General features: G+C 41.8%; 1 protein-coding gene and 1 non-coding gene across 2 annotated transcripts; both read right to left on the minus strand.

The window, feature by feature from the left end:
• Positions 1 to 7,042: 7,042 nt before the first annotated feature.
• Positions 7,043 to 7,149, minus strand: LOC118490848. The gene has a single exon (XR_004890073.1). It is a non-coding gene; the product is annotated as a small nucleolar RNA R71 (small nucleolar RNA).
• A 40,338-nt stretch (positions 7,150 to 47,487) lies between these two features.
• On the minus strand, positions 47,488 to 49,295 carry LOC118490436 (defensin-like protein 1). Its single transcript, XM_035988075.1, has 2 exons — positions 49,238 to 49,295; positions 47,488 to 47,732 (listed from the first exon to the last, which is right to left on the minus strand). The coding sequence occupies exons 1-2, from the start codon at positions 49,293 to 49,295 to the stop codon at positions 47,563 to 47,565; spliced, it is 228 nt and encodes a 75-aa protein (XP_035843968.1). The 3' UTR covers positions 47,488 to 47,562.
• Positions 49,296 to 72,089: the final 22,794 nt, after the last annotated feature.

A 72,089-nucleotide genomic window follows, 5' to 3' on the forward strand; every position in this document is an offset into this window, starting at 1 on the left:
ATAATTTACATCGGGCCCCACATGGCACTTTCCCACAAAAAGTTTGTTAATATGACTAAAACACTTATATATAGGAAGTACCAAGGGCGTATCCACCATGTTTTACCCATATTACCTCTGTTTCATGAGGCGGTGTCACGTGTGCCGATATGACACAGATAGAATTTCGATTTTCTTGGTCCAAGCGATAGGGTGCTAGACTGAGTCTTGAATAGAAGCGAATTGGATGCTGACAAAGCGTTGATAGCGAGTAGTTCGTAACATTGATATAGTATGCTGGGTTAGGCGATGATTGATAAGCGATGCCGAATGACGCGATTCTTGATTCGATTAGTGCGATTTCGATTGAGTTGAATACACTACAACAGTAACTATTGCTAGCCCGCATGGCCTTTTTCCACGAAAGTCTGCTAATACGGTCAAAACACCACCATGTTCCGACCCTATTAGTTTTGTCTCGTGAAGTGAGGTCGTGCCTGCTAAGATAGCACAGATAACACGAGCACCGATGAATGATAGCGACACGCGATGAGAGTATCGAGTTTAATGGATTGGGTGCGATATGCGTTAAGGTGAAAGGCGGCGAGTGATTTTCGATACTCGACTAGCGATCCACAATAGGCGATCCACACCAGCTGATAGAGGTTCACACAATAGACAATAACCAATGTTAGAGATTGCGAGACAAACACATGATGCGATTGCGATTTCGAGCCATATATCGAATGATTTGATTGCGAGATAGATCAAGCAAAACTGCGATTGAGTTGCGTTCTAGACTTTACGACCAGTCTTGCGTTGCTCCAATTGCTCTTCGGGGTGAACTTACCTAAGTCCATCGATGTGGCAATTGTGTTGCGTACGCGGACTTACGAGAAGTCTCGCAGTGATGCGATTTAGTTTTGTTACGCCTTGCGATCGATTGTAGGGTGTCAAATTAACCATAATAATATAATAGGTCTAATAACGTCCAACTCCACATGGCACTTTCTTCACGAAGCTTCGGTAGTATGGCAAAGCGTACCTCGCGTTACCCCTACTACTTATGTCCCGTGCCTTGGTGTCACACTTTGTTGACACGGCCAAGACTCTTGACCATGCTTTTAAACGTTAAGGCACCATTAGAACTTCACTAGGATCCCCGTGCACTGACCAAGTTAATCCCGTGTGCACCCGTGATTAGTTGTCCCTTGCACGTATACCGTACCTCGTTCTAAGAGTGTTATAGGGATAAAATACATAATATAGTGCATAGTGCTAGCGTTTGGGTGGTGCTCGAGTATAAGAGGAATTGAATTCACATACGACAGTCGATGAAATAAGTTCCACATACAGAAGAAGACGGTAGCGATAAGTCATATTATTACAACAACATTAGAAGCAAAACAACGTTGCTGTGGAGGACACTTGCGGTGTCTGCGGCTGTTGATGTCTTCCTTCAGTGTTGCGGTCCTGCGTGGCAGTGCGGTGTATGATGACCATACCAGTTGCAATTTGTGCAATAGCGACAATTTGCTTCTGGCGGATGATGATACGTGCACGTGAAACACAGGGGATGAGGTCCATTGTAAGCACGTTTTGACTGAACTGGGACTGATCGGAGAGGTTCGGGTTGTGGCGGTCCAGTTGTTGAGGAGTCTGGGCTCTCGGTCTTTCTTTTGCGGCTAGGTTGAGCTTCCTGAGTTGATGCAGTGTCGTCTTCGGATTCACCCGAAGATTTGACGGAGACATCGTCGGAGCAATCCTTAGAAGAACCATCAGAGGAGTTGTCAGATGAACCATCGACCGATTCTTCAGAGGAATCGTCGGATGAGTTGATGATGATCGCTTGACGAGCTTGTTTGACAGGCTTCTTGGAGAAGGACCCGTCCAAGACTCGTTTGCTGTTGATTTCTGCGGCTAAACGGTAGGCTTCTTCGATAGTAGCAGGTTTTGCAGCTTCGACAAAATCGCCCACACTCTCAGGTAAGCCGCGGATGTACTTCGCGATGGCTTTCCTTGGAGTGTCAACTTGACTTGGGCAGATTACGCTAAGCTGTTTGAACTTTGCTGTATAGCCCGCGTTGTCGCCGTCGGTTTGTTTGATTTCCCAAAATTCGTTTTCTAGCTTCTGGACTTCGTGAGGAGGACAATATTCCTCCTTCATGAGTTCCTTCAGCTCGTCCCATGAGAGGGCGTAAGCTGCGGAGATCCCACGTTTGTTGCGTTCGGCGGTCCACCAGTCGAGTGCTCTTGATTGGAATACTCTGGTAGCACAGGTGGTACGGAAATTATCGGGACACCCACTTTGTCGAAGAGTGACTTCGATAGAATCGAACCACTGGAGTAGTTGGGCCACACCTCCTTCACCTGTGAATTCCATCGGATCACAGGCTTTGAAGTTTTTGTAGAGGAAAGTAGATTGCGGCTCTTTCGTCTCAGAGTCCTTCGCAGCTCGAGTGTTGCCGAGAGAGTGCACTTGCGCGACAATTTGAGGAATGAGCTTGACCACTTCTTTGGTCACGATCGAGGCAATCCTTTTATCGGCGCGTCGTTTGGCCCTTCTCCTAGCCATTTGTCTCGAGATTGAGTTGTTGGAAGGCATCTAGACAGAGAGAGAGAGAGATTGGGAATGAGATTCGATCATAATGATTTTGAGTTTACGATGCGATTGAGTGCGATCGAAACTTGTAAGGTGCAATATATATATATATATATAGACTTCACATAGGAGCCACATAGGAGACACGAAACTTCCTAGACTCATACATCATAATTTGGTTGTACGTGGGTATAGATAGTTGTAGTTTTATACTTACACACACGTTTTATAGTTTAGAACGCGCGAGGACGCGTTAGGAGAGAGAATGCGAGAGAAATCGGACAATTTAGACATTAGTTTTGTTGCGATCATTCGGTCTTTGTTTTGGATTGCGATGGCTGTGCGAGTTGTGCGTTTTGTAAAATAGGAAGCGAAAATTGATATTCGCAATTGAACATATGAACGTATTTGGGTCTCATTAAATCGTAAAATCCGTCGAGTTGTAAGCTTAGTAAGATGCTCGGAGTGCCTCGGGTGTTTAGGCGTCGACTACCCAAGGTAACTCAATCACACCCAACAAGTTCGTGCATACGCGTTGACTCCGGAGACCCATGCTTCCACTGGGATGCAGCTCATGGCATTCCTCTTCTTAGTCATCGCGTGGCTCGAGTCATTGTGATGGTCGAGTCCCTGGTGAGAGCTTTTGAAAAATAATTTAGGGAGTGGAACGGTTCATTAAGGTACGGGTTTCACCCCTGACTTAACAGTTTCGTTCCAATTTGTGGTTATGCTCATCGAATGAATTCGAGAGTTCCATTAGAATTTCGAAATGGAGGCTTTCGTCGAGATATGGATGTCACTCCTAACTCAACGAAAGATTCTCGTGCTAGAAAAATGCGCTGAGTGAACAATCCTATCGAGAGTTGCTGGTTTTCACACCTGGTCTCGACTGGATCGCTCGGTTGTGAGATGCGAGTATTTTTGAAAACATGTGTATTTTGTCCGCCTTAGGAAAGGCTAAGTAGCATTCCAGCCTTATGAAAGGCTTCTTCGTGTGAAGTTGTAGTATGCGGGGTTCACACGAAGTCGTAGTTTTTTGCAATTTCGATCCGAAGCATCAGGTAGGCGCGATACGAACCCCACTGGGTTCGTACGAGTCAGCCTGTAGGTGCTTAGACTATAGACTAGGTCAATTTCTAAGACATCGACCCGGACTAGGTCGAGTCTTGCCTAATTCCATATAGTTATGGCTCTGATACCAATCTGTCACACCCCAACCGATGGCGGAATCATCGGGGCGCGGCACTAGGCGAATCAGATTGCTCAAGAGAATCCATAACAACTATATTGCGATAATATTTATTACATTTGTCATCCCACACTAACAAACAATACAATCACGTAAGTTATCACAGATTTCTTGTCCTCTCGAACAATTCTAATCCGACAACCTAGATTTTAGATGAGTTTCTAGACTTCCTAGCTCGATTTGATGTAAACTTCGGCTAAACCTGCAACATACGTTAAAACATTGTCAATACAAAAGTATTGGCAAGTATACAGGTTTGATATGTGATAGTATAATAGGTTAGAAGTGCTGCGAATTTCCACATGCATAAACGTAATACACGACATATATACTCACAAAACTGATACTACCAGCTAAGTCCTCGATGCTCGACTTTTCGATGGCATAACTAGACCCCGTCGGGCGAAATAGTACTATACTAGCCTTGGTGGGACCTCACGAGTATAAGTCCTAGCATACATGCGACTAGCATCACGTATATCTATGCAAACAGTTATTCGCAAGTGATAAATTGTCCAATTAAATCATTCGTTTGATAAGTTCGGTTTTTATGGAACGTATGTTACACCCAAAATTCGATAAAAGGGGTCAAGTATACTCACAGTGCGTATTCGGTTGGATTTGCGGAACGGTGCCTGAGAATGTCCTGATTTCAGATAATTTACGTGAGTGATGGATTACGCGTTAAACGGTATTGAATTGCGCGAAATTAGGCGAAAATCGGATTGAAATCGGATGAAAAGTGGAACTGGGCTGGCCCAGTCGAACAGGCCACTCGATCGAGTGGGCCTGATCGATTGGATGGGCCTGGTCGATCGGACGGGCCTGGTCGATCGAATGGGCCTGGTCGATCGAATGGGTCACTTGATCGATTGGCCTGTTCGATCGAATGGGCCACTCGATCGAATGGGCCACTCGATCGACTGGTCCACTCGATCGACTGGTCCAGTCGATCGATTGGGCTGCTCGATCGATTGGGCCGCTCGATCGGCCATCCTGTCCAGCTGTTTTTGATGATTTTCGAGCGTTTTTTGGTGTTTTTGGTCGAGACGTTATGGTGACATGTTAAACAACTGAAATCCCATCAATTTCGGCCTGTTTTAACGGCCGAGAATCACGTCGTTCATCAGAACCGGCCGTTCTTGACAGTTTTTCCGCGTTTAACCCGAATTTGGTCGTCTTTTCGGTAGGAATCAGATCTTTGACCAACACGACACTAAGAATGAGTAGAAGATCGGTCTAAGTTCTGGTTTTACCATTTTTATGTATAGATCTGATGTAGAAACCTTGATTTTCCTTGAGGAGTTCCTTAGATCTGAGTTGTTCTTGGTGGTATGAGGCCAACACTTTGAAGTTCATAAGAACCTAGTGATGGAATCAATCAGGACATCTCAAATCCACGGCCTCTTGATTAGAAAACATTGATTTGAATGAGATTCATGAAGAATCGTATGGAAATCATTCGGATCTGAGTTGTTCTTCATGGAATGACATCACCTTTGAAGAACTTTATGGTGACATCACCTTAGAACACTCCAAATCCGTTGATTTCACGGTTAAAGATTGAGATTTGAAAGGTAGAAAGGTGAAGGATTGCATAAAGATCAAGGAAGTACAAGATTCGGGTTGAAAACTTACAAGAATCGGGAGAAATCGAGAGATTAAGGGGCTGGAACGTCTTGGTCGGGTAGCAGCAGCAACAACAAGTGTTTGGGGGGTGAATGAGGGGTATTTATAGGCAAGAGAGGTGAGAAAAGAGGAAAACAGGGACTGGATCGATTGGCCCGTTCGATCGGACGGCCCGTTCGATCGGACTGGTCCATCCGATCGGACTGGTCCATCCGATCGGACTGGCCCTTTTGATTGGGCTGGTCTGATCGATTGGACTGGTCGGATCGATTGGACTGGTCCGTTCGGAAGCCTTTCGATCCTGTTTTTGGTGCGATTTCGACTGTTTGGGCCATATTTTCATATATTTATATAATTATTTAATTATTTATTATAATTGATCACAAAAGGGCCGTATATACGTATTTATGTATCCAATACGTGGTGCGGTGATCGAGTTACGCGTTCCTTCGAGTGCGTTCTTCGATGTGATGTGCCACAATGATTATCGGGGCACTACTTGCTCGTATTGCCATCATCGTCATGACGGCTGGAGGCATAGTACTCACCTGATAGTCCTTGTTAGCGTTGATTGCTTACGTTTTGACACTTCACGCTTATCGAGGAAGGTAAAGCCCTCACTCAACATCATCGTGAGTGTTATAATTTATGAAAATAGGTTTGTAATAGCGATAGAAATATACGTAATTATTCGATTATACTTCGATTTAGCGATATAACTGGTATAGTCACATTATGATCCGAATCTCTGGTGCTAGGCGTAACAAGTGTACCGAGTAACAACGCACGGAAGTGCGGGTTGTTACATGCAGAGCTCAGCACGCGCCGTGCCTGGTCGGACACGGGCCGTGCCCAGCATCGTTACTGGCAATTTTTAGTTTTCCAAGTTACAGAAGGCTGACCACGGGGCCGTGTCGGTGCAACACGGGGTCGTGTCCAACTTTCCAGTAACTGGGATCTGGAAAACAATCACTGTAACTCCGACCACGGGCCGTGTTCGCTGAGCACGGGGCCATGGTGAACCTTCAGACCAACATTCTTTTCTATTTTTATTACAGGACTTGGAACCAGACGCCAATCCTACATAGTGTATGAGCTCCAGTTCTAATAAGGACATAAAAGAACCTCTAGAAGAACCCGAACGCTTTCTCAGAAAAAGATTAAAAGCTAAAAACCAAGAGAAAGTTTCGGGTGATCCACCTCCAATGGCGGACCAACGTACCCTCATGGATTATCTACGACCCACCGTAGGTAACCTAGGCGCCGCTATCAATGCTCCAAATGTTGAAGCTAATAACTTCGAACTTCGGAGGCATTTGATACAAATGCTCCAAAACTCCGCAACCTTCCATTGGCTTGCGGACGAGGATCCCCATCTACATATTACTAATTTCTTAGAAATATGTGATACCTTTCGGATCAATGGAGCATCAAATGACGCCATCCGCCTCCGAATGTTTCCTTTCTCACTAAAAGACCGAGCGAAAGCTTGGCTCAACGCCCTCCCAGCTGGATCGGTAAACATCTGGGATGAACTAGCCCAAAAATTTCTATATAAGTATTTCCCTCTCGCTAAAACGGCTAAATTAATGACTGAAATTAATACATATTCACAAGAGGACGGGGAATCCTTATATGAAACTTGGGAAAGGTTCAAGGAGCTATTACGCAAGTGTCCACATCATGGCCTTGCGATATGGCAACAAGTATCCACTTTCTATAATGGACTGTTGCCACACACAAGGCAGACACTTGATCCTAGCTCCGGGGGACTTTTAGGTAATCGCCGCCCGCATGAAATATATAACCAAATTGAGGAAATTGCTCAAACCAATTTTCAATGGCACACCCCCGAGGCAATAAATCTATTGCCCCGGGCACCCATAAGGTCGATGAAAGCACTTCTTTACAAGCCCAAATCGAGGCCCTTTCTTCAAAAATAAAAAAAATTAGAAATGATAAAAACAGTCTCGGTTATGGCTTGTGAAGGGTGTGGTGGGCTACATGAAAATTAGAGTTGTATGAAAGAAACGGATGATCAACAGGAATCGGTAAGCTACATTGATAATAGACCTAGGCTGTCGGGTCCTCCAACGGGCACTTACAACCAAGGATGGCGAAATCACCCAAACCTTGGTTGGAGAGAACCCGGCAATAGTAGTAACCAACAAACCCAACGAACCAACTTTCAACAACCAAGAAATGAGTCACAAAATTTCAGTCAACAACAAAGTGGACGAGAAAGGCTTGAAGATACTGTATCTCGCCTCATCTCCGACACTGAAAAGAAAAACTCGGAAAGATTTCTACAATTAGAATCAAATTTTAGAAATCAACAAGCTAGTATTCAAAACATAGAAAAACAATTGAATCAAATAGCTTAAAATTTTGCCGAGAGACCACAAGGCGCATTACCTAGCAATACCGAAACAAACCCAAAAGCGCAAGTTCATCTCATCACACTACGAAACCGCACCGTGGGGCCTGCGGAAGCGCCGCCGCCGACAGAAGAAACGGTACCCCCGCCTCTGCAGGAGAAGAACTCCCCTCCGTCACCAGAGCCTACCAAGGCTCCTCGAGTCCCGTACCCCGGTAGGTTAATTCGTCAAAAGACCAATGAGCAATTCTCAAAGTTCGAAAGTCTATTGAAACAACTGCATGTCAATATTCCTTTTATTGATGTCCTAACTCAAATGCCCAAATACTCTAAGTTCATGAGGGACTTCCTTACTCATAAAAAGAAAATTGAAATTTTGCAATTAGTTAACTTAGGCGAAGAATGCTCTGCCCTCGTACTCAATAAACTTCCCCAAAAGAAAATCGATCCCGGAAGCTTCACGATTCCCTGCTCAATCGGGGAGTCCCCCGTTCGTAATGCACTAGCCGTCCTTGGGGCTAGCATTAACCTCATGCCCTCATCAATGTTTAAAAGACTCGGCCTAGGAACAACGAGTCCTACAAAAATGAGCATACAACTTGCTGATCGATCCGTCAAATTCCCGCAAGGTGTCATTGAAAATGTCTTGGTAAAGGTAAGCAAATTCGTCTACCCAGCCGACTTTGTCATACTTGATATGGAGGAAGACACCGAGGTCCCCCTCATACTAGGGAGACCATTTCTTGCCACCGCACAAGCGGTGGTAGATATGAATGACGGAACACTCACCTTGAGGTATGGGGATGATGAAGTAAAATTCGGAGTAGGGAAGAGAATAGAGGACGACGACCCGGTCAACTACATGAAGGTTATTGATTCAAGTTTGGATGCTGCTCTCCGACGGTGTAACATGGGACGCCAAGCATCCCACTTAGAAAATATATAACCTCACATTGGGTCTAGCCAAGGACCCTTATAAACGTAGCGCACCACGGAGGCATTCCGCGGAACTATCCTTAGTTTAGTTTAATCTTTTAGTTTTAATTTACAGGAATAAAACACACTCGTGGTGGTAAAGGATGAAAAAGGGAACGGGAAAAATGGCCCCATGCACAAGAACGAGGCAACCCGACACAAATCTCCATTACAGAAGGCTCAACACGGGTCGTGCCCAACCAACACGGCCCCGTGCTGAACCACCTGCAGAAAAATGCCCAGTTCAGGTAACTGGACACGGGCCGTGTTCACCAGACACGCCCCCGTGTCCAGGCTTCTGTCTCATTTCTTTAATTTCTGTTACTGGCACCTGAACACGGGGCCGTGTCCGGTCCCCACGGGGCCGTGTCCAGACTGCCAGTAACATAAATCTTTGCTTTTTAATACCACGTTACACATCCAATCAACCTAAAAATTTATTTTTGGGACACATTGAGGACAATGTGTAATTTAAGTGTGGGGGGGGGAAGCTAAAACCTTGAAATTTTGCAAGTCCTAACAACAAGCCTTACACAAAACTCTATTGGAACCGCTAAACACCCCAAATTTTTTCAAAAATTTCATTTTTTTTTACTTGTCTAAAGTTTAAGTTAGGAATCCTAAGATTAATAAGGTTATATTTTTACAAATTTTACAACCGAAAGCGTCGTGATAACAAGAACCAACATAAGAAAATTATGAAATGGCATAACAAGTCTAGTTAAAATTTGATTATATATACTTGATCACATTGAAAACCCATTCCCACAAAAGTGAGTTTTGAGCCTTTATTGAGCATACAAATTTACATCCTTAGACTAAATGCTCATTTTTCGTTTCTTGTGTGAATAGCCGCTTGGTTCTTACAACTCTAGAACTTGCCACGACGATCCATTCCCGGTCCTTACCAACTTAAACCCAAGTAAGTAAATGATGGAGGGATTATGACTAACCATTTTTCTTTCCACACCATTATTTTCATTTTTTTTACCACCTACCCAAAATCCCCCTAGTTAACCCCTTTGAGCCTAAACCTTTCATTTCTTTACCCTTTTCAGCCACCAAAAACCCTTTTTATTTTAGAAACAAGCTCGGTTTTTCGTAAGCTCGTTTTTTTTCGTGTGACCAAAAAAAAAACGCTATGCAAACAAAAGCTTGTTTGGAGAAATACTTCAAAGAAAAAAAAAGTCACCAAAAACAAAGTGTTTTACGAAAACCGACGCTTTTTACGCTTTTCGCCCTTTTACTAACCACTAACCCAACCACCCACCTTTAGCCCAAGCCTAACCCTTCACCCAAAAAGTCCTCTTGATATTTACAAAGGTATAAAGTTAAAAAGGAGGAGGATTGATTGCTTGGCAAGCTTATGGTAGGCGTAAGTTCTATGCCGCTCTCGAGTGATTCACTAAAAAAATACACCTTCGGCCGAGTGTTGAGTGATTTCTCCCGTGAGGTATGTGAACTTGTATATAAATGAAATTTTAAAAAGGCGTGTTATGCCCGAATAAGTAATTTATCTTATGAAACGTTCTAAATAAATCATAACGAATAGGATTGTAAATAAATAAAAATAAAACCCAAAAAGATCTTGGATTCCCGACACTCTATGACAAGCCAAAAAACCTTCTCTTCTACCCATTCCATTTGGGAGTGTAAAGCCACATTTAAAGAGTTTTTCTTGAGGACAAGCAAAAGTTCAAGTGTGGGGGTATTTGATGTGTGTAAAATGCAACATATAAATTACATCAATTGAGGCATAAAACTAACCCTTTTTAAGTACTAATGTTGGAAAAAGAGTGTTTTTGTCTTCCTTTTGTATTTTCAGGATGAAATGAGCTCAAATTCATAAAAGAAGCAAAGAGACAGCTAATTCTAACATAAATACAAGAAAAGGAACAAAAGTAGATTGCCCAAACCCTCAACGGCATCCTCCCAAGCAAAGAAGAGAAAACAGAAGACTGAACAGGCCCCGTGCTCAGCCAGCACGGGGCCGTACCCACGAAGCAGCAGAAAAGACAAACCTGTAGAAGCTTCTATTGCCCACCACAGGGCCGTGTCCAGTGAGCACGGGGGCGTGGCAAAAGTACAGCAGGCGCATTAATTGTAATTGCGAATTACAATTAATGAAGAGAGAGAGTGTCAGACGGGCACGGGGCCGTGTCCAGCGGACACGGGGCCGTGCCCAGCCTTCTGTTCAGCCTATAAATAGGAGTGCTTGGTTTCATTCCAACTCATCCCTTGGCACACCACCTCTCTCACACTTCATCCACCACCCACCACCACCATAACACCATCATCCACCACCATCATCCATTGTCCATCGTAGAGTGTGTGAGTCGTCTCGGGATCCAAGATTGATCATAAGAGTTCTTGACAATCAAGGCCATGTTTGCCTAAGTCTCTTACATCACTTGGTGAAGACAAGTGTTTAGTATAATACTTTTTATTTTTAATCTTTTGCACTTTTTATTTGGTTTTGTATTAATGACTTTAATAACTAGTTGCTTATGTTGAAGGTGATCTTTCCTTATCATTTGTCCGTGGTGTCTTGGCATTATTTTACTGTCTATATAAAATAAAAGATTTTCACCATTCATATCTCCACGGTCTATATGGAGGTTTGTTGGCTACCTGGTCGGGGGTTAAGGGAACGGTTTGGTAAGGGTCTTGCCCTTGTTCAGCGTTTAGAGGTCCTGCAAGGGACCTGGGTCAAATTTAGTAGGATCTCCTTCAATGCCCATAGGTATTGGATGGCGGGGATCCAAACTCTTTGACCCCCTCATAAGTTAACTACTATTAATACTATAACCCGGCTATTTAGGACTGTATCCCTGCTGACTCAGACTACTTAGCCGAGGGTAACGTCGCCGCCAAAAGCGGGGCCTACCATAATTTGCATTAATAACTTAATTCATTATCTTCCAATAATCCAACCCTTTAGGATTGTATCCTTGCTGACTCAAACTACTGGGTTGAGGGTAACGTCGCCTTCAAAAGAGGGGCCTACTACAATAACTAAGATAATCTCTTAAACAAGTGCAAAAGTGCAAAAATAATCAAAGGTTATACTAATACACGAATCGGATCCAAGTGATTCATCTTGTCTATCTGTTTTTATTTTATTTTTATTTTTCAGCATTTAGTTAGTTTTTATTTTTCTAGTTTAAAAACCTTTTCTAACTTTTTGATTTGATTAGACGTTGTGGATAAACCGGTACTAAAAGCTCTTGTGTCCTTGGACGACCTCGGTATCTTACCAACACTATACTACGTCCACGATGGGTGCACTTGCCCATATGTGTGTTTAGTGTTAGTAAATATCGTGTTTTATAAATTTTAAACTTGGCTAAAAGTGTAAAAGGGCTTAAAATATACATAAAAAATAGAAGACACTTCACGCACATCATTAGTATTAACCAATCCGCTTTCATTCCTGGAAGGAAAATTTCAGATAATATCTTGCTTACGCAGGAATTGATGCATAATTATCATAGCAACATTGGTCCTCCAAGATGTGCTTTTAAAGTCGACATCCAGAAAGCATATGATACTGTTGACTAGAGGTTTCTCAAGCATGTTCTTATTGGTTTTGGCTTTCATTCGAAAATGATAGGTTGGATTATGATGTGTGTTTCCACTCCTACCTATTCGATTCGTGTTAATGGGGAAATTCATGGTTATTTCAAGGGGAAGCGTGGCTTAAGACAGGGTGATCCGTTATCCCCATATTTATTCACGCTTGTTATGGAAATATTGACATGCATCTTGCATCGGGCTACTCAGTTAGATTCTTCTTTTAGATTCCATAACAAGTGTGAAAAGCAAAAGATTATAAATCTCTGTTTTGCAGACGATTTATTTTTATTTGCTCGAGGTGATGTTCGGTCGTCTCAATGTATCATGGAATCTCTTTCTCGGTTTTCTAGCATGTCAGGTTTGGTCCCTAGCATCCAGAAAAGTACAGCTTTCTTTTGCAATATCTCTTCTCATGTCAAAGATGCGATATTGGATATCCTGCCATTTGAGGAGGGTCTGTTGCCTGTTAAGTACTTAGGGGTTCCCCTTATTTCAATGAGGCTTCGTGTTAAAGATTGTAGTGTGCTTCTTGAACGATTGGATCAAAGGATTATGAACTGGAAAAACAAGTTGTTATTATTTGCGGGCAGGTTACAGCTAATCTTATCGGTTTTGTCTTCTATGCACGTATACTGGGCTTCGGCATTTATTTTACCCACTCGGGTTGTTAATGAGCTAGAGGCGAAAATGAGGAATTTCTTATGGGCTCAGAAGGGCTCTTTTCATAGAGGGAAAGCAAAAGTTTCATGGAAAGCTATTTGTGTGCCTAAATATGAAGGGGGTCTTGGGATTCGTCGGGTCGGAGATGTTAATAAGGCCCTCATGGTTTCTCATATATGGAGTATTCTTAAGCAGAGAGACTCTTTGTGGGTGCAATGGATTCATTCTTATCGCCTTAGAGGGCGGAACTTCTGGAATTGCAAGGAAACGAATACATGCAGCTGGAGTTGGAGGAAAATCCTCCAACTGCGACCGTTGGTTAAGGAGCATATATGGTCTTCGTTGGGAGCTGTCAATACTATATCAGCCTGGTATGACTTGTGGTGCCATCTTGGGCCCCTTTCAACTGTTTTATCGCCTAGGGTTATCACTAATGCAGGTTTTCGGCTGGATGCTATGGTTGCGGATGTTTATAGAGGTGATTCTTGGGCATGGCCGGCTATTTGGAGGGATTTGTTTCCGGTTTTTAATCAGCTAGATCACCTTTGGTCGGATCAAAACAAGCGAGATCGTTTGCTTTGGAAGGATGGAGATAACTTGTTGGATCATTCGTCCTTTACGGTTTGGGATACCCTTCGGATTAGGGAGCAGGAAGTTGCTTGGGCTTCTATTGTTTGGTTTCCGCAATGCATTCCTAGGAACGCTTTTTTGGTTTGGCTTATAATGCGTCGAAAACTTTTGACGCAAGATAAAATCTTAAAGTGGGACTTATCTAGGAGGAAGAACATGAATATGATGTGCTGTCTCTTATGCTATGCAGATGTCGATTCTCTTGACCATCTCTTTTTTGAATGCAAGTTCTCATCACAGGTGTGGAAATCGGTTCGTGTGAAGGCTGATATGGTTGATGTTGATCCTAAATGGTCTTCGATTGTCAACTGGTTGATGACGAGAAGTCGCTCGAAGACGGCATCTAATTATGTGGCTCGTCTGCTTGTAGGTGCAACAGCTTACATAATTTGGCAAGAACGTAATGCGAGGCTCTTTAAAAATCAAACTCGCCCACCGGAGTCAATATGTGAAGTAATCCTAAAGATAGTTCGATACAAAATGATAGGCGTGAAGTTCAAACCATGTGCGAATGTTAAGCGTTTACTTGGGAAATGGGGGATTGACGAAGACGCAATGAAAGACAATGGGGGCTGATTAAAGCTTGTTTGTGTCTTTTCTTTGTTTCTAGATGGTAGTCTAGTCGCTATGTATTGGGTTTTGTTGAGTTGTTTTGGTTTACGCTCTTGAGGCATGTCTCTTGAGTGAACTAGTGAGGATGTCCCCTCTCTACTTGTTTTTGTGTTTGTGAATATATAAAATCACCGGGGTAACCCTTTACCCAAAAAAAAATGACCAAAATGCCCTTATGAGGCATAGTTTGAGTTTAAAACCATTTGGGGCATAATGGAAGGTATCTTACTGATATCACAACATGTTTAAGGAATATTAACATAGGAAACTTGTATATGACTCTTATGGTTACTCGTTACGCACTTTACGCGTTTGGATCGGCTTATGTAATTAGTTTACCCGTTTTAGCCGAAACGGGTTAAACCATATCATCTCTGTCTCAAAATCCAGAATGTGATTAAGTTACCCATATTAAACAAGTATGCAAGCTTGTCGGGTCAAAACCACATTCTAAAACGGTCTTCGCCTTATCGTGCGTTTAAACCGTAATCTTCATTTAAAACTAACCGGTCTAAGCTTAGGCTGAATTAAAAGACCCGTTAGGATTCTAATAGGTTATTAAAAACCTTCATTTCCAGATATAGGAGCCCAGTAAAAGCTATCTGTACTTGCTGATTTGATACGGCTGGGATAAAATACATATTTAGCTCAGGTAAATGCATTTAACTTATTTTTCCCTTATACGGGCTTGGGGTATGGTATATAATATACCGCTTGGTCGGGTAATTGACCTTAACCGGTCGGTGGTTAAGTGTGGTCGAAATGACCCGTTTGAAAATGTTGTTTTGTTTGTTTAACGCCTTTGGGGGTTTAATGACCATGTCCCGGATATCCTTGGCATCATTCAAAGAACGGCCACGACCTTAGTACACGAGTTTAGGCGTACACCCGTAGTGCATTCAAATCAATAAAGTATAATCGTCGGTACGAGAGAAGTCTCGCGGCAGAATTATACTAAGTGGTGTGTCTATTAATCTTTAACCCGGCACGACCCGGACACCTGAACGCATAATAAACATGTAATTCTTTTACAAGATTATAAGCAAATAATTATCCCAAGTTATAAAAAGTTTTGTACCGCGGGCATTCAAATCAATTTTAAACGTTTTCAAAATGAGTCAGTTAAATTGTATTTACTAGTGTAAACTGACGTATTTTCCAAACAAGGCTAAGTGCAGGTACTACGCGTAATAGGCTGGCCACTCCTTAGCATCAATAAAAGTCTCGCAAGCTTAGGATGGATAATGTCTGTTGAATAAAAGTTTCCTCTTTGTTTTGATCCGCCTGTGGATCTTTTTCAACTATTTGAGATACTTGATATTACAATTTTATTTGGTTGAAATAAATCTATCTTTTGCTTCCGCTGTGCATTTATATTTTGTATTGTTTGACTATGACGATATCAACTACGTCACGGAACCCCCACCGGGCCCACCGGTGACACGTGGAAAATAGGGGTGTGACAGTTATGTGGGCCTAGGGTACAGTAAGCGGGATGTGGCCGCAGGCCCAAGCGTGTGAGTGTTAAGCGAGTTTGCAGCCCATTTACGTAAATTGACACGTAAAAATGTATAGCGGTTTCGTGTTAACATACACACATAAACAATCCGTAGTGCACAAGATAAGTAATTAACGCAGAAACACACGCTAGGGGTTTGTGGAATTTAGGCAATGCTAACCTTGGGAAAACGGGTTGTCACATCATCCCCAACTTGAAAGAAATTTCGTCTCGAAATTTAGCACGTAGTTATTGAGGAAGCTAGTTAGGTTGCGTAGTTTTCCTGGGGTGTCACATCATCCCCCCGTTGGTTTGGAATTTCGTCCCGAAATTCCGCAGTAGCTTCAGCCTCAGTAGTGGTTTCATAGTTCTCGAACAACTGGGGATATGTGTGTTTCATTTGGTCTTCTCGTTCCCAAGTAAACTCTGGGCCACGACGGGAGTTCCAACGAACTCGAGCAATAAGTATCCTAGTGCGTTTGAGAATCCTGACCTCCCGGTCCAAGATTTCCACTGGTTCTTCGACAAATCGCAACTGATCGTCGATGGTGAGCTCCTTGAAAGGAACTGTGAGGGTTTCATCTGAAGACACTTCTTCAGATTCGACACATGGAATACGTTGTGAACTCCACTAAGTTCTTCGGGTAGATTCAACCTGTAGGCCACCTTGCCAATTCTCTCAGTGATTTCGAAAGGTCCAACATATTGCGGGTTGAGTATCGGTCCAAAATGAACCACACCTCTCCAAGGTAAGATTTTAAGTAGCACCCGATCCCCAACTTAGAACTCGAGTGGTTTCCTGCGCTTATCAGCGTAGCTTTTCTGACGGTCACGAGCTGCCACCATTTGTTGTCGTATCCAAGCAATCTTCTCTGTTGTGTCTACGACGAGCTCTGGGCCAGCGATTTGACTTCTTCCAACTTCCGCCCAACAAAGAGGTGATCGGCACTTCCGTCCACACATTGCCTCGAACGGAGTAGCCTGGATGCTGGTGGGGTAACTGATGATATACGAAAACTCCACCAAAGGAAGGTGTCTTTCCCCAACCATTGCCAAAAATTGATTACACATGCTCGAAGCATATCTTCAAGAGTTTGGTTGGTGCGTTCAGTCTGCCCATCCGTCTATGGACGTATGCTGTGCTCATGCCTAGACATGAGCCGTAGGATTTGTGCATCGCTTGCCACAAGTCAGATGCAGATCGTGGGTCGCGGTCAGAGATAATGGAGGTTGGCACCCTGTACCTAGTAACCACTTCTTTCAGGTAGATAACTGCAAGTGTAGAAAACTTCTCCGTTTCCTTGATGGCTAGAAAATGTGCTGGTTACGCGAGAAAATCAACGATCGTCCAGGTGATATTGTTTCCGTTTCGAGGTGTAAGTAGACTAGCGACCAAATCCATGGCAGTCTGTTCTCATTTCCATGTGGGTTTTGCTGGTTGCTGATACCTCACTTTGACTTCCCATAAGTCAATCCATCATTCACATACCTAACTAGGTGGGCCTTCATGCCCGATTACTAGTACAAGGTTTATAAATCCTGATGTCTCTCATCAAAACCCAGACGACTAGAATATTGAAGCTGGTGTGCTTTGCTAAGCACGAGTTCCCTACAGTTGCCATATAATGAGACCCACATTCGTTCTATGAGGTAACGAGTATCGTCCGACCAGTCAAAGGTTGCTTCTCCATGCCCCGCATGGGTTCAACTTGAAAATCCTCTTCCCTCAGTTCTCTAGTTTGAACACAGCGAGTCTGATCAGGTAAGTTAGAGTCGATGGTGAGCTGCAAAGCTCGTGCACGTTCAAGTTTCATAGTTGAAATCATCCTAAAGTTTCCTCCAGCAATGCCATCAGCTGATTTAGCTCTGTCGAACTCAAGGTACACGGGAGGCCCTTGCGATCGGTCTAAATAACGCATCTGGTACCGTCCAAGTAATGCCTCCAATTTATATCCAAAGACCACGGTTTCCACCTCATATTATGTGTCGGGTAGTTCTTCCTTGTAATTCCATTACGTAAGTCATCACCTTCTCGCGTTGCATCGACGCATAACTGGGACTCTGAGGATCTTTGAAAATCCTGAGATGATTCTGCGGTAGCATCTAGTGAGACCAATAAGTTGCTGTATCCTTGAAGGGATCTTTGGTGTCGATCTGTTTCTCGAATTCAGACGTTACCGTTTAACAAGTCTTTGCGTGGAGTGGCTCCTCCCCCAGAGTTCCAAAATAGAATACATATGCCGCCCATGTTGTTCCTTGCTCCTGGTAATGATTCTAAACGTCAACAACAAACACGGTCAATTCCTGTGGTCCATAAAGCTGCTGGTGTGTTGATCAATTCAATGATCAGTGTGTACAAAGTCGAAGTGGCCGTATTTGTGTTCGATGTGTCGTCCTAAGAGCCTTCTCCTCTTGGACCTTCTTCTGATGGTAGTTCGGTCATTAGTCAATCCTCCAATGGAAGCTTGTTCCTTGTAACTGGTCGACAGGTGGCCAATGCATGGTCGAGACAAGCGGTTCCTAACTAACACATTGTTACGTCCTCGATAATCGATACACATACGAAAGGCTTATCTTTACTGGTATAACTGGGGCTCCCCAAAGCGAAAAAGAACTAGGTCTGACAAACTCCTGCCCAACAATTCTTGAAGTTGATTAGACAGTTCTTGCAACCTTCCTGGTGCAAGACAATAAGGAATAAAAGTAAGAAGGGATGCTTCTGACATGATACCGATCTGATATTTCATCTGACGATGTGAAGGTATACCAGATAGTTCTTCTGGTAGCACTTAGGGAGAAATCACGAACAATTGGTGGATCCTCGATCCTCTTTTTCCTTAGCCTTGACATCAGTAACAAGTGCTATCATAGCGGGATAATCCTTCCGTGGACACTCCTGTCCTTCACTGCTGTATTGATGCGAACCTCTGCACCACTCGGATACTTCATGACAGACGAAAACTTTCCCTTCACAGGGTATAATTGCACGATGTCTGGTTAACCAAAACTTTCTGACTACTACATCAACACCATCGCGGGTAGTAGAAGACGAGACAACTAGCTTCCAAAAACGTGCTGGCCACCATGTTGCTGAAATCCTGGCGTGGCGTTGCCCACGCCAATCCTAAATTCCCTTCCAAGAGCATCATTTCTGGTGTTGTTGTACTCGTTGCGAGATTTTCCAGTACGGACATCGTTTCCTTGGTTGTTGTCGTTTTGATTTAGCAACAGCTACTCCATGTCGTAGGCACCTTCATTTCTATGCTGTTGGTTGCAATTTCAAGTACCTTGATGTTGCCGTGACTGTTGCCTCCGATGCTGTCATTTGAAACGGAGCTCTACAATCTTTCGTCAACAGGGTCCATCCTTTCATATTCCATGCCACGCTCTAAGGCGCTACTCACTGTGCTGGCAGTTACCCACTCCACGTTTAGTCGATTGACATTACTTATTCTCCGATTGATTCGTAAGAATTGACTCCCATGAGTCGCTGACAAGGGTAAGGATTCGATTGAAGCCAATTCGCTGGTGCTCGTTACCGATAATCAGGGTCGTCAAAGTACTGAGATCGGTAAAGTATTATGCTCATCCTTCGGTGCATCGATGTGTGCAAGTTGTTTGAGCACTACATGGTATGTTACGAGAGTGTTGCAGAAGTGATCGCACTTCGGAATCTAAGGCGTCAATACGTTAAATTCCAGCAAGCGAAGAAAGGTGAGAAAGATATCGATCAATCATTCGACGCTGCGACATCCAACACATGGACGTTTGTATAAGCACCTAACATTTTACGCGGTTCGCTGAGTTCAGATGGGTGTTCAGGTAACACTCGATACCATCGAGATTCAAAGGGATCCAAAGATGAATGAAAAGTTCACGTTCGAGTAGGGGACAATTACTGCTATGACCCCTATAGGTTTGTTATGTTTCACATCGATCGAATGACGGAATGGAACCCCTTTTCCACTTGTTAAGCCTCACTGGGACTCACATGCACCCCACATTATTATTATGTGTGCACCCACAATAATATTGTGATTTGCATGTCCATCTCAGCTCCTCTTAACTCATGTCAAATGGTTCCTCAACTCGAGTAGCAAACAAAGAGTATCACGAAGCGTAAGTCATAAAGGTTTAGGGAAATACCACCCTATCAGTCACATAACACATGCAAGTATACATGAATTCATACTGTTGTGCTAAACGTGCAATCACATGCAATATCATATGTAGGTGTTCACTAGTTATGCTGTATAATGAGTATACAAGAGACGAACCTTGCAATCTGGAGCTGAGTGTCATGGTCGTATTCACGTCTTCAGAATTGTTCGGTTATGGTCTGGTTTTACAAAAACATTTTTCCCCTTTTTAAATAAAACCAAGTTCACTATAACCAATGGCTCTGATACCAATCTGTCACACCCCCAAAATACCACATGCAGAATCACCGCGGGGCGTGTGACGTACCAGGATCCAAGCCATCAATCAATGTTGAACTCATAACAATTATTCCAAATAAAACTTTCATTTATTATAGATAGAAGTGTTGCAAAACATAATTTTAAGTTCAGCGGAAGCATAATACATTAATTAAGAAATTCATAAACCAAGTGCGTGAAAGCCATTAGATTCATCTCGCGTTTCCATGTATCTCGACCCATGACCACTCCAGCCTCCCAGACAGCAAGTTCCAATGATATGCACCTAAAGGCCTGCAAGGCATGTAACAACGAATCAACAACAAAGTTGAGCGAGTTCACAGTTGGGTGTTCGTTTTAAGTTGTTTCAAAAACATAGTTTTTCTTTAGCTGGCTTACTTGAAGTGGGGGTTACCCCATAGTTGAAAATACGATTAACCACTTCCTTCTTTCCCAAACCATAACCAGTGGGGGATTCCCCATGTTGTAAACCACTAGACCGTTACCATATCGACTACTGACGAAAGTAAGCTGTGCCCTAAGTCAATGTATATCATCATTGAATGTGTGCCATGATCCATTAGTACACGCCCGTCCTACCGGGACGGTGTGAGGTTTGTCAAACCTAATCGCGCTATTAACTAATGACCCGCTCGCCATCGGCCTCGGCGATTAAGTCGATATAAAAATGAGGGACTTAATGATAGAGTTTTGTCTAGTAAGTTTAAGGTTGTTGTCCTACCTAAGGAGGACGAACGTACGTATTCTACTCAAGGAGAATACGCAGGATTAATATTGGCATCCTACCCATGGAGGATGGAGGTACATATCCTACCCAAGGAGAATATGTAGGTTCCGTTTTAGTTCTTTAACCCATTCCCAACCACCTTGAATCCCATGACATATAAAGAGTGTGAACTCACCTTGGTTTGCTCAGTAAGACTTAGTTACTTGTTTGTTAATTGGTCAAACATGTCACACCACCAAAATACCACATAGGGAGTGTCCCTGATAGGCATGTGACGTACCAACAATGAGCCACTAATTACATAGAACCCATACATGTTTCTAAAATATAATTCTTGATTATTAATAAAACACCATTCAAGTTCAAAAGGAAACCAAAGTATTCAGCAGAAGCAAAAATTAAACAAAGTTAAATAGTTTAAAAACCAAGATATAGTATCAAGAAAACAATAGCATTAATTTCCCCCAATCGACCCATGACCTCTCCAGCTACTCCAGACAGCAAGTTCCAATGCAAACAGCTAACGACCTACAAGCATGCAAACAAGGGTGTCAGACTACGCTGGTGAGTTCAAAGTTTGGTTACCGAGTTTAGTTACCAGATACATAAAACAGTTTAACAATTTGATTTGATGTTGTTATTAACTCGATTACCGAAATGGCTACAAGATGTGTTTGCCCAACCCCAATGTCTCTATCAAAACATTGGTCATGCTTTAAGGAAATTACTTCACGCCCGTCCTCCCAGGTACGGTGTGAGGGTGCCAAACCTAATAGCGCTATCAACTAATAACCTGGCTGCCTTCCCGGCAACTGTCGGTAGATGTAAGGGGTCTTATGTGATAGAAACTGAGTAATAATAACAAACATCCCAAAAACTAGCGTTCATCCTTGGAACGTTACCCGATATCCCTCCCCGGGATGCATGCTTGGAAAAGAGCAGTGAGCTCACCTTGGTTTGCTCGGTTAAATATTGTACTTCTAATGTTAATTACCGCTAGGTCCGTTTACACACGACCTAAGGTATGATGAATGTAAATAGGTATGTGAGTATAAGGTTACGCAATACCCTAACGTGTATCCAAACAACCAAGCATTTAGATGTGATCACTCAGTAAATTGAATTGAGTTAAATGGGTTTCGTTATAGTTTAAAAGCATTATAACATATGGGAGACCCAATAAATAAACAACATTTAACGGTTAAGTTGCACGCAATCAGGATGAACAAATTAAACGACTAACACAATTCGAACACATACTACAAATTATAGAACTCGCCTAATCATCCATTATTTAAACAAACACCTAAAATTCATACCACACTGTTATGCATATATTCGGCCCACATTTAAGAAATATTGATGTGTTGCAATATATCATGCTTGTTATATATATCTACTCGCCCACATGCCTACGTCTATACTGACATGAATCACCAAGTTGTATCTCATTACATAATTGAAAAATAGAGTTCTGATTATATATATTCAATTAGGTCATGCATATAATTGTCCTTTAGGATTGCGGCTGCATATTAGCAAAACATGTGGGGACCCCTTTCAACACCTATGCGCCGCCACCTAGGGTCACATGATGTGCCTTTTCATTGCTAACCTCATATACCCTTAACTGATTTAATTCAAGAACTAAATTATGACATACAATTCATGGGGCCCTAATTACTACCCAATGTACAACAGCATCTTTATTAGAATTATTGTACGTATTAAATCATGACATCTTCCAATTAATTCTAATCATGACACCTTATTAGTTTATTATTTGTATATCATTAATAATCTTGACTAACCTGACAACACACATGGGCCGCCCTTTGACTAACCAAAATATCACCTAGCATATCATTGGACCAACCATCCTACCATATCATTGGACCAATAAAACCACTAATATGTTGGTTCCCTAGAATTTCATGTGCTTACCACTATTAGTTTACTAGTCAACAACAATCATTAAGACCCACAAAATCATGCTATTCATATTCGTTTATTTATTTATTTACTTTTTTATTGTTTTTGAACGGCAAAATATGATGCCATTATCCGCGTGTCACTTTTTTAACATATTCGATTCATATGAACAATATCATTAAACACAGATCGCAGACAACACGTGATAATCATCAAATAATACATAGCAAACAACCTAATAATTAATATTACTAACCGGTTACTGATGGAGCCAGATTATGTTTCTAGGACCCTCTCTGCCGTACGAAGGAGATGGAGAAAAGTAGGGATATTACTTGAGTTTTATGTTTTCTTGTTACGCAACCTTGGTGTGCAATTAAATAACCCAACCTTATAACCGACCCCCATCCCAAGGCCCACTATGTCCTTAATCTAATACAATTTCAAAGACTTGGGGGCGGTGACTTTAAACTTGGTCTAATACTATGTCCTTAATCTAATACAATTTCAAAGACTTGGGGACGGTGACACAGAACTGGAATGGGCTTGAGCCCATTTACACAAGGTACTTGGTTTATGCTAAGGAGTGGGTTACAAGTCATCCAATACCTGCCCCACATTGCTAACATATAAGGTTCGGGCCCATTACCAACATATGTGGGCCAGACGAGAGAGAGAGACCCATACGGCTATGGAGTGTGTTACGAATGGGTTTGTGGCCCAGTCCAAAGACTAACAGGTTTCATGAATGATTACGCACACACAAATACTTAATGAATCAAATTTAATGAGTCAAACGCAAGGATATACGTTGAAGGGTTGTGGAATTTATGTAGCGCTAACCTGAATATTTGGGTTGTCACATGATCCCCAACTTGAAAGAAATTTCATCCCGAAATTTGACAAGTAAGCATAAAGGAGTGAAGTGATAAATCAAGATTGTTGCGGATTTTCCCCAGGTGACACATCATCCACGACTTGAAAAGGAATTTCGTCCCGAAATTCACCAGCTTTACTAGATTCAGGTTCACCAGGCTTAGACTTGTCCTTTGGGAATAAATGTGGATACTTGAGCTTCATCTGATCCTCGCGCTCCAACGTGAACTCCGGTCCACGCCTTGAGTTCCAACGAACTCTTACTATCGGAATACGGCTGTGCTTACGGACCTTGACTTCCCGATCCATAATTTCTATTGGTTCTTCGACAAACTGCAGCTTGTAGTCGATCTTCAGCTCTTGAAATGGCACAACCAGTGTTTCATCCGACAAACACTTCTTCAACTGCGAAATGTGGAAGACATCGTGAACATTACCCAACTCAGCAGGTAACTCGAGCTTGTAAGCGACTTTATCGATCCGCTCCAGGATTTTAAATGGCCCAACATAACGCGGATTAAGCTTTCCACGCTTCCCGAAGCGTACAACACCCTTCCACGGCGACACTTTCAACATAACACGGTCACCCACTGCAAACTCTAACGGTTTCCTGCGCTTGTCAGCGTAGCTTTTCTGACGGTCACGCGCCGCTGCCATACGATTCCTGATCTGAACAATCATTTCTGACGTTTCAAGAACAAGCTCAGGACTTGTGATCTGGCTATCATCCACCTCGGCCCAACAGAGAGGAGAACGACATTTCCGCCCGTATAATGCTTCGAACGGAGCTGCCTGAATACTAGTGTGGTAGCTGTTGTTGTAGGAGAACTCTATCAACGGCAGATGTTTCTCCCAACTCTTGCCAAAGTCAATAACACATGCCCGCAGCATGTCCTCAAGTGTCTGAATGGTGCGCTCGCTCTGACCATCCGTCTGTGGGTGATAAGCGGTACTCATATCGAGTTGTGAGCCAAACGATTTATGCATTGACTGCCACAATTCAGAAGTGAAACGCGGATCTCGATCTGAAATGATAGAAGTTGGCACCCCATGCCTAGAAACCACCTCCTTAAGATAAACTGCCGCCAGCTGTGAAAATTTATCCGTTTCCTTGATTGCCAGAAAATGCGCTGACTTCGTGAGACGATCAACAATCACCCAAATAGTATCGTTTCCAGCCTGAGTTCTCGGTAACCCTGTAACGAAATCCATGGCGATATGCTCCCACTTCCACGTGGGTATCTTTGGCTGCTGAAGAAGACACGAGGGCTTCTGATGCTCTGCTTTGACTTTAGCACAAGTCAAGCATTTACCCACGTACGTGGCGATGATAGCTTTCATGTTCGGCCACCAATACAAAACTTTAAGGTCCTGATACATCTTATCCGATCCCGGATGAATAGAGTATCGTGACTTGTGCGCTTCATTCATCTCAAGTTCTCTGAGATCACCAAACAGAGGAATCCATACTCTCTCCATAATATAATAGATGCCATCAGATCTCTGCTCGAGCTGCTTTTTTATACCCCGCAAACCCTCAGCTTCAATGTTTTCTTCCTTTAATGCCTCAGTCTGAGCCGTACGAATCTTATCAGGAAGGTTCGAATGAATAGTAAGTTGCAATGCGCGAACCCGTTTAGGCTTCGTCTCCTTTCGGCTAAGTGCATCAGCTACTACATTAGCTTTACCCGGATGATACTTGATAGCACACTCATAATCATTCAAAAGCTCTATCCAACGACGCTGCCGCATATTTAATTCCTTCTGGTCGAAGATATGCTGGAGACTTCTGTGATCGGTGTAGATGGTGCATTTGGTACCGTACAGATAGTGCCTCCAGATCTTCAACGCAAATACCACAGCTCCTAACTCCAAGTCGTGAGTCGTATAATTCTTCTCGTGCACCTTCAACTGTCAAGAAGCATATGCTATCACCTTGTCGCGTTGCATCAACACACAACCGAGACCTTGAATCGAAGCATCACAGTAAACCACAAAATCTTCCGTACCCTCTGGTAGAGACAAGATCGGTGCGCTGCACAATTTCTGCTTCAACAGTTGGAAAGCATCCTCCTGCTTCGCTCCCTAAGAATAAACTACGTTCTTCTGTGTCAAGGAGGTAAGGGGTTGAGCGATCTTTGAGAAATCCTGAATGAACCGACGATAGTACCCTACAAGACCAAGAAACTGTCGCACCTCCGAAGGATTCTTTGGTGCCGCCCAATTCCTAATAGCATCGATCTTAGCAGGATCCACATGTATCCCCTTTTCGTTAACAATATGCCCAAGAAAGTGTACTTCTCGAATCCAGAAATCACACTTAGAATACTTCGCGTAAAGCTGCTCCTTCCTCAGGAGCTCCAAGATAAGACGTAGATGCCGCTCATGGTCCTCCTCGCTCGTGGAGTAGATCAAGATGTCGTCGATGAAAACAATAATGAAGTCGTCGAGATACGGTTTGCACACGCGATTCATAAGATCCATGAAAACCGCTGGTGCGTTAGTCATCCCAAACGGCATGACCAAAAACTTGTAATGCCCATAACGCGTCCTAAAAGCCGTCTTTGGGACATCCTCCTCTCTGACTCTCACCTGATGATAGCCCGACCTTAAGTCGATCTTAGAATAAAAACTTGACCCTTGCAGCTGGTCAAACAAGTCGTCAATGCGTGGTAAAGGGTAGCGATTTTTTATTGTCACCTTGTTGAGCTCACGATAATCTATGCACATCCGAAAGGACCCGTCCTTCTTCTTCACAAACAGTACTGGGGCTCCCCAAGGCGAAGAGCTAGGTCGGATAAAACCCCTATCCAAGAGCTCTTGGAGTTGATTCGACAACTCCTGTAACTCCCCTAGCGCAAGACGATAAGGAGCACGAGCAATCGGGGCTGCTCCTGGCGCGAGGTCGATCTGAAATTCCACCTGACGATGTGGAGGTAAACTAGGGAGTTCTTCAGGAAATACATCGGGAAATTCACGAACCACTGGAAGATCCTCGATCCTTCTCTCATCAGACTGCGAGTCAGAAACAAGAGCTAAAAGAGCAGGGTAGCCCTTACGTAAACACTTCTGAGCCTTCATTGCCGAGATAATACCAACAATGGCACCACTATGATGACCCTGAACCGATAAGGATTCTCCGCTAGGGAGAGGAATACGCACGATTTTCTCCGTGCAAAGAATTTCCGCCTGGTGCTTGGATAGCCAATCCATGCCAACGACTACGTCAAAACTTCCAAGAGTAACAGGGAGTAGGTCAATGTCGAACACTTGACCCATGAGATCGAGTTTACAACCAAACAGAACATGAGAAGCCTCTATCGAATTACCATCAGCTAATTCTACTACATGCTTATTTACAAGAGGTGCGGGAGTCAACCCTAACTGACGCCTGAACTCCAAGGACACATAACTCCAATCGGCACCAGAGTCGAATAGAACAGAACCAAATAAATCATTTATAGAAAACGTACAAATCACTACATTGCCATCATTCCTAGCTTCCCCAGCGCCAATAGTGAACACCCTCCCGTGTGCACCATTTCCCCCATTGCCCCCATTGTTGTTGTTCCTGTTGTTATTGTTCCGAACATTGTTGTCGTTATTGGCATTCTGATTCAGCTGAGGGCAATCCCGCTTGAAGTGGCCCTCTCCCTCGCACTAAAAACACCCTTTCTTAAAACCCTGATTCTGTTGAGGTTGTTGCCTTTGCTGTCGCTGGTGCTGCTGATTCTGTTGTTGCTGCTGTTTTGGCTGTGGGGCTCTACAGTCTTTGGTCTCATGGCCCACTTTCTCGCATCTACGACAAGTTCGGAGGCACTGTCTATAGTGATGATAGCCACACTTGTTGCACTATGGCTTCTTCCCAACATAGGAGCCCTGATTCTGATTGCTGCCCTAGCCTTAATTAACTGAAGAAGACTGACTGAAACTGCGGTTGTGGTTGTTATCGGACCTTTTCTGAGATTGACCTGCACTGGTTGCTTTATCATTATTGTTCCACTTGTGTTTATTATCACTAGCAGGTGTGGTGGCTGTAGCAGTTGAAGTAGTAGCAGAAACACGTGGCGGCAAATTGCCACGTTCGACCTCTTGGTCCGTAATCTTATGTGCTAAACGGACGATACGGGGCAGATTGTCTAAGTTTGCAGCAGTAACGTACCCCTTAACAGCTGGTGCTAAGCCCTTGAGATACAACTCGATTCGCCGGGGTGAGGGTCGAGACAGGTTAGGGCACAAGGTTGCTAAATCATTAGACCTCCTCGTGTATGCTTCAATCTCAGATCCCTCCATTTTCAGATTATAATACTCGTTCTCCAGTTTCTGAACCTCATCACGAGGACAATACTCCACCCTCATCAACTCCTTAAGTCATCCCAAGTGGTGGCATTCGCCATTTCGATACCCAACATCTGAACCTGGGCATTCCACCACGTCAGGGCACCATCCTCGAGCGTGCCCGTAGCATACTTCACTCTGTCCCCAGCAGGACAGTTACACATCGCGAATACCGATTCTGATTTCTCAAACCATCGCAAGAGTCCTACAGCCCCTTCAGTCCCACTGAAGGTCTGTGGCTTACAATCCATAAACATCTTGAATGTCCAAGCGGGTGGAGCAGGTGGATTGTTTTAATTTTCAGGTTGACCTAAAACGAAAGAACGTACAACGCACCGGTAAGTTTCGAGTTTACGACACAAGGATAGAAAGTAATTGGAACATATCGTACCAGCCTGGTAAGCCGCTAGGGCTTCAGCTACGCGAGTGTTGATCAAGTTAGTTAATTCGGCCTGCGTCAAAGCAATGTGGCCACGTCCACCACCTCGGCCTCCTCCACGTCCACTCATGGTTCTATATAAGAGAAAGGGAACTATCTTAAGGGTCGAAACGAGGTGAAAATCAAGTGTTACGTTAAAATCTACAATTATCAAGTTTACACACAATAGGGTAGAACCCTTCTCACGCTCGTTAAGCCTCACTGGGACTTACATGCACCTCACGTTATTATTATGTGTGCACCCATAATAATAAGGCGATTTGCATGCTCATCTCAGTGCCTCTTAACTTGCGCTAAAAGTTTCCCCCGCATTCAAATAGCCAACAGTGGGTACTATAGGATTATGATTCACAAAAGTCAAAGAGTAGTGTCACACTATCAAGTCACCATAGTAGCTAATATATCGTTTCGTGCAAACTGTAAGTGTATGACTACTAAACAAGTAATGCAGAAAGTAAACAGAAGACGATCCTTGCAATCTGGAGCTGAGTGTCATGGTCGATTTTCGAAGTTGTTCGGTTATAGTCTGGTTTTATAAAAACGTTTTAAAAACCAAGTTCACTATAACCAGTGGCTCTGATACCAAACTGTCACACCCCCAAAATACCACATAGGGAGTGTCCCTGATAGGCATGTGACGTACCAACAATGAGCCACTAATTACAGAGAACCCATACATGTTTCTAAAATAGAATTCTTGATTATTAATAAAACACCATTCAAGTTCAAAAGGAAACCAAAGTATTCAACGGAAGAAAAAATTATACGAAGTTAAATAGTTTAAAAACCAATATATAGTATCAAGAAAACAATAGCATTAATTTCCCCCAATCGACCCATGACCTCTCCAGCTACTCCAGACAACAAGTTCCAATGCAAACAGCTAACGACCTACAAGCATGCAAACAAGTGTGTCAGACAACGCTGGTTAGTTCAAAGTTTGGTTACCGAGTTTAGTTACCAGATACATAAAACAGTTTAACAATTTGATTTGATGTTGTTATTAACTCGATTACCGAAATGGCTACAAGATGTGTTTGCCCAACCCCAATGTCTCTATCAAAACATTGGTGATGCTTTAAGGAAATGAGTTCACGCCCGTCCTCCCAGGTACGGTGTGAGGGTGCCAAACCTAATAGCGCTATCAACTAATAACCTCGTTGCCTTCCCGGTAACTGTCGGTAGATGTAAGGGGTCTTATGTGATAGAAAATGAGTAATAATAACAAACATCCCAAAAACTAGCGTACCTCCTCGGAACGTTACCCGATATCCCTCCCCGGGATGCGTGCTTGGAAAAGAGCAGTGAACTCACCTTGGTTTGCTCGGTTAGATATTGTACTTCTAATGTTAATTACCGCTAGGTCCGTTTACACACGACCTAAGGTATGATGAATATAAATAGGTATGTGAGTATAAGGTTACGCAATACCCTAACGTGTATCCAAACAACCAAGCATTTAGATGTGATCACTCAGTAAATTAAATTGAGTTAAATGGGTTTCGTTATAGTTTAAAAGCATTATAACATATGGGAGACCCAATAAATAAACAACATTTAACGGTTAAGTTGCACGCAATCAGGATGAACAAATTAAACGACTAACACAATTCGAACACATACTACAAATTATAGAACTCGCCTAATCATCCATTATTTAAACAAACACCTAAAATTCATACCACACTGTTATGCATATATTCGGCCCGCATTTAAGAAATATTGATGTGTTGCAATATATCATGCTTGTTATATATATCTACTCGCCCACATGCCTATGTCTATACTGACATGAATCACCAAGTTGTATCTAATTACATAATTGAAAAATAGAGTTCTGATTATATATATTCAACTAGGTCATGCATATAATTGTCCTTTAGGATTGCGGCTGCATATTAGCAAAACATGTGGGGACCCCCTTCAACACCTATGCGCCGCCACCTAGGGTCACATGATGTGCCTTTTCATTGCTAACCTCATATACCCTTAACTGATTTAATTCAAGAACTAAATTATGACATACAATTCATGGGGCCCTAATTACTACCCAATGTACAACAACATCTTTATTAGAATTATTGTACGTATTAAATCATGACATCTTCCAATTAATTCTAATCATGACACCTCATTAGTTTATTATTTGTATATCATTAATAATCTTGACTGACCTGACAACACACATGGGCCGCCCTTTGACTAACCAAAATATCACCTACCATATCATTGGACCAACTATCCTACCATATCATTGGACCAATAAAACCACTAACATGTTGGTTCCCTAGAATTTCATGTGCTTACCACTATTAGTTTACTAGTCAACAACAATCATTAAGACCCACAAAATCATGCTATTCATATTCGTTTATTTATTTATTTATTTTTTTATTGTTTTTGAACGGCAAAATATGATGCCATTATCCGCGTGTGACTTTTTTAACATATTCGATTCATATGAACAATTCGTTTATTATTTATTAACATATTCGATTCATATGAACAATATCATTAAACACAGATCGCAGACAACACGTGATAATCATCAAATAATACATAGCAAACAACCTAATAATTAATATTACTAACCGGTTACTGATGGAGCTAGATTATGTTTCGAGGACCCTCTCTGCCGTACGAAGGAGATGGAGAAAAGTAGGGATATTACTTGAGTTTTATGTTTTCTTGTTACGCAACCTTGGTGTGCAATTAAATAACCTAACCTTATAACCGACCCCCTTCCCAAGGCCCACTATGTCCTTAATCTAATACAATTTCAAAGACTTGGGGGCGGTGACTTTAAACTTGGTCTAATACTATGTCCTTAATCTAAAACAATTTCAAAGACTTGGGGGCGGTGACACAGAACTGGAATGGGCTTGAGCCCACTTACACAAGGTACCTGGTTTATGCTAAGGAGTGGGTTACAATCATCCAATACCTGCCCCACATTGCTAACATATAAGGTTCGGGCCCATTACTAACATATGTGGGCCAGACGAGAGAGAGAGACCCATACGGCTATGGAGTGTGTTACGAATGGGTTTGCGGCCCAGTCCAAAGACTAACAGGTTTCATGAATGATTACGCACACACAAATATTTAATGAATCAAATTTAATGAGTCAAACGCAAGGATACACGTTGAAGGGTTGTGGAATTTATGTAGCGCTAACCTAAATATTTGGGTTGTCACAAAACACATCCTAGAAAGGTTACCAACAATAGTCAGTTCTACATGCACACGAATCACAACTTTGTAGCACAATTATTGTTTATGTAATACACCCAAGTAATCCAATTCATGATATTTAGCTCAGTCACATAATGTCAGCGATTAACCACCCAATATGCAACAAGTCAATCATACCACATACATACATTCATGGTTTATTAGTATACATCTCAAACCCACCTACCGAACACATGCGACCCACAAGTCATACGAAGTCCAAACAGAAAATAGGTGATCAAATCTCCAAACCAGCCTATGTGAAAACGTTACCCAAGATTATTACCCAGCCCAACTATTAAATTGTGACAACCTGTGATTTCGAGGTAAGAACTGTTCGTTTCGCTTTTACAAAATGAATATACACTTATCTTATCCGACGAATTAAATTTATATTTATTTAATTTATAGTGTGCAAACATGTAGTCAAACCAAATCCATGTTGTGTTGAATCAACCTAAACCGTTTGAACCAAAGTACATGTCTCACTTGTCAATTCAACCCACTTGCTTAGCTCGGAATTTATGAGTCCCGAACCATAGCATATTCATTATATTTTATATCAATTTATTAATAGCATATGTTTACTAGTTGATATATGTATAAAAAGGAGATATAATAAAAAAACAACAACAATTACGTATGTATGTAATTGTATGAAAGCACTTTTCCCCCCATAACTTCTTTAATTCTTGGCCCAGATTTAGGTGTCTACGGCCCAAGTCATTTAACCCCAAAACTGCCACATGTGAGTTATAATTTTAATTATGACGTAGTGTTGCATGTTCTCTACCACTTTCAACAAACCCTAATAGTACATACGGTTCCTTCTACTCCCTCTCCCTCTCTTCTGTGTATGCAAATCAGGAGCTAGGACTCCAAGTAATCTGAGATTTCAAGGCTAAATCTAACCCCTGCAGCACTAGGTACCCACATCTTATGTTTTTATTAATAGTTTTATTAGTTCATGCACGTTTTCGGTTAAAAATTGCTTGCAACTTCGCTGCGTTTATTTGATATACATGGTGATTGGATGTTATATAAAGTGTTAGGTGATAGAAGTAATGGGTTACAATGTTTAGGTCGTTACTTGATCGGTTAAGCCACTAGGGTTTTAATTGTGGGTTGTATATTGTGTTGTGATGATTATAAATATTCAACAATGATTTTAGCATGTTAACTAGGTGGTGTTTTCTAGTTAGTTAATGAATCTTGAGGTTTGATGGTTACCTGGGCTGTTAAAAATCACAATTGTTGGCTTTATGGTCGATCATGGGTTCGGGTATGTGTCTCGGGTGTTGTTTAAGAGTTTAACCCGGTGGTTAGTGATAAATTAGTTATTATATGATCCTATTTATGATATAAACCTGCTGTGAATTAATGTTCATGTGTCACGGGTTCGCTACTCAATCGTTTGCGGGATCGGGTAATGAAAACGGTAAGCTGTCAAGCGTTTACAGCCAACTTCGGGTGGCTGTAACGGGGTCAGAATTTAACGAAATATGGATTTTATTGAGTCTATAACGTGTTATTTCGAAATACGCTTCTAATGGCGCTGGAATCATGATTTTTGGACATCGTTTACTATTTTAAACATATTATTTCGTTTCAGCAATTAAAGCTGCATTTTTCTGCAGAAAACGCAACTCATGTTTCGTGTCATAACTTGGTATGTGTTTACTGTTTTTGCTTGAAATATTTACTGTGGATGCTCTTAAGTGTCCGAGCAAACCTCCAACTCGAATTTCGTCAATCGGACTTACAACGAATTTTAAATGAACTTTTCCGTGGACTGCAGTCAGAAAGTGACGAATCTGATTGCAGCCCGGTAAATGAATTTTATAAAATAATTGGTGATGAATTGGATCCCGAGGTTTTGACACAATAATATTTGGATCGTTTAACACATTCTATAATTTTTTGGAAATTTTGTTGTACACGAACTATTCCGGATAACAATCCGAAAATACACTATATTGCTGAATTTTATTGAATTGTATTTTGAACCTTTTATGACACTTGTGTCGTCGCTAAACTATGTTGTGATAATTAGCATTGTATGATTAAATGTGCTACGTGCTAGATACGTGTAGGAACTTTGTGCCCTATTTGAAACCACTAATGGACTAACTGGTAATTGTACTAGGACGTGATTGACCGACCTTGACTGTTAGCTATTTTTAAGAGTCAAATCGAGCAACCAAAGGAGAGTTCACACTCTTTCCAAGGCATGGGATTCCCAAGGGTTGGGAATGGGTAAATGAACTAAACGGTAATTACAACTATCCTCTGGGAGAAGGATGCCAAGTATTCACACTGGACCAAACCTCTATCATTGAAGTCCCTCACTTTATCGACTTAATCGCCGAGGCCTATGGCGAGCGGGTCATTAGTTAATAGCGCTATTAGGTTTAACAAACCTCACACCGTGTCGTTCGAACGGGCGTGTACTAATGGACTATGGGCAAAGGGTCAATGCTGATAGACATTGACTTAGGGCACCTCTTACATTTTCGTAGCAGTCGATACACTCGGTCTAGTAATACATGGGAAGCCCCCACTAATCTTCGCACACATGTCTGGGAGACCGCGATACGAATTAATACGATACATGGTTTACAAAACGAACATATGGTTTACGAAACGAATACTATAACTAAACAATCAACTGTGAACTCGCTCAACTTTGTTGTTGACTCGTTGTTACATGCCTTGCAGGTCGTTAGGTACTTTTGGAGCTTGCACGAGGAGGCGTGGAAGTTGTGGGACATGGATAGTCTTATGCCATGTTAAACATTTATCATACTTTTGAAGTTATGCTTTGGTTTTAAACATTATGCTTCCGCTGATTACTTAAACTATGTTTTGTTGGACACCAGTTATTTTGTGGTTGGGGTTTTATATTTACTTATACGTTATATTCAATATGATTGGTGGCTTGATCCTGGTCAGTCACGCCTCCATGCGGTGATACTCCGCGAGTGGATTTTGGGGGTGTGACAGATTGGTATCAGAGCCATTGGTTATAGTGAACTTGGTTTTAATAAGGGAAAAAGTTTTTATTAAAATCAGACTATAACCTGTACAGTGCTCAACGATCCATAACGACGCTTTGCTCCACGTGCAAGACTCAACATCTTAGGTAATATGGTTTGTGTTTGTATTACCTACCTATTAGTTCAAGTAGTGCATTTGATCATGGTATGCTTAGTTAGCGTAACAACTGTTTACTTGAAACTTGACATGTAGTGTTCAAATTCTTTTCCTGTTTTCTCCTCACCCCACTACGACAAGTGTTTTATGCGTTATATTTATCCATACGATTGTCTCGACATGACGTCGCCGTTAAAACTAGAATTCAGATCTGACCCTCCATGTATTCGGATTGCACATCGACATGCACGTAGGCCAGAACCGGCCCAAACGAACTCGGGTTTAGGAGAACTATGCCCACGCATCCCTGTTGACAAACCTTACCATCTCCACCGGTCGTCGCACCAGAAACGAAGCAGTCACAATCACACGCATTCGTCGTTTTGCAACTCGAAACCCTACCAACCAAAATTTGTTTTGGACAAGTGATATACTTCTGCGACCGTGATGCAACGAACTTCCCTTTTTGTGTCGTGCCGCCATACATCACTACTAGAATTGCTTCTAGACAACATATTACTTGGTTGAATTCTTCGGTTATTGTTGAACCCCTATTTTCACTCGATTCGATTCTTCGTATGAACCTCACTAATTTACTGTTCCTTCGATCGGCAACTGATATAATGAAACGCTAACAACCATACCGCAATTTCCACCGAACACAAGATTTCTTTCTCCATCACCCTGTTGGGTGGATAATTCTTATCCCACTTCGATCTACACCTTCGTATACCTAACTTGGCAAATGGATGCTTTTTGATGACGGGATAGCCTTCGGGACACTCGGGAACGGAGATACGGATCACTCAACCCGTGATATGTCGGACCTTTCGAAATTATTGAGAAAATTGGCAAGGTGGCCTACAAGCTGAATCTACCTGCAGAACTCAGCGGAGTTCACAACGTATTTCACGTGTCGAATATAAAGAAGTGTCTGTCAGATGAGACACACATAGTTCCTCTCAAGGAACTCACTATTGACGATCAGTTGCGATTCGTCGAGGAACCTGTAGAGATTATGGACCGAGAAATTAAGACTCTCAAACGAACCAAGATACCAATTGTTCGAGTTCGTTGGAACTCCCATCGTGGCCCAGAGTTCATCTGGGAACGACTAAATCAAAGGAAACGCAAGTATCCCCAGTTGTTCAAGGAACGTAAGCCCACTACTGAAGCTACAGCGGAATTTCGGGACGAAATTCCCAATCAACGGGGGAAGGATGTGACAGCCTAGGAAAACCATGAAACTACGCAACCTAATTAGCTTCCTCGGTGACTACGTGCTAAATTTCGGGACGAAATTTCTTTCAACTTGGGGATGATGTGATAACCTGTAATTTCGAGGTAAGAACTGTTTGTTTCGCTTTTACAAAATGAATATACACTTATCTTGTCCGACGAATTAAATTTATACTTTTTTAATTTATAGTGTGCAAACATGTAGTCAAACCAAATCCATGTTGTGTTGAATCAACCTGAACCGTTTGAACCAAAGTACATGTCTCACTTGTCAATTCAACCCACTTGCTTAGCTCGGAATTTATGAGTCCCGAACCATAGCATATTCATTATATTTTATATCAGTTTATTAATAGCATATGTTTACTAGTTGATATATGTATAAAAAGGAGATATAATAAAAAAACAACAACAATTACGTATGTATGTAATTGTATGAAAGCACTTTTCCCCCCACAACTTCTTTAATTCTTGGCCCAGATTTAGGTGTCTACGGCCCAAGTCATTTAACCCCAAAACTGCCTCATGTGAGTTATAATTTTAATTATGACGTAGTGTTGCATGTTCTCTACCACTTTCAACAAACCCTAATAGTACATACGGTTCCTTCTACTCCCTCTCCCTCTCTTCTGTGTATGCAAATCAGGAGCTAGGACTCCAAGTAATCTGAGATTTCAAGGCTAAATCTAACCCCTGCAGCACTAGGTACCCACATCTTATGTTTTTATTAATAGTTTTATTAGTTCATGCACGTTTTCGGTTAAAAATTGCTTGCAACTTCGCTGCGTTTATTTGATATACATGGTGATTGTATGTTATATAAAGTGTTAGGTGATAGAAGTAATGGGTTATAATGTTTAGGTCGTTACTTGATCGGTTAAGCCACTAGGGTTTTAATTGTGGGTTGTATATTGTGTTGTGATGATTATAAATATTCAACAATGATTTTAGCATGTTAACTAGGTGGTGTTTTCTAGTTAGTTAATGAATCTTGAGGTTTGATGGTTACCTGGGCTGTTAAAAATCACAATTGTTGGCTTTATGGTCGATCATGGGTTCGGGTATGTGTCTCGGGTGTTGTTTAAGAGTTTAACCCGGTGGTTAGTGATAAATTAGTTATTATATGATCCTATCTATGATATAAACCTGCTGTGAATTAATGTTCATGTGTCACGGGTTCACTACTCAATCGTTTGCGGGATCGGGTAACGAAAACGGTAAGCTGTCAAGCGTTTACAGCCAACTTCGGGTGGCTGTAACGGGGTCATAATTTAACGAAATCTGGATTTTCTTGAGTCTATAACGTGTTATTTCGAAATACGCTTCTAATGGCGCTAGAATCATGATTTTTGGACATCGTTTACTATTTTAAACACATTATTTCGTTTCAGCAATTAAAGCTGCATTTTCTGCAGAAAACGCGGCTCACGTTTTGTGTCATAACTTGGTATGTGTTTACTGTTTTGGCTTGAAATATTTACTGTGGATGCTCTTAAGTGTCCGAGCAAACCTCCAACTCGAATTTCGTCAATCGGACTTACGACGAATTTTAAATGAACTTTTCCGTGGACTGCAGTCAGAAAGTGACGAATCTGATTGCAGCCCGGTAAATGAATTTTATAAAATAATTGGTGATGAATTGGATCCCGAGGTTTTGACACAATAATATTTGGATCGTTTAACACATTCTATAATTTTTTAGGAATTTTTTTGTACACGAACTATTCCGGATAACAATCCGAAAATGCACTATATTGCTGAATTTTATTGAATTGTATTTTGAACCTTTTATGACACTTGTGTCGTCGCTAAACTATGTTGTGATAATTAGCATTGTATGATTAAATGTGCTACGTGCTAGATACGTGTAGGAACTTTGTGCCCTATTTGAAACCACTAATGGACTAACTGGTAATTGTACTAGGACGTGATTGACCGACCTTGACTGTTAGCTATTTTTAAGAGTCAAACCGAGCAACCAAAGGAGAGTTCACACTCTTTCCAAGGCATGGGATTCCCAAGGGTTGGGAATGGGTAAATGAACTAAACGGTAATTACAACTATCCTCTGGGAGAAGGATGCCAAGTATTCACACTGGACCAAACCTCTATCATTGAAGTCCCTCACTTTATCGACTTAATCGCCGAGGCCTATGGCGAGCGGGTCATTAGTTAATAGCGCTATTAGGTTTAACAAACCTCACACCGTGTCGTTCGAACGGGCGTGTACTAATGGACTATGGGCAAAGGGTCAATGCTGATAGACATTGACTTAGGGCACCTCTTACATTTTCGTAGCAGTCGATACACTCGGTCTAGTAATACATGGGAAGCCCCCACTAATCTTCGCACACATGTCTGGGAGACCACGATACGAATTCATACGATACATGGTTTACAAAACGAACATATGGTTTACGAAACGAATACTATAACTAAACAATCAACTGTGAACTCGCTCAACTTTGTTGTTGACTCGTTGTTACATGCCTTGCAGGTCGTTAGGTACTTTTGGAGCTTGCACGAGGAGGCGTGGACGTTGTGGGACATGGATAGTCTTATGCCATGTTAAACATTTATCATACTTTTGAACTTATGCTTTGGTTTTAAACATTATGCTTCCGCTAATTACTTAAACTATGTTTTGTTGGACACTAATTATATTGTGGTTGGGGTTTTATATTTACTTATACGTTATATTCAATATGATTGGTGGCTTGATCCTGGTCAGTCACGCCTCCATGCGGTGATACTGCGCGAGTGGATTTTGGGGGTGTGACATAAATCCCCAAAGTCCTTCCCACTCCGATATGTGGCGGCCCACAAGTACCCGTAGCCCAGTCCCTTATGACATGTGATTGCAATTACGTGTAGTCCAAAACAATTCCATTCGGGCTGTATTATGGACTCCAGTTCGCGGCCCAACAACACAAACATGTTTATCTCCTTATTGTTACCTAGGCCCTTATACATTATAACTCCGGCCCACTTGTGCATCCCAATTAAAAGTTACAGCCCGACGACTCAGTGATTTAGTCAAATTGCATGGTCCAGATTTAAGAAACTAATTAATTCATGTTTGTTCAACAATTGTGTGCGGCCCATATACTGCCCCAGCCCAGTCTTTTACACAAACAGGCCCAATACTCTTTGGTATAACCCAGCTAATAAACATGCAGGTCCGAATTATTTGCAAACCCCTTGCACCCTTTTTGATTTATCTCAGTGGCCTATTTTTATACAATTACACATAATATCCTTTATCAACAGCCTACGATCATCGCATAACATCAGCAATAATTCCCCATTCACAACATTAAATGTAAGGTTCTCAAATAGGTAATATTTCATCAAATATTCGCATGCTATCTATATTAATTTCAATAAAAACCTCAGCCATATGACAAGAACATCTAACGTGAACATATATATATGTATATGCAGTCCATTTAGCACATAATAACCCAATTACATGTATGCGATATGGTAGAGTGTTCGACCCAGATTGTAAGGTGAAACCCACCGAATTCTTGTGTTAACGGCTTCCAATTAACCGGTTCCACTTATCATATATTCATATTATTAACAGCATCATGATTATATAAAAATCAACATAGCAATTATCATTCACATGAGACTAGCCTGATTAGTTATATCCTACCAACACCTCTAGTAACAGGTTATCATAATGTGTATTCCTAATCCACATCGCACACAAGATTGTATCATCACATATCAACTTCAATTGCACGTTTATAACCATATCAAGACCATGTGATTTTCAAGAACAATAAACAGACTAATAATAGAGATCCCATATACTAACCAAAGTCCAGGACACAAGACTGAAAGGCTTCGATGAAAGGGGGGCTCGGCTAGAGGAGATGATGCTCAAACAAAGTTTGTTGCTGTTGATGGTTCTAGAGGGAATAGGGTTTGCAAAAAGAGTTGTGGTATTTATGATTGTTGTACGTAACTAATATAGAGGAAAGGTGGGTTGTGGGCTCGGTTTTGGGCTGGTGACAACACAAAAAGGCCAGTTACGTGGGCCACAAGATAAGTAATTTACAACAAAAAAGGCCACATAAAAATATTTGGTGAACACATAGCAGCCGGCCCAAGTCCCTTATTTCTATAATGACAAAATATGAGTGTGAATTCAGGTTGGGCCCCAGTTACGTGGGCCTAGGGTTCAGTATGCGGGATGTGGCCGCAGGCCCAAGTGTGTGAGTGTTAAGCGAGTTTGCGGCCCATTTACGTAAATTGATACGTAAATATGTATAGCGGTTTCGTGTTAACATACACACATAAACAATCCATAGTGCACAAGATAAGTAATTAACGCAGAAACACACGCTAGGGGTTTGTGGAATTTAGGCAATGCTAACCTTGGGAAAACGGGTTGTCACACAATTGAACAAGCACGAAAGGACACATACAAAGTGTCCAAGCAAGGATGGAATTGATCTAGAATGCTCAGGTATGAAGCACAAATGCTCCAACTTAGAACAATTCAGATCAAGTGTGAAATGAGAACAAGAACAAGTGGGTTTATATAGGATTTTGAGAACCGTTAGGACCGTTTCTCATAACCCGTGATTCAATCTGGACCGTACAAGTATTACCCATTGTTTTGGTAATCTATGGGTGCCCAAAATGGCCCATAGAATGAAGAAAACAATGTGCGAAAACCAGAAACCAGCTGCAGAATTGAAAAATCTGGTTTTTGCAAGTCTGATGGGGTCTCGCGCCCCACGTAGGAAACCCAGGGGATTTAACGCAGCCCGCCTGACTTCTGGTTCTGATTCAAAGTTTGGCAATATTATAGAAACAGCCCCTGCACTTGATAAATGTCATTTCTGACACCTTTAAGGCCCGTTAAACCATTTTTAAGGCTCTACAAAGATGCCCAAACATAGGGAACATGAAACATGCCGGATGTCGGTTCGTTTGGTCGTACGGTCACATTGTTCGGCTAATTACGACGAAACACGGACGGACGCGAAAAACGATCCAAATTACGCGACGAATGGAATTTTATCATGTCAAACACTAAAATAAAATATTTTAATGCTTACATAAACTTTTTGATGTCCGGATATATTCAGAACGTAAGATATGCGCGAAAATGCAAACTTATGCACTTTTTGACGCTTTTAGTCCCTGTTGATCAAATAAGTTTATTTTTGCGCATTAAACACCTCTAAGCCTATTTATAAGCTATGTAAAGGATATTTGGGGCATGTTTAACTTATGATCATATTCCGGAAGGTTTGATATCATACAAATCGATAGACTTTTGCATTTTGACGCAAATAGTCCCTCTAATGCGCAAACTTGCGCATATCATCGTTTAATAGCATTGAAGCCTTATCTAATCCATATTAGGAATTCTTGAGAGTATTATAAAACATCATAATGCTTTGGGTTCATAAAAAGGTCATGCAGGGGTATAATTAAACATATTGACGCTTTTAACCCCTTAAATTTGCAAAGTTGCGCGTAACGTCGCTTAAAGGCATAAAAACCTTAGACGGCCAATAATTGGCATCCCCGAGAGTATAATCAAATATCATGAAGCTCCCGGTTTGTTAAAAGGTCACTCAGAGGTAAGAATTAACATGTTGACGCTTTTAACCCTTCATTGCACAAACTTTCAATTAATTACGCAAACGGCTACACTTGATCAACAAGTGGCTCATTTGTGAATATAAATATCGAGTGAGGTTATTCAGAAACTTATTTTAGGTATGATAACACTTCCAGTCCTTTCAAAATCAAATTTTTCTATTTTTTCGCAAAATTTGTCTCAAATTCAACGTTTGACTTTATTAGGGTTTATTACACGTGTCAATACATCATTGGACGTGATTTTACGTGGTGTTACAATATGATCTTGTGAAACACATTGCAAGCCTATCAAATTAAAACTTCAAGTAGTTTAATTTTATTGTAATTGTACTTTTAATTATTTTAATTGTTTTTATTAATTAATGATACATACTTTATTTATTTGATTTGATATTTACTTTTATTTAACAAAATTAATGTTGTTAATATACGTGATTTAGATTTAATTGCAACGATTGAAGGGTTCAAATGATAGGTGTCTCATGTTTTTAATTTATGTGATTTTATATTTATTTATTTAGATTTAGTTGAAAAGATTAAAGAGGTTCAAATGAATGGTGCCCCATGTAATTCTAGATGAAAGAGGTTAAGAGGTGGGAACATGTATTGGTTGGGCTTTAAGGGATAAAGAGTCGGGTTTAAGTGATGGGTGTCCCTCGACCCTCACTCTAATTATAATATATAAAAGCTGAAGTTCTTAGCTATAGAGTATAGTATATGAATTGTCTTTCAAAAAATTTAAGAAAAATATCATCTAATGCCAATTTTTTACATCAAGGAGTCAATTGCTATGAAATTTTGTTTCATTTGTAAAGATAAAGAGTGTTATTGTGAAGGTAATGATAGAGTGTTTAGTTTTGAGGCAATTGGAGTGTAGGCATGTTTAAAATTGAGTTGCCTACTAATGATTCCGAGTATAAAAAATTGTAGAAAGAAGAGCTTGGTAACAACTACTAGATTTTGTATAAATTTTGGTAATCAGAGAGGTATTGTGATGTGTGTAAAATGCAACATATAAATTACATCAAATGAGGCATAAAACTAACCCTTTTTAAGTACTAATGTTGGAAAAATAGTGTTTTTGTCTTCCTTTTGTATTTTCAGGATGAAATGAGCTCAAATTCACAAAAGAAGCAAAAAGACAGCTAATTCTAACATAAATACACGAAAAGTAACAAAACTAGACTGCCCGAGCCCTCAACGGCATCCTCCCAAGCAAAGAAGAGAAAACAGAAGATTGAACACGCCCCGTGCTCAGCCAGCACGGGGCCGTGCCCAAGAAGCAGCAGAAAAGACAAACCTGTAGAAGCTTCTATTGCCCACCACGGGGCCGTGTCCAGTGAGCACGGGGGCGTGGCGAAAGTACAGCAGGCGCATTAATTGTAATTGCGAATTACAATTAATGAAGAGAGAGAGTGTCAGACGGGCACGGGGGCGTGTCCAGCGGACACGGGGCCGTGCCCAGCCTTCTGTTCAGCCTATTAATAGGAGTGCTCGGTTTCATTCCAACTCATCCCTTGGCACACCACCTCTCTCACACTTCATCCACCACCCACCACCACCACCACCATAACACCATCATCCACCACCATCATCCATTGTCCATCGTAGAGTGTGTGAGTCGTCTTGGGATCCAAGATTGATAGTAAGAGTTCTTGACAATCAAGGCCATGTTTGCCTAAGTCTCTTACATCACTTGGTGAAGACAAGTGTTTAGTATAATACTTTTTATTTTTAATCTTTTGCACTTTTTATTTGGTTTTGTATTAATGACTTTAATAACTAGTTGCTTATGTTGAAGGTGATCTTTCCTTGTCGTTTGTCCGTGGTGTCTTGGCATTATTTTACTGTCTATATAAAATAAAAGATTTTCACCATTCATATCTCCACGGTCTATATGGAGGTATGTTGGCTACCTGGTCGGGGGTTAAGGGAACGGTTTGGTAAGGGTCTTGCCCTTGTTCAGCGTTTAGAGGTCCTGCAAGGGACCTGGGTCAAATTTAGTAGGATCTCCTTCAATGCCCATAGGTATTGGATGGCAGGGATCCAAACTCTTTGACCCCCTCATAAGTTAACTACTATTAATACTATAACCCGGCTATTTAGGACTGTATCCCTGCTGACTCAGACTACTTAGCCGAGGGTAACGTCACCGCCAAAAGCGGGGCCTACCACAATTTGCATTAATAACTTAATTCATTATCTTCCAATAATGCAACCCTTTAGGATTGTATCCTTGCTGACTCAAACTACTGGGTTGAGGGTAACGTCGCCTTCAAAAGAGGGGCCTACTACAATAACTAAGATAATCTCTTAAACAAGTGCAAAAGTGCGAAAATAATCAAAGGTTATACTAATACACGAGTCGGATCCAAGTGATTCATCTTGTCTATCTGTTTTTATTTTATTTTTATTTTTCAGCATTTAGTTAGTTTTTATTTTTCTAGTCTAAAAACCTTTTCTAACTTTTTGATTTGATTAGACGTTGAGGATAAATCGGTATTAAAAGCTCTTGTGTCCTTGGACGTCCTCGGTATCTTACCAACACTATACTACGTCCACGATGGGTGCACTTGCCCATATGTGTGTTTAGTGTTAGCAAATATCGTGTTTTATAAATTTAAAACTTGGCTAAAAGTGTAAAAGGGCTTAAAATATACATCAAAAATATATTACACTACACGCACATTATATTGTTTTGGAAATAATTCTTCACCTTAGACCATGTGTAGTGGTTTGGGAGAATAATGCCTCTACCCTTGGGCGTTTTCCGCCTTGTGACAGTACAGTAAGCAAGGGGCATTATTGGGTGTTTTCTAAAATGGGTGTAGTGGGGATGTGAGTATTATGTTAAAAGGGTGTAAATAATTAAATAAAAATAAAAAAAATCAACAAAAAAACCTATTGGATTAAAAAAGGGAATCTTAAATGCTATTGGCCAAAAACATATGTTGAGGGCGTCGTTTAAAACACGCCAAGGGAATTTTTTTTCAAAAAAAATCGCAAAACAACGCCCCATGTAATGGGTCTTCGGCTTTATTAGGCGTTTTATGGTGGGTTTGGTGTTTTCCGGCAAGGATCTGATAACAGGGTAAGAATTGAAGAAGATGACCTACTCTTTTAAAGTTTAATTATATATTTAGAGTAAACTGTCATTTTGGTCCCTGTGGTTTGGTCACTTTTGCCACTTTAGTCCAAAACTCAAACTTTTTGCTTCTGGGTCCCTGTGGTTTCAGTTTTATTGTCATTTTGTTCCAAAAATAAAATGAAATCAGATCATATTTGTCTTATAAAATCCTACAATGTTGTCATTTTCCTCAGAGGCAAATCAGGTCATATTTGTCTTATAAAATATGGTATTTATTTATAAAAAGAAATGATAATTTTGCCCCTGCGGAAAATGACAAAATAGCAGGATTTTATAAGACAAATATGACATGATTTCATTTTTGGACCAAAATGGCAATAAAACTGAAACAACAGGGACCCAGATGCAAAAAGTTTGAGTTTTGGACTAAAGCGGCAAAAGTGACCAAACCACAGGTACCAAAATGGCAGTTTACTCATATATTTATGTTTTGGAAAAAGGTGATACGGATGAAAGTTTCTGACAGCACGCATTGCTTTATGTATTTTATGATTTATTTATTGTTTATTAATATATATTTTATAATGAATTTTTGTGTTAATTTTGTACCATGTAATAAACTAATAAAGTTTTTGTTGCGTACTTTATTTTACATTATCTATAGATTGTAAGGGTGTAAGGGGCACTCCCTTAAGAGGGGAGTCCCCTCTCTTACGCATAACCAATCCTCGTGTGCCACATCAACTCCCCTCTTAAGATCCCCTAACACCCTAAATTGATGGCGGCACTCCCCTCTTATGTGACTTGGTTTTTTTATTAAAAAAAAGGAAATTTTTCATTGGTCCACTCCTCCCTCTCTCCTCCCTCTCTCCTCCCTCTCTTCGGTGAATTCCCACCGATTTTAATCCCCGATGTTGGTCCCCGATTGAATGGCGGCACCACCCCTCTTCGGTGGAGGAGGTCCCCGCATGGGGTCACCGAGGGTGCCCCTCACCCTAATATTGTTATCTTTTATGTTTTTTATGTAATATGTTTTTTTAGTATACATGTATCTTATAATTTGTTTTTATCACGATTTACTCTTTTTAGTATATTAGAAACCCTAGTTAAAATTTTATGGTTGTTTATGGTTCTGGCCTTATTTAGCATAGAAGGAACAAAATAGGATTTTAAGTTAAGGATTACTTACTAATTTTAGTTGTTATTATGTAATTGATTGTATGAATGTGCAATAAAGAATTAAATTTAATGTACCATAAAAAAATTTAGATATCCTTAAAAGTTTTTTCTAGTTCCGCCACTGATGATTATGCAAACAAATTAGGGAATAATTTAAAACTAATACCAATACCGCTATATATATTTGGTTTTTGAACACATGTAACATTCAAGCATATAAAGTTATATATTTTTAAACCCTTTTTAATGAAGTTTTGTGTGATCTTCGAGCATGACATGTGTCCATCTTTCGAAAGTATTAATTTTATAGTTTTAGATCTATGACATGTGTAAAAGACATTAATTGAACAATGAGACATGGATCAGATTCAATCTCACATGGCATTCAATCATTATCGTTCTCGTTCAAGAATCAAAGTGGTCTAATCAAACACGCAGTAAGTTTGGGTAAGACCTTACACTTCACCAGTTTGAATCAATGAGGGCGCCCTGATGTCTAACTCTTACATATAATGTAAGAGTACAGAATCCCATCTTGACTACATACAACTCCCACTGAACTTCAGAACCACTCCCAACCAATGCCTTTATGACTGGCAGTTACGCGACAGTGGTTGACACTGATCAAAGAAAAGTCTTCAGTAAATGAAAGTTCTAGTATGTATCTCGGGTCAGAGGATACTAAATGAGTATACCTAAATCAAATACATCTTATGACCAAGATCCATGAAGATGATTTGATGCGAGTTACATCCAACGTCATTCATAATGAGTTTTGTGAGTTTGGAAGTCAACTCCTTGAGTCCAAAGTCAGAATAGTCTTAATTCAGAGTCGTTCGCACGAGTCTGGCCGACTACGGATAATTTAGAATACAAGATTCATGGATAAAACGTATCAAAATTGAACACAGCTGTAGATTCAGACTTTGCATTTAACCAGTAAATCAAAGGTGAATTAAAAAGGTACAACTGATTGAATGTTCGTACATCCAAATACTAAATCAAAACAAATGGCTAGCCAATTTTAAGACCGATAGCATTCCCATGTTGGTCATGCTTGTCCTGAGTCATCGGTTTAGTGAACGGCTCTGCTAGGTTTTGATCTATGTCTACTTTGCTTATTAAGATTTCTCATACTTTGAGCACTTTGAGCACTTTTTACAGTATCCTCTACCTATGATACTAAGTGTCGCTACATAACGAACCATAATAAAATGAACCAATACAGATTAAATTCCCTGTGCAACGGGCAGGGGAATTCCACTAGTTAATTGATATATCAAACACAAGATTGTTTGCACATTAATTGATATGTCAAACACAAGATTGTTGATATGTCTAAGAACTCTAAAATTTATGGAAATGTCATGCTGGATTCATGAACTCACAAACCCAACATACTTGACATTAAAATTAAAAGATGAACATAGATAGATAGGTCTGATGCATGCAACAAAGGAAACCAAAAGCAAATTGAAATAACACAACCAACTACATGAATCTAACAAAGCCTGGTGCAGAAACAACGGCGGCGGAAGCCTCGGCACCTTCCGCCGGAGAAACCCTCGTTACGGCAGACGAGAGCGCAGTTATGGTTACGCATACAAGTTCCATGGAACATATGACTTTGCGACTGGCACATTCGAGCTTCTGCAACTGGGACTCTAGTCTCTAGATTCATCACACCACAATTGCAGTTATGAAGTTAATGTAAGTTTAAAACAAATCAACACTTAACTTTGGCATAAACGTATTTATTTTTCTAGTTGGTTTAGTAAAACAGTAAGTGTTTCTAGTGCGGAATCAGAACTTACTTATCGTGAGGACATAATAAGACAATCTTCTCTACTGACTACAACTAGAGGGTCCAAATCATAATTTTCCTATAAAAATCTCATATTTTATATATACAAATCCAATAAATTATGCGATGAGGACATAATAAGACAATCTTCTCTACTGACTACAACTAGAGGGTCCAAATCATAATTTTCCTATAAAAATCTCATATTTTATATATACAAATCCAATAAATTATGCGACTGGGGTGTGGTTTAAAGACCCTAGGGGCGTTATAGTGTCACGTCCGATACACATCAGCGTGATGTCACATAGGGGGCTTTAAAGCCCCCTATTAAACAAAATACAAAAAGTAATAAAAAACAAAAGGCTTGATTGGTTGAAAAGAATGACCCCCACCTGCACACCCTCCTTAGCGCTCGTTACTACAATGAAGCCCTCTCCAAAGCGCCCAGGGGTGGCTATGGGGCGCTAAAGGGCGCTATACCACACTCCTAGTCTTAGAGTATTTCTGTAAGGTTTTTGAAAGCCAAAAATGTTTTGGTTCACAGATAGTTCGTTACTAGGGTAGTGGACTCTAAAAATTATGGACTACTCTAAAAAAATACTCACGTGACAAAACTAAAAAAATGAGTCTCGCTATTTATATTAACTCTTCTAAAAACCAAAACAAGTTCAAAACCTTTTAGAAACGTTAACTAGGGTTGCAAATGAGCCAAGCTCGAGCTCAATTAGGCTCGTTTGTCTCATGTATTGTTCGTGGAATATCATTGAGAAATAGGAATCCGTGTTATCAAAGGATTTCCTGCGATTATTTCTAGTATGGAATGAGTCAATCATCCACTTTGGTAGCTTGAGCTCGGCTCGGGCTTGGCTAATTTATATATATTTGATATATTGAATATAAAGAATATATATAATAGACTCGTTTAGGCTTGAGAGCTCGATAAGTGAAGCTCGGGCTCGGGCACTAAACGAGCTTATTTTAAGTTCGGGCTTGGCTCGTAAACAAGTTTAAATAAACTCGGCTAGACTCGTTTAATAGACAACTTTAAATAAGGGGTAAATGTTATAATATATTAATAAAATTACTAATACTATACTAAAGCTCGATAAGGCTCGACGAGCCTAACGAGCTTTACATGTCAGGCTCCAGCTCGGACTCGATAAATAAACGAGCTCAAATTTAGGCTTAAGCTCAGCTCAGGCTCGATCTCGAGCCTTTTCTCGAGCCGCTTGGCTCGTTTGCACCCCTGTATGTAAACCTTCTAGAAAAGCTTGCAATTTTTACCAAAACAAGTTTTGAAACACTTTATTAACGCTTATGATTTTGCTAGACAGGATAGAAACACTTAGATGGAGTATGAGATACTAACGAGATGCAAAGAGGATAAGAAGTGTGAAAAGAAGAGCGAAGAAGGTCTTGGATGCCATGTCTAGAGTGATGTTGGATATGGGGATTGCTTATACATATATATATATATATAGAGAGAGAATCAAGAGAGAGAAAAAGAGGGGTGTGTTTATGATGTCGGAAGGAGGTGGTGTGGATGATGGAGGTCACTTGGTATTCACCGCTTTGTCAGTTTTGTTGGTGTGGTGTTATGCATGTCAGTATGTCACAAGGTGGTGGAGTTGTCGTTAGTCACCATGGACATACGCACCTCACTTTGAAGTTTGAATTCCAATTTTTTTTAAACGGCAAGTATCGACGTAACAATCATCGTGATACCGGGCGTTGTGGCGAAGGTCGATTACTCGACCGCAGCCATCCCCTTGGCTCTCCCATATGAGCGGAAACCCGACCTCCACCCTCCCGAAGGCACGACAGTGGAATAATCGGTAAAACCTCGTCTCCCATCCAAGACGAACCAGCGCCACCTGTATTCGCCCTTCACCTGGATGCCACAGAAAATAATAGGGAGAGTGGGAGTCATGTTGGATGTAACACCTCGAATTTTTGTGTCCAATGATGTGTTAACACGTGTCATTTGATTACACGTGGCATCTATAATAAATAAAGGACTAATTTTGACAAGCCTTGAAAGTATATAAAATTCGAGGGTTATAAATGTCAACAAGGGTAAATATACTGTATAGTAACCCTAAATAATGCCTGTACCTTCAAACGAATGAATCATGAATCATACGGAAGCGAAACACGAAAGAAAGTGAGAGATTACAAGCTACAGGGGTTAACTGTGTCAACATGTTTAATTATACCTCTGAGTGACCCTTTAACGTTCCCAAGGCTTTGTAACAGTATTATACGCTCACTAAAATATAATATATAAATTTCGCGAAGTTTCGTTATGAAACGAGAAAATTACGACCGAATTCGTAGGTGAAGCGTTAAAAGCGTCAATCATGAAAGTTAAGGCTTTCTGAACAATTAATAAACTAACCGGGGACTTAACAACGCGGGTAAGTAACACGAGGTCCTTAGTTGTAATTAACCGAGGCCCAAACCGCAAAGTTACCCCTTCAAACCCGAAAGGTCAGGTAAATCATTACGAAAGATTTCGTTATTAATTACCAGGATTTCGTAATCATGACAAAAGATTTAAGATTTCAGAAAATATAACCTCTCGCGGCCCGCGTGAGGTTTAGGCTTAAGTTGAGGCGGGCCGCGAGCCACCTCATTTACGCGTCTGATGTTTAAAACTCAGGCGGCCCGCGTACAAAACGCATGGATCTTCCATGCGGGTCGCGTGGGACGCCCAGATGCAGAAACATTGTGTTTTCTTGCCTTTTGAGAATTATGAACGATCAAACCTCAATAAATGAGGCATGGGCACCCTACACTTGACCCATAGCTCCAGGGGACACATGCCCATCATCCATGCTCAGCTGTAGGCTGTTGTGTGATGATCTTGAGCTCATTTTTCACTATAAATAGCCACATTATGCACACAACATTCACACAACTCAAACACTTCCATCTGATCAATCTAAGAAGCTCTCTAGCATTCTCTTCTGCTCTCTAAGCAAGATACAACTTCCGTAAGTCGTTCATACCTATTTTGGTCTTACATTTCCGTAGTTTTAGCTTATAAACTCAACCGTCGTAACTAACGGTTGTCATAACGATAACTCACAAAAGATCCAGTGAATTGTCGGATCAAAAGTAGTTTTGAGTTGGTATTTATGTGGGTAATAAACCTCTAAAAAGGTTCCCTCTAATCACCACTCTAACTATGTCAAATATCGAGTCAAACGCGCACTTAAAAAGTCAACAGAAAGTCGTTTTGCCATTTTATACATAATCTGTAATGTATATGCTATGGAACCTGTTTCGATAATCGTTTGAATCGACCATTTGCTATATTGAACCGGTTCGGAGCCGAATGTCGCAAAAGTTTGACTTTTGCTTTGACTTCAGTTCTGACCCCTTTTAGTGAGGTATAGATATGCCTTAGGACTCTCTTAGGACCAGGTTACATGATGGTATAAACCTCTGTGATCGGTTCATGAGTTATCCGAGTCTTTTGCGCATTTCCGTCATTCGCCTAAAAGTTGGCCGTAACGCCATTTTGAAAATAAAACGAGTATTTCGGACACGTGAGCGGACCATAACCTTGCTTATTAAATTATAAGCATGTCCTTAAAGTTTCACGTCAATCCGAGGTCTGGAATGAGAGTTATGCTAAATAGCGCAATTAAAGTAAACTTTTGTAATAAACGGCGCAATTAGCATAACACCCATCTAAACCAAGATTTCGTCACCAAAACTTTTACCCACTGTTATAAAATAATATTTTGGGAATTTTAAAGATTTTTAATAATTTTTACCTTGCTCATAACCTGCGGTTATGGCTACGGTTCGGTAAATGCCGAATATGCCCTTTTCGGCCAAAACATGAGTTCTACAAGGTCTTTTGACCCAATTCCAGTTGCTACTGGTTTTAAATAATAAATAAAGTATTTTAAGCTTTATAAGCTGCTCGGGAAACTCAGATTTCCTGTAGAACTCGAAAAACCCTTTAAAAGTCTTTAAAATGACCGATAAACCCCTACGAGGCGATATTTTAACTAAAACTCGTTACGGGCACCACGGAAGGTATCCTACTGATACCACAACCTCTTTAAGGCATATTGACTTAGGAAATAAACGTAAAACTCTCATGGTTAACCGTTTCGCCTATTTCGCGTCCGGTTCGGCTTATGAAACTAGTTTTCATAAATTAGCCGATACGGGTCAAATTATATTATTTGAACCCCAAAATCCAGAGTGTGAACCATAAACCCATATAAAACAAGTCTCTGAACTTGTCGGGTCAGAATCACACTCCATTCTCGGTTTTCTCCTTTCGCGCGATTGAACCATATCTATATATATATCGGAACCAACCGGTCTAGGCTACGGCCAATATAAAGACCCGTTAGGATTCTAAGAGGTTAATTAAAACTTTCGTTCCAGATTAGGAGCCCTGGTAAAAGCTATCGACGATTTAATCAAACTAAGGAATAATACTTGCAAAGGTAAATACTTTTGACTTATTTCCCCTATATGGGCTTGGGTTACGGTATATTAATACCGCTTGATTGAGCATTATAAAATTCCATCGCTTAGGTGGTTAATTGATTAAATATGATCGGCTCATTTAAACAGTTTTGTTTCTTAAAAGCCTTTGGGGGGTTATTGACCGTTGTCCCGGATATCCTTGGCATCATTTTACGAAATGGCCACGACCATCGACATCCCGGTGTAGGCGTACACCCGGTATATATTGTCGACATATAAATTTAAAAGACGTAGCCGTTGGTTTTTATACTACGGTTTTACGCAATGTGGTGTGTCAATTAATCTTTAACCCGGCACGACCCGGGCTACTAAACGCATAAAAGAACATGTAAAACGTTCACAAGATTATTATGATTTTCCCAAGTTATAAAAGAATTTGTGCCTTGTGCATTCAAATCAATTTTAATAAACATTTTCAAATGTGTCAGTTGAACGTATTTACCAGTGTAAACTGACGTATTTTTCCCAAAAAGATTAAATGCAGGTACTATACGAAATGGACTGGTATTAGCTTCCTAAGCATCGTAAATAGTCTCGCAAACTCGATGCAATGTCTGAATGAACAATATTTTCTTATTTGATCCGCTGTGGATATTCGACTTCTGTAATACATTTGATATTACAACCAGAGGTTGAAATATATATTTATCTTTAAAGCTTCCGCTGTGCATTATATAATTGTGTGGTTTGACTATATTGTTGCCAACATCGTCACGGTAATCCCCCACCGGGCCCACCGGTGAAACAGGTGGAAATAGGGGTGTGACAGGTTGGTATCAGAGCCAACATTGAGTGAATTAAACACTATCCTAATGTGTTTAATCTCAATAACACAGTTGCACATACTTGAGTCTAGACAATAACTTAGGACAAATTCGGATTAATACTCCTTTTTGTCTTTACTTTCATTATGATATTTAATAAGTTTTGAAGCAGGAAAATGCCACCTGTTATCTTTCGCGGACGAGGAAGGGGAAGACGAGGCCGAGGAGAAATCGTTACCCGTAACGATCATGAAGCTGGACCATCAGGTACACAACCTCCTTCAATGACGAGGAGCGAAGAACCCCAACGACGAAGAGACCTTTATGAACCAGCAAGGCATTCGACCTCGCACAGCTCAACGCCATCCTACCGACACTCGTTCGGGCCAGACTCCGAGAACGACCCGAACAACCCCCAGCCATCCTACATACCTCTACAGCGCTCGGTGTCTCACCGTGCATTTGGGGATCCTACCCCGTACTTCCGAGGTCAGTTCAATCCGGCTGACTATACTCAGGAACCTTCTGGATTTGTTCCGCTTGGTCCACAAGACCACTTTTCTGAAGATCCCATGGATGAAGACGAAGATCCTACTGAACCAGCACGTGGTACGCCCACGCACCCGATAGAGATCTCCGATGGATCATCATATCATGGTCCACAATACCAAGGCCCAGACAGCTTCATGGCCTTGTTTGATCAACATGAGTGGTATTATACACCATCTCAACATGGATCGCAGCAGCAGCAACAACATCCGCGAGATCCTTCTGAGGATCCGCACTTCGAGGCAGTGACGCCACCGCCTCCCCCAGCTACTCAACCAGTAATGCCCGATCCGCCAAGGCGAAGAAGATCAGGCGCAAGAATGTCTACCCGTGGAGGGGAATTCCACTTTAGCACCCCTCGCCATTCAAGTGGTAGCCACTATCCATCCGTACCAGAGGAAGGGCCTTCAAGCCCAGCTCAAGAGGCGAACTCAGCGCCAGTTGCACATAATTCGCCACCATTTGGGGACGACCGCCCAGTACCTCCGTACGGAACGACTTATAACCCGTTTGAGCCAACGTCGCATGCGCACTACAACTACAACTACGAGCGCGACCCATATGTGGTAGCGGCCAGGTATGACGCCCGCTATCCAGACAGAGCTCATGGACCTCCAAGAGCGCCAGACTACTCAGCTCATGGGTATCCAGCGCCACCAGGACCTTCAGTTCCTCAACCACAACCACGTTTCTCTCCTCCTGAGCAGGAGGAGATACTCCAGCGATTAGATCGCGTGGAGAGAGAGTTTGAGGAAGAGAAGAAGAGCCACCGAGGATTTCTCAAAGGCTTAGCAAATCTACTAAAGGGCAAAAAGAAGAAGCGTGACCATTAGCCCTTATGGTTATATTAATGTAATTTCTATATTTGAAATAAGTCCCTGCGTGGATACTTATCGTATTTTAGTCCTTACATGGACTTATCCGTTAATCCTTACAAGGGCATATGTCGTGTACTAGTCCTTGTACGGACCTATCTTTTATTTTAACCTTATTAAAGGTATGTACTGTTTAAAAGACCCGTTTAGGGCAATATGTACTGATATTTGAAAAATTTGGAATGCATGTTATAAATTTTATTTTGAAATATGAAATGATCAAAACCATTCCTTTTAATTGATCTGCCTAAGTAAAGAGTCTTAAAAGGTGAAACCTAGCCTGGTGTCTTTTAAGATCCGGTCATGATGGTACGACCTAATCATAAGATTCAGATTCGCCGTTAACCTCTACAAACATGTTAACACTCATGGCAGATGTGATTCGTTAAAATCGCAAACGTCATTCTTATACAATAATCCTTAAAGGATTTCTAAACCCAAATAAATGATTTATGAATCATGGGTCGAATCATCAATAAAGATGATCATTTATAAAACATCCATTAGTGGTGTAGTGCCTACGGGCCGACTTAGATAAAAACATCCATTTGTGATGTAGTGCCTACGGGTCGACTTATATAAAACATCCATTAGTGATGCAGTGCCTACGGGCCGACTTACTTAAAACGTCCACTGGTGACGTAGTGCCTACGGGCCAATCTTATTGAAACATCCATTTGTGGTGTAATGCCTATGGGCCATAATAATTGTCTTATAAAGACAAAAGACAGTGGTGGTCTATGACTCCCTGCCAGAAAGGAGATGAAAGAACTACGGTTCAAATCTCTATGCCTTTGATTCTCTGTAATCCCGGCTAATATTATAAAACATCCTCGTGATTAGGCTTTATGCCGCCAATATTATTGTTATAGCTACAATAGGATGTATTCAAATCCTAATATTAAATGAGCGATAAGTTAACCCGATATGGTCTCTGTTACCATGGTTAACAAATTGTCATAAAAGACAATTCCATAATAAGCTTCTAAATAAAATTTGGTTATCTTCTGTAACAGATTCAGGTTACATATGGCGGATCCTAACGAAGTAAACAGCCACACAAATGAAGACGATTACGATAATGCGCAGGTGCATCTGACCGGCGCACAATTAAAGGCTCTAATTGACGAAGCTGTTCAGGCAGCTCTGAATCGTCAATATACTGAGTCCAACAGCAGGTCTGTAACAAAACCACTCTCCAAACCCAAGTCACAACCCAAACCACCTTCTCAACCCAAGAACGATGACGACAAGCACTCGTCAGCTGAAAACAGTGTTCATCGCGATCGCGAGTACACTGATGCATCTGGTGCAAAGGGTTGCACCTACAAATACTTTGTATCTTGTAAGCCCCGGGAATTTACAGGGGAGAAAGGTGCTGTTGACTGTATCACCTGGCTCGATGAGATGGACACGATTGTGGACATCAGCGGGTGCGCAGAGAAGGACGTGGTGAAGTTTGTGTCCCAGTCATTTAAGGGCGAGGCCCTGGCGTGGTGGAGAGCTCTGGTGCAGGCTTCAGGTAAGTCTGCTTTATATAAAATGACATGGGGGGAGTTTATTGCCCTCATAAAGGAAAACTACTGCCCTCAACATGAGGTTGAGAAGATAGAGGCTGACTTTGTGTCACTGGTTATGACGAACCTGGACTGCCAGGCATATTTGACAAGTTTCAATACAATGTCACGCCTGGTACCATATCTTGTGACACCGGAGCCCCGAAGGATTGCCCGTTTCATTGGGGGCTTGGAGCCTGCGATAAAGGCCAGTGTGAAGGCCTCTAGGCCGACGACCTTCAGGTCAGTTACTGACCTCTCCTTGTCTCTTACATTAGAAGCTGTCCGTCTGAGGGCACAAAGGAGCAAGGAGGCTGAGAAGCGGAAACGTGAGGATGATACCTCACGAAGGTCTGGGAAGAAGCACCGTGGAAACGGTGAAGGCAAAAGAGGGTCAGAGGCGAAGAAAGAGGGGCAAGCTGGTGAGAGACCCCACTGCAAGATCTGCAAGAAACCCCACTCTGGGAAATGCAGATTTGCATCGAACTCACAGTCTCAATCAAAGACTCCTTCCTGTGGACTATGCAAGTCCAAGGATCATAAGACTGTGGAGTGCAAAAAGATCAAGGATGCAACCTGCTATGGTTGTAACGAAAAGGGGCACATCAAGAGCAACTGCCCTAAGTATGCTAAGAAGGCGGAAGAGACTAAGAAGTCAAATGCGAGAGTTTTTCGCATGGATGCAAAGGAAGCGGTCCAGAACGACAACGTGCTTACAGGTACTTTTCTCGTAAATAATATATTTGCAAGAGTACTATTCGATTCTGGCGCTGATAAATCCTTTGTAGACCAGAAATTTTGCCAACTACTAAATATGCCGATCAAAACCTTAAATATAAAATACAAAGTAGAACTGGCAGACGGCACGATCGAAACCGTCTCCACTGTCTTAGTGGGATGCGAGATATCCATTAAGAACCACTCTTTTCCTTTATCTCTACTTCCCTTCAAATTAGCAGGTTTCGACATTGTGCTAGGCATGGACTGGTTATCCCATAATCAGGCCCAAATCATTTGCGGCAAAAGGCAGATAGTTTTAAAGACTCCGAGTGGTGAATCACTTACCATTCGAGGAGATACGCAGTACGGATTGCCCGAAGACGTATCTATGCTCAAAGCTTCTAGGTGTTTGAACAGAGGCTGTGTAATTTACATGGCTCAGGTGATAATAGAAGAACCAAAGCCGAAGATCGAGGATCTTCCTGTCATTTCTGAATATCCCGAGGTTTTTCCCGAAGAACTACCTGGTCTGCCACCAGATAGACAAGTGGAGTTCAGAATAGACATTATTCCTGGAGCAGCTCCTATAGCTAGAGCGCCCTACAGACTAGCTCCGACAGAAATGAAGGAACTGAGGACCCAGTTGGAAGAACTGTTAGCCAAAGGTTTTATCAGACCGAGTTCATCTCCCTGGGGAGCACCGGTCCTATTTGTAAAGAAGAAGGACGGGTCGATGCGGTTGTGCATCGATTATCGAGAGCTAAACAAAGTTACTATAAAGAATAGATATCCTTTACCAAGGATAGATGATCTATTTGTCACACCCCCAAAATCCACCTGCGGATAACACCCGCTTCGAGGGCGTGACTGACCAGGATCCAGCCACCAATTATACTGAATAATTAAATTGTTAACAAAAGTAATACTTACTATTCATAAGCTTAGCAAATATTAAGTCCAGAGTTTAAAGTTTTAGTTCAAAACAGTAATAAGTAGCGGAAGCATAAGTAAGGTAGTTTAAAACAAAGTTCATGATTCAAAATGAGGTAACACCCAACACAAGGGTGAACAGACACTACACGTTCCCAAGCTGCAAGCTCCTTCGTCACTGGTTACCTGCAAAGCATGCAGTAAGGGGGTCAACAATAATGCTGAGTGAGTTCACTAGTTGTCCAGTTTTAATTACCAAAAACTTTGTTTCACCGGTTAATTTATCCGTTTATACATGCCCTGGGGAGCTACCCCAAAAGTTAGCGACTAAACTGTTTTTCCAATACCGAACACTAGGTAACCGTTGCGTATCCGCAGGATGCCCCGATGTCAATGTTCTATCATCATTGACGGATTTCTGAGTACATTAGTTCACGACCGTCCCAAACCAGGGCACGGTGTGAGGCTGGTAAACACCTAAATAGCGCTATCAACTAATAACCCGCTCGCCTAACCCGGCGACTAATCGGTATTTGTAGTAGGGACTTGAGTGATAGAGTTTCGTTTAGTGCCGTTAGTTGCAATCCGTATAAACAGTAATTAACCAAAAGGTTTCCCAATACTCGGGAAGGAAAAGTAAGTTTTGTTCCCAATAACTAGGGAAGGTATGTAAATGGTATCCCCTTTTTCCAGGGGATAGGATTGTTTCAGTCTCGTGTCCCAAACCACCGGGACGCATGCTTTTAAGTTGTGAACTCACCTTGGGTTGCTCGGTAGGTTTAGGTTACTTGTCAATCACGTTGGTCACCACGTCCTAACATGGTTACCGGTATAGGTCAGGTTCGGTGCACAAGCATTCACGTAAAACACATACATGCATACAAATAAATAGTCATGGGGTTATTGGGCCGGCCCTAACAGTAACACAGTCAAACAGAACACATCAACACATGGTCCACTTAACAGATAGCCCAAGTTAACACAGAATGGCCCAATAACCAGAATGGACAGCCCACTCGCAACCAGCTGGTCTCGAGTCGCAACCAGGTGGTCTCGGCTTGTCACGCTGTGGTTGCGAGTCGCAACGGCGTGGTCTCGAGTCGCAATCTCGTGGTTTCGAGTTGTCCTGCTATGGTTGCGAGTCGCAACCGTGTGGTTTCGAGTCGTAATGCCGTCGTTGCGAGTCGTAATCTGTCACTTTCATACACACGTGATGATGCAGATATGACAGTCCAAATTGTACATATGAAATCAGACCCAGATTAGGAAACAACCAATAATATTTCTCTAACACTTTTCCTCATTTGACTAGTAGTAAAAATAGATCAAACTTTGCCTTTTTAAATCTTCAAACCATCTTCAACTAGTTCATCAAATGTTCATAGTTTTCTAGGGTTTTATATCTATCATAACCATACATTTTTATGAACCAAAACTTACATTTATCAACAAGATCATCATGCAAGAACAAAGAAACATACACTTTATAGCCGAAATCTTATCAACATCATTTTTGCAAGAAACTTTAAAGCATAGTGTAGTTGGCTATGAACACTTGTAAACTACCAATATCATGTCATTTTAGTCATGTTAACACATATTCACAAACTTTACAAAACAACCTAATAATCATGCATAAACTACTAACCAAGCATTTTTCTATTTCATAAACATATCATTCAAGCAAGCATAAACAAGGCATTTACTACACACTAACCGGTTATGAAAAGGAGGAGCCGAAAACAAAGAGGAGAGAATGAGAGAAGATGAAGTGTCCGAGTGATCCGAGCTTGACCGAGTCCTTGTCCGAGATCCTTGCTTGAACCGAAAAGGGGAGAAGAGTGGTGTTGTTGTTTGGGGTTTTCTTAGTTGAGAGAAAGTAAGGAGTGTGTGTGTTGGTGTGTTGTGCCAAATGAAGGGAATGAAGGAAAGTGGGGATTATATACCAAGTGTCAACAAGACTAAGAGGGTTTCGGGTTGGGCTTGGGGGTTTCGGCCCAAACCGGTTTCGGCTCAACGGCCCACTCGAGACCGAGCGGCCCACTCGCAACCGCCCGGTTGCGAGTCATGGTCTCGGGTCGTGGTTTCGGCTCTCATATATATATATATAATACATACATACATCATATATCATGCACAGAGGTCACGTTTTCATTTAATAATATTTATATACACAAAATATTACAAAGTGTTCGTATGGAAAAACCTCGAGTGTCACATTATCCCCAAGTTTTAAGAACTTTCGTCCCGAAAGTTGAAGCAGCCACTGCCAAGCTAGCGTGTTTTAACGGGGTGTCACATCATCCCCCCGTTGGTTTGGAATTTCGTCCCGAAATTCGGTTGTAGCTTCAGTGCTGGGGTTTTCGTTTGGGAATAACTGGGGATACTTGGACTTCATCTGGTCCTCCCGCTCCCAGGTAAACTCTGGGCCGCGCCGTGAGTTCCAACGAACTCGCACAAGGGGTATCTGGCTACGTTTGAGGGTTTTGATTTCTCGATCCGTGATCTCAATCGGTTCCTCAGTAAAGTGTAGCTGTTCATCAATCGTCAGTTCCTTAAAAGGAATCACAAGTGTTTCATCCGACAAACACTTCTTTAGGTTAGATACGTGAAAAACGTTGTGCACTGCACTCAGCTCTGCAGGCAGGTTCAATCTATAAGCTACCTTACCGATTTTCTCGGTAATTTCGAATGGTCCAACATACCGTGGATTCAGCTTGTCTCGTTTACCGAAACGAACCACACCCTTCCAGGGTGAGACTTTAAGTAGAACCCGGTCCCCGACCTGGAATTCTAACGGTTTTCTACGCTTGTCGGCGTAGCTTTTCTGACGGTCACGAGCTGCCGCAATGCGTTGCCTGATTTGGGAAATCTTTTCTGTTGTATCTACCACTAGTTCTGGGCCTGTGAGTTGACTATCACCGACTTCCGCCCAGCAGAGAGGTGATCGGCATTTACGACCGTACAATGCCTCAAAAGGTGCCGCCTGAATGCTAGTGTGGTAGCTGTTGTTGTAGGAGAATTCCACCAACGGTAGATGCTTCTCCCAGTTCTTGCCAAAATCGATCACACATGCTCTAAGCATGTCTTCCAGGGTTTGGATGGTGCGTTCAGACTGCCCATCCGTTTGCGGGTGATAAGCGGTGCTCATGTCCAAACGTGAGCCAAAGGATTTGTGCATAGCTTGCCACAACTCGGAAGTAAAACGAGCGTCTCGGTCAGAAATAATAGAAGTTGGCACCCCGTGCCTGGAGACTACTTCCTTCAAATAGATTTCTGCTAAGGTAGAAAACTTGTCCGTTTCCTTAATGGCCAAAAAGTGTGCAGACTTAGTCAATCGATCTACTATCACCCAAATAGTATCATTCCCGCGTTGGGATCTAGGTAGCCCTGTAACAAAATCCATGGAAATTTGCTCCCATTTCCACTTCGGGATTTCCGGTTGCTGTAGTAGGCCTGCTGGTTTCTGATACTCGATCTTGACTCTTGCGCAGGTCAAACATTTGCCAACGTAGGCTGCTATGTGGGCTTTCATGCCAGGCCACCAGTAAGTGGTTTTCAAGTCGTGGTACATCTTATCTGCACCAGGATGTACTGAATAACGGGACTTATGGGCTTCGTCCATCACAAGCTCTCGTAGATCTCCGTAAAGTGGGACCCAAATGCGCCCTGCCACATAGTAGGCGCCGTCCTCTTTCTGTTCTAGTTGCTGTCTCGATCCTCGCAGGGACTCAGCCCTGATGTTTTCCGGTTTCAAAGCTTCAATCTGAGCATTTCGAATCTGGGTAGGGAGACTAGACTGGATGGTAAGTTGTAATGCTCGCACGCGCCGTGGTATAGTGTCCTTTCGGCTGAGGGCGTCCGCCACGACATTGGCCTTGCCCGGATGATACTTGATGGCGCATTCATAATCATTCAGAAGTTCAACCCATCGACGTTGTCGCATGTTTAACTCCTTCTGCTTGAAGATATGCTCGAGACTCCTGTGATCGGTGTAAATGGTGCACTTGGTACCGTACAGGTAATGTCTCCATATCTTAAGCGCAAATATCACTGCTCCCAGTTCCAAATCGTGTGTTGTGTAGTTCCTTTCGTGTGTCTTGAGTTGTCGAGAGGCGTAAGCAATAACTTTCTCTCGTTGCATCAACACGCAACCGAGCCCATGAATAGACGCATCGCAGTAGACCACAAAGTCGTCAGTGCCTTCAGGTAACGAGAGAATAGGAGCACTGCAGAGGTTATCCTTAAGCCTCTGAAAAGCAGATTCCTGTGCTTCATTCCACTTGTAGGTGATGCCTTTCTGAGTGAGCGTAGTGAGGGGTTGTGCAATCTTTGAGAATCCTCGAATGAATCTGCGGTAGTAACCTGCCAATCCCAAGAATTGGCGAACTTCAGTCGGAGTCTTAGGGGTAGGCCAATTCTTTATAGAGTCGATCTTAGCTGGGTCGACGTGGATTCCATCCTTGTTAACCACGTGCCCAAGGAAATGGACTTCTCGAAGCCAGAAGTCGCATTTCGAGAACTTGGCATACAGTTGCTCATTGCGAAGGAGTTCGAGGATAAGGCGTAGGTGCTGTTCATGCTCTTCCTGACTTTTCGAGTAGATCAAGATGTCGTCTATAAACACGATCACAAATTTGTCGAGGTAGGGTTTGCATACCCGGTTCATGAGATCCATGAACACTGCAGGGGCGTTGGTCATTCCGAAGGGCATAACGAGGAATTCATAATGACCATAACGAGTTCTGAATGCAGTTTTGGAAATATCTTCGTTACGGACCCTTAACTGATGATAGCCTGATCGCAGGTCAATCTTAGAGTAGTAGCTTGATCCTTGCAATTGATCGAATAGGTCGTCGATTCGAGGAAGAGGGTAACGATTCTTGATGGTAACCTTGTTCAACTCACGATAGTCAATACACATTCGGAACGTGCCATCCTTCTTCTTAACAAAGAGTACCGGTGCTCCCCAAGGTGATGAACTAGGACGGATAAATCCTTTATCCAAAAGTTCTTGTAGTTGCGTCGAGAGTTCCTTCAATTCTGCGGGGGCTAGTCGATAAGGTGCACGAGCTATAGGCGCTGCTCCGGGAGCTAGCTCGATTTGGAATTCGACCTGACGGTGGGGAGGGAGTCCAGGTAATTCCTCAGGAAATACCTCGGGATAGTCACGCACTACTGGAAAGTCTTCAATCCTCTTTTCCTTTTCCTGCGTGTTGGTGACAAGTGCTAAAATAGCGGTGTGCCCTTTTCGTAAACACTTCTGGGCTTTCAAGAAAGAAATAACGCCGGAGATTTCTCCACTTTTGCCACCTTGTACAATGAGGGGTTTGCCAGAACGGCGAGGAATACGAACTGCTTTCTCTTGACAAAGGATCTCAGCGCGATGCTTGGATAACCAATCCATACCAATAACGACGTCGAAGCTTCCAAGAGTAACAGGGAAAAGATCGATACTAAATGTCTGACCAGACAACTCTAGTTTGCAGCCTTTGACAACATGTGAGGCCTTGATGTTTCTACCATTAGCTAACTCGACGATGTGAGGAGAACTTAGTAACGAAAGCGGACGCTTAAGCTTCTTACTAATACGTAGGGATACATAACTAGCATCGGCACCGGAATCAAATATCACAGAAACATAACGATCATCGAGTAGGAACTTACCCGTCACAACATTGGGGTCATTCCTTGCTTCACCAGCTCCAATCACGAAAGCTCTTCCTCTAGCACCATTCCCAGCATTGTTGTTCTGATTGTTGTTCCCAGCTCCCTGATTATTGTTGCGGTTCTGATTCAGTTCAGGGCAATCCTTCTTAAAGTGCCCCTCAGCTCCACACTTAAAACATGCCCGGTTGTTTCCCTGCTGCTGTTGCTGTTGGGGTTGTTGCTGATTCTGTCTTGCTGGGAACTGACTTCGACAATCCTTGGCGTCGTGCCCCATCTTGTGGCATCGCTGACACTGGCCCTTGTTACATGCCCCATTGTGGTGCTTGTTACACTTGTTGCACTTAGGGTAGCTTCCCCGGTAGCCACCCTGTTGCTGAGTGCCCTTGTTGTTTTCAGTTTTCCTTTGCTGTGCTGGGGCCTGAATGGGGTTAGCATCCTTGCCTTGACTTCCTTCCCACTTACGCTTGCTGTCACTAGAAGTTCCGACAGTAGCACTGATCCTTTTGGGCAACCTGCCCTCTTCTACGGCCTGATCAGTAAGTTTGTGAGCAAGTCGAACAATCGGCTGAATGGTAGTGTGGTTGGCTGAAGTGACATGGCTTCGAATTTCTGGAGCTAAACCCTTGATGTACAGTTCGATCCTTCGGTACATTGGTCGAGACATGTTTGGGCAAAGAGCAGCATAGTCATTGGACAGTTTGGTGTAGGTCTCAATCTCCGACCCAACCATCTTGAGCTCATAGTACTCGTTCTCAAGCTTGTGGATGTCATCCCGGTGACAGTATTCCTCCTTAATCATGTCCTTGAAATCCTCCCACGCAGTAGCATTTGCAGTTTCTAACCCAAACATCTGAATCTGCGCCTTCCACCAAGAAAGCGCGCTTCCTTCAAGCGTAGCAGTAGCAAATTTTACCCAATTTGCAGGAGGACACTCGCAAACAGCAAAGACAGCTTCAATTTTCTCAATCCAATGTAGAAGACCTATGGCACCCTCAGTGCCGTTGAAAGGGAGAGGCTTGCAATCCATGAAAGTTTTGAAAGTACACACCGGTGGTTGCGCAGGTGCATGCTGACCTATAGGGTGAGAAGCGAAACGTATAGGTTTAGAGGCGAAAAGTCGATGTGGCGGTAGGATCTAAACATCCTAAAACAACGAGCTTACCTATAGGGTGAGCTGCAAAAGCCGCAGCCACTGTGTTGAGCAGGTTAGTGAACTGAGCCTGCGTCATGTTAATGTTTCCTCTTCCACGTCCACTCATTGTCTTCATAACCAGAAAACACAGTATGAGTGTGATGCCGTAGTGTAACGAGAATGAGATAGAAGAGAGAGGTGTATCTATCTAGTTTAGGCACACTAGTACGTATAGCATAACAGGAAACATAAAGCAAACAAATAAACACTGGTCCGAGCTATGAAGTCAAATGTGCCGAGCCTTGCACTTGGAGTGTAGTGTCGTTACGAGTCACGGGTTATAGTCTGGTTTTCTCCAAAAAGATTTTTCCCCTTTTTAAAACCAAGTTCACTATAACCAATGGCTCTGATACCAATCTGTCACACCCCCAAAATCCACCTGCGGATAACACCCGCTTCGAGGGCGTGACTGACCAGGATCCAGCCACCAATTATACTGAATAATTAAATTGTTAACAAAAGTAATACTTACTATTCATAAGCTTAGCAAATATTAAGTCCAGAGTTTAAAGTTTTAGTTCAAAACAGTAATAAGTAGCGGAAGCATAAGTAAGGTAGTTTAAAACAAAGTTCATGATTCAAAATGAGGTAACACCCAACACAAGGGTGAACAGACACTACACGTTCCCAAGCTGCAAGCTCCTTCGTCACTGGTTACCTGCAAAGCATGCAGTAAGGGGGTCAACAATAATGCTGAGTGAGTTCACTAGTTGTCCAGTTTTAATTACCAAAAACTTTGTTTCACCGGTTAATTTATCCGTTTATACATGCCCTGGGGAGCTACCCCAAAAGTTAGCGACTAAACTGTTTTTTTCCAATACCGAACACTAGGTAACCGTTGCGTATCCGCAGGATGCCCCGATGTCAATGTTCTATCATCATTGACGGATTTCTGAGTACATTAGTTCACGACCGTCCCAAACCAGGGCACGGTGTGAGGCTGGTAAACACCTAAATAGCGCTATCAACTAATAACCCGCTCGCCTAACCCGGCGACTAATCGGTATTTGTAGTAGGGACTTGAGTGATAGAGTTTCGTTTAGTGCCGTTAGTTGCAATCCGTATAAACAGTAATTAACCAAAAGGTTTCCCAATACTCGGGAAGGAAAAGTAAGTTTTGTTCCCAATAACTAGGGAAGGTATGTAAATGGTATCCCCTTTTTCCAGGGGATAGGATTGTTTCAGTCTCGTGTCCCAAACCACCGGGACGCATGCTTTTAAGTTGTGAACTCACCTTGGGTTGCTCGGTAGGTTTAGGTTACTTGTCAATCACGTTGGTCACCACGTCCTAACATGGTTACCGGTATAGGTCAGGTTCGGTGCACAAGCATTCACGTAAAACACATACATGCATACAAATAAATAGTCATGGGGTTATTGGGCCGGCCCTAACAGTAACACAGTCAAACAGAACACATCAACACATGGTCCACTTAACAGATAGCCCAAGTTAACACAGAATGGCCCAATAACCAGAATGGACAGCCCACTCGCAACCAGCTGGTCTCGAGTCGCAACCAGGTGGTCTCGGCTTGTCACGCTGTGGTTGCGAGTCGCAACGGCGTGGTCTCGAGTCGCAATCTCGTGGTTTCGAGTTGTCCTGCTATGGTTGCGAGTCGCAACCGTGTGGTTTCGAGTCGTAATGCCGTCGTTGCGAGTCGTAATCTGTCACTTTCATACACACGTGATGATGCAGATATGACAGTCCAAATTGTACATATGAAATCAGACCCAGATTAGGAAACAACCAATAATATTTCTCTAACACTTTTCCTCATTTGACTAGTAGTAAAAATAGATCAAACTTTGCCTTTTTAAATCTTCAAACCATCTTCAACTAGTTCATCAAATGTTCATAGTTTTCTAGGGTTTTATATCTATCATAACCATACATTTTTATGAACCAAAACTTACATTTATCAACAAGATCATCATGCAAGAACAAAGAAACATACACTTTATAGCCGAAATCTTATCAACATCATTTTTGCAAGAAACTTTAAAGCATAGTGTAGTTGGCTATGAACACTTGTAAACTACCAATATCATGTCATTTTAGTCATGTTAACACATATTCACAAACTTTACAAAACAACCTAATAATCATGCATAAACTACTAACCAAGCATTTTTCTATTTCATAAACATATCATTCAAGCAAGCATAAACAAGGCATTTACTACACACTAACCGGTTATGAAAAGGAGGAGCCGAAAACAAAGAGGAGAGAATGAGAGAAGATGAAGTGTCCGAGTGATCCGAGCTTGACCGAGTCCTTGTCCGAGATCCTTGCTTGAACCGAAAAGGGGAGAAGAGTGGTGTTGTTGTTTGGGGTTTTCTTAGTTGAGAGAAAGTAAGGAGTGTGTGTGTTGGTGTGTTGTGCCAAATGAAGGGAATGAAGGAAAGTGGGGATTATATACCAAGTGTCAACAAGACTAAGAGGGTTTCGGGTTGGGCTTGGGGGTTTCGGCCCAAACCGGTTTCGGCTCAACGGCCCACTCGAGACCGAGCGGCCCACTCGCAACCGCCCGGTTGCGAGTCATGGTCTCGGGTCGTGGTTTCGGCTCTCATATATATATATATAATACATACATACATCATATATCATGCACAGAGGTCACGTTTTCATTTAATAATATTTATATACACAAAATATTACAAAGTGTTCGTATGGAAAAACCTCGAGTGTCACACTATTCGACCAGCTGCAAGGAGCAAGCTATTTCTCGAAGATCGACTTAAGGTCGGGCTATCATCAGCTAAGGGTCAGAGATGAAGATGTACACAAGACAGCATTTAGGACTCGCTATGGTCACTACGAGTTCCTAGTGATGCCTTTTGGGCTCACAAATGCACCGGCTGCGTTCATGGACCTCATGAATCGCGTTTGCAAGCCGTACTTAGACAACTTTGTCATCGTCTTCATCGACGATATCCTGATATATTCCAAAAGCCAAGCTGACCACGAGAAGCACCTCCGTTGCATTCTCGAATTACTACAACGTGAAAAACTCTGCGCCAAATTCTCGAAATGTGAATTCTGGCTAAGAGAGGTTCAGTTTCTGGGTCACGTTGTGAGTGAGCGTGGTATCCAGGTGGATCCCGCTAAGGTAGAGGCAGTCATGAACTGGCAAGAGCCGAAGACTCCTACCGAAGTTCGTAGTTTCCTTGGATTGGCAGGATACTACAGGAGATTTATAGAGAATTTTTCGAGGATTGCTGCGCCCTTGACTTCCTTGACCAAGAAGAAAGAAAAGTTTATTTGGGGCCCAAAGCAGCAAGAGTCCTTCGAAATCCTGAAGCAGAAGCTAAGCAACGCTCCTGTGTTGGCATTACCGGAAGGTACTGATGAGTTCGTAGTCTACTGCGACGCATCACACACAGGCATGGGGTGTGTGCTTATGCAGAAGGGCAAGGTGATTGCCTATGCTTCAAGGCAACTAAAGGTGCATGAAAAGAATTACACCACCCATGATTTGGAGTTGGGTGCCGTTGTATTTGCACTAAAGTTATGGAGGCATTACCTTTATGGCATTAAATTTGTGATTTATTCTGATCACAAAAGCCTCCAGCACCTGTTCAACCAGAAGGAGTTGAACATGAGGCAGCGCCGTTGGATGGAAACCCTGAATGACTATGATTGTGAGATCAGGTACCATCCCGGTAAAGCGAATGTAGTCGCTGATGCCTTGAGCAGAAAGGAAAGGGTAAAACCTATTCGGATCAATGCCAAGAGCATTGAGGTCAAGAACAATTTGATTGAACGGATCTTAGCTGCACAGCAAGAGGCTGTGTTGGAAGCTAATTATCCTATTGAAAAGCTAGGAGTAACGGAGGAGCAGTTGACTCTTAGCAAGGATGGAATCTTGAGGCTGAACGAACGTATATGGGTTCCGATTCATGGAGGACTACGAGATGTTATCCTCCAGGAAGCCCATAGTTCCAAATACTCAGTCCATCCTGGTGCTGACAAGATGTATCAAGATTTGAAGGCAAACTATTGGTGGATAGGCTTGAAAAAGTCTATGGCCGCCCACGTAGCAAAATGCTTGACTTGTGCTCAAGTCAAAGCCGAGCACCAAAAGCCATCCGGCTTGCTACAACAGCCTGAACTTCCCGAGTGGAAGTGGGAATGTGTAACTATGGATTTTATAACCAAGTTACCAAAAACCAGGAAAGGGAACGACACGATATGGGTCATAGTCGATAGGCTGACTAAATCAGCTCACTTCTTACCCATCAAGGAGACATATAGCTTCGATATGCTAGCCCAACTTTATGTTGATAAGATTGTAGCCTTACACGGCATACCTGTGACTATTATCTCCGACAGGGATACCAGGTACACATCTCATTTCTGGAAGAGTTTCCAGCAATCTTTGGGTACTCGCTTAAACTTTAGTACGGCTTACCATCCACAGACGGACGGTCAAAGTGAGCGTACTATCCAGACGTTAGAAGACATGCTTCGTGCATGTGCGATCGACTTAGGTGGTAACTGGGATAAGAACCTACCCCTAATCGAATTCTCCTACAATAATAGCTACCATACCAGCATAAAGGCTGCGCCTTTCGAGGCATTATATGGTAGGAAATGTAGATCGCCTGTTTGTTGGGCGGAAGTAGGAGAGGTCCAATTATCGGGACCAGAGATAGTTTTCCAGACGACGGACAAGATTGTCCAGATTCGGGAACGTCTCAAGGCTGCCCGTGACAGGCAGAAAAGCTACGCCGATCCAAAACGTAAGGATCTTCACTTTGAGGTAGGTGAAAAGGTGTTGCTTAAGGTATCACCCTGGAAAGGGGTAATGCGTTTCGGCAAGAAGGGCAAACTGAGTCCGAGGTACATAGGACCTTTTGAGGTCATTGAACGTGTCGGATCAGTCGCCTATAAATTAAACTTGCCTGAAGAGCTCAATGGAATTCATAATGTGTTCCACATCTGCAATCTCAAAAAGTGCTTCGCCGATGAATCATTGGTGATTCCACACACAGATGTGCATATAGATGAGAGCTTAAAGTTTGTAGAAAAACCTTTGTCGATTGAAGATCGGCAGGTGAAGAAGCTTCACAGAAAACACGTACCGATTGTAAAAGTCAAATGGGATGCTCGTAGAGGTCCTGAATATACGTGGGAAGTCGAAGCTACAATGAAAGAAAAGTACCCCTATTTATTTGAGTAAATCTCGGGTCGAGATTTATTTTAAGGGGGTGAGGATGTAACACCTCGAATTTTTGTGTCCAATGATGTGTTAACACGTGTCATTTGATTACACGTGGCATCTATAATAAATAAAGGACTAATTTTGACAAGCCTTGAAAGTATGTAAAATTCGAGGGTTATAAATGTCAACAAGGGTAAATATACTGTATAGTAACCCTAAATAATGCTTGTACCTTCAAACGAATGAATCATGAATCATACGGAAGCGAAACACGAAAGAAAGTGAGAGATTACAAGCTACAGGGGTTAACTGTGTCAACATGTTTAATTATACCTCTGAGTGACCCTTTAACGTTCCCAAGGCTTTGTAACAGTATTATACACTCACTAAAATATAATATATAAATTTCGCGAAGTTTCGTTATGAAACGAGAAAATTACGACCGAATTCGTAGGTGAAGGGTTAAAAGCGTCAATCATGAAAGTTAAGGCTTTCTGAACAATTAATAAACTAACCGGGGACTTAACAACGCGGGTAAGTAACACGAGGTCCTTAGTTGTAATTAACCGAGGGCCAAACCGCAAAGTTACCCCTTCAAACCCGAAAGGTCAGGTAAATCATTACGAAAGATTTCGTTATTAATTACCAGGATTTCGTAATTATGACAAAAGATTTAAGATTTCAGAAAATATAACCTCTCGCGGCCCGCGTGAGGTTTACGCTTAAGTTGAGGCGGGCCGCGAGCCACCTCATTTACGCGTCTGATGTTTAAAACTCAGGCGGCCCGCGTACAAAACGCATGGATCTTCCATGCGGGCCGCGTGGGACGCCCAGATGCAGAAACATTGTGTTTTCTTGCCTTTTGAGCATTATGAACGATCAAACCTCAATAAATGAGGCATGGGCACCCTACACTTGACCCATAGCTCCAGGGGACACATGCCCATCATCCATGCTCAGCTGTAGGCTGTTGTGTGATGATCTTGAGCTCATTTTTCACTATAAATAGCCACATTATGCACACAACATTCACACAACTCAAACACTTCCATCTGATCAATCTAAGAAGCTCTCTAGCATTCTCTTCTGCTCTCTAAGCAAGATACAACTTCTGTAAGTCGTTCATACCCATTTTGGTCTTACATTTCCATAGTTTTAGCTTATAAACTCAACCGTCGTAACTAACGGTTGTCATAACGATAACTCACAAAAGATCCAGTGAATTGTCGGATCAAAAGTAGTTTTGAGTTGGTATTTATGTGGGTAATAAACCTCTAAAAGGGTTCCCTCTGATCACCACTCTAACTATGTCAAATATCGAGTCAAACGCGCACTTAAAAAGTCAACAGAAAGTCGTTTTGCCATTTTATACATAATCTGTAATGTATATGCTATGGAACCTGTTTCGATAATCATAAAACATGATAATAAGTATATAAACTTGTTTGCGCTCGTTTGAATCGACCATTTGCTATATTGAACCGGTTCGGAGCCGAATGTCGCAAAAGTTTGACTTTTGCTTTGACTTCAGTTCTGACCCGTTTTAGTGAGGTATAGATATGCCTTAGGACTCTCTTAGGACCAGGTTACATGATGGTATAAACCTCTGTGATCGGTTCATGAGTTATCCGAGTCTTTTGCGCATTTCCGTCATTCGCCTAAAAGTTGGCCGTAACGCCATTTTGAAAATAAAACGAGTATTTCGGACACGTGAGCGGACCATAACCTTGCTTATTAAATTATAAGCATGTCCTTAAAGTTTCACGTCAATCCGAGGTCTGGAATGAGAGTTATGCTAAATAGCGCAATTAAAGTAAACTTTTGTAATAAACGGCGCAATTAGCATAACACCCATCTAAACCAAGATTTCGTCACCAAAACTTTTACCCACTGTTATAAAATAATATTTTGGGAATTTTAAAGATTTTTAATAATTTTTACCTTGCTCATAACCTGCGGTTATGGCTACGGTTCGGTAAATACCGAATATGCCCTTTTCGGCCAAAACATGAGTTCTACAAGGTCTTTTGACCCAATTCCAGTTGCTACTGGTTTTAAATAATAAATAAAGTATTTTAAGCTTTATAAGCTGCTCGGGAAACTCAGATTTCCTGTAGAACTCGAAAAACCCTTTAAAAGTCTTTAAAATGACCGATAAACCCCTACGAGGCGATATTTTAACTAAAACTCGTTACGGGCACCACGGAAGGTATCCTACTGATACCACAACCTCTTTAAGGCATATTGACTTAGGAAATAAACGTAAAACTCTCATGGTTAAC

The sequence above is a fragment of the Helianthus annuus genome, chromosome 3, assembly GCF_002127325.2.
Source record: "Helianthus annuus cultivar XRQ/B chromosome 3, HanXRQr2.0-SUNRISE, whole genome shotgun sequence".
Taxonomy (NCBI): Eukaryota; Viridiplantae; Streptophyta; class Magnoliopsida; order Asterales; family Asteraceae; genus Helianthus; species Helianthus annuus.

Bases quoted from the DNA above. Each gene is read 5' to 3' on its own strand.
- LOC118490436 (XM_035988075.1), bottom strand. From the start codon at position 49,295: ATGGCATCCAAGACCTTCTTCGCTCTTCTTTTCACACTTCTTATCCTC. The intron at 47,733-49,237 runs GTTAGTATCTCA...TGATGAATCTAG, and splicing joins TCTTATCCTCTTTGCATCTC to AGACTAGAGTCCCAGTTGCA.